The sequence below is a fragment of the Aotus nancymaae genome, unplaced genomic scaffold, assembly GCF_030222135.1.
Source record: "Aotus nancymaae isolate 86718 unplaced genomic scaffold, 86718_ANA_hifiasm-v0.15.2.pri h1tg000115l, whole genome shotgun sequence".
Classification (NCBI taxonomy): Eukaryota; Metazoa; Chordata; class Mammalia; order Primates; family Aotidae; genus Aotus; species Aotus nancymaae.
In genome coordinates, this window is record NW_026988530.1 from 391,207 (window position 1) to 463,295 (window position 72,089).

The following is a 72,089-nucleotide window of genomic DNA, read 5'->3' on the forward strand; positions in this document are numbered from 1 at the left end:
GTTGCTAAAAATTAAAACAATTGATCTCATGGCGATAGGGAGTAGAAGGATGATTACTTCACACTGGAAAAGATAGTGGGGACTGGGGGAAAGTCGGAGTAGTTAATGGGTTCAAAAACTAGTTAGGAAGAATAAATAAGATCTAGTATTTGATAGCAAAACAGTGTGACTACAGTCATAAATGATTTATTCGTACATTTAAAAATAACTAAAAGAGCATAATTGCATTGTTTGTAACACAAAAGGATAAATGCTTGAAGTGATGAATATCCCATTTACCTTGATGTGATTATTACACATTGCATGCCTATTTCAAATTATCTTACGTAACTCATAAATATATACATCTATCCGGTACCCACAAAAATTAAAAATTTTTTAAAAAGAGAAGAAAAACTTTAGTATTTTGTAGTTATTTTATGAATAACATTATTCTGTAATTTACTGGAAAAGTTTTCTTTCAAGGAATTAGAAATGAAATTACTATAACTGTAAAATAGTTATATATAATTTTCTAATAAATTATGTTTTATAGTTATATAGAGTATATAATTTTATTAGAAAATTATATATACATAACATTAAAATATATAATTACAATACCAGGTAAGCCATAACTCAAATTACAATAAAATCATCAGGTTTAAAGTGTGAATACATTCTATTGACTTAAAATTTTGTCATAGTTTTATTTTTAAAAATAAAATATACTTTATTAAGGAATTGCTCTTAAGGAACAGGTTGCAATGGCAATATTAAAATCATTTGGCATTTTGTTATGTCTTCCAGGTATATTATAAAGAGAAAATATGGATTTTGTGGATGAATCTGAGCTAAGCATAATCCTATTCAAACGATCCTTTAGTTCCCTCATGTATCATGGTCCATCTGCCTTCTCAAACTCAGTAGGAAGAATTACAGAATGCACTTAAATTAGCAATGAATACCAGGGAGGCTTCTTCCTTCTTGGAAAGGAAAGCACAGTTAGGTAAATCATAAATTCCATCAGTGCTTTATTACAGGTTGCAAAGTTTGAATCATTCAGATTTACCCAGCTTAGTCTCCTGGGTTATCCAGGATTCTTGAAAAAGCAATAGTGAACAGACTGAGTTGATTAAACTAGAGGTTTTCAAAACTCACTGAGATTTTGAGTAAGCCTGAAAATAATATGACATCCTCCTTTTAGATCAGTGCTACTCAGACTTTAATGTGCATTCAAATCTTTGGGGATCTTGTCAAAATGTAGATTCTGATATAGTAGATGTCGGATGGGATCGCAGGTGCTTCACTTCTAATAAGCTTCGAGGTGATGCTGATACTGATGCTGTGTGAGTCAGTAGACCACACTTGTGTAGAAGGGCTTTAATAAAAGCGAGACAGATACAAACATTGGCTGACATATAGAGCTCATTATATGGGTTTAGAGCTTATTTTAGTTTAAAATTTTGCTAAAATTTTAGTCCAGGCGCAATGGCTCATGCCTATAATCCCAGCACTTTGGGAGGCCGAGGTCAGTGGATCACCTGCAGTCAGGAGTTCAAGATCAGCTTGGCCAACATAGTAAAACCCCGTGTTGGTAAAAATACAGACCTTAGCCAGGCATGATGGCAGGTGCCTGTAATCCCAGCTATTCGAGAGACTGAGGCGGGAGAATTGCTGGAACGCGAGAGGAGCAGGTTGCTGGGAGCCGCGGTCAGGCCACTACACTCCAGCCTAGGGGATAGAGCAAGACTCCGTCTCAAAAAAAAAAAAAAAAATTATTTTTAGATAATTAATGACTTTTAATCTTGTTTTGAGATAATTATATACACAGTAGGCTGCCAAGGTACTACAGAGAGGACCCATATACCCTTCCAATGATTTAACATTAATAATTTTAGTAAAATGTCAAAACCAGGAACTTGACATTGGCACAATGTGTAAGTATAGGTATGTGTCATTTTATTACATGTTCAAATTTTTGTAATGACCACTGCAACCATGAGACAGAACTATTTTATTATCCCCAATATCTCCCTTCTGTTACCCATTTACACCCACTTTCCACCATCCCTAACTCCCAACAATCCTAATCTGTTATTCATCTCTATAATTTTGTCATTTAAAAATGTAATATAAATGAATTCCTTCACTATGTAACCTTTTGAAATTGGATTGTTTTTACTGAAAATACCTCACTGGAGATTCATGGCATGAATGTACTACAGGTTGCTTTGTTGTGCTTTGATTTAAGCCATTTATGTACTGAGGGGCATTTTTGGTTATTTTCAGCCCTGAGCAATTACAAATAAAGCTGCTATGAATAAATGTGTACAATTTTTGTTTAGACAGAAGTTTTCATTTCTTTGAGGCAAATGGCCAGAGGTGTATTTACAGGATTATATGGTTTATGTACATATTTTGTTTATTTTACAAACTTCTAAGCTATTTTCCAGAGTGACTGTATCATTTTATATTCTCCATCAGCAATGTTCAAGTGATCTATTTTCTTGGCATCCTTAAGAGTATTTCATGTCACAATTTTCTTAGTTGGCTTTTAGGTGTGTAGTGATATCTCATAGTAGTTTCAATTTGCATTTCCCTAATGCTGATGATGTTTAACATCTTTTCATGTGTTTATTTGCCATCTCTGTCTTTTTAGGTGAAATCCATCTTCATGTATTTTATTCATATTTTCACTGGCTGTTTTTTAAAATAGTTGAATGTTGAGAGTTCTTTACATATTCTACTTGCCAGTCCTTTATTAGATACAGAGTTTGTAAATATTTTCCCCAGTCTGAAGCTTGTCTTTGCATCACGTTAGGATATTTTACTAAGCCAGTATTTTAAAATTTGAATTTAGTCCTAATGCTGTGTTCTCATGCTGTGTTTTTCACCTCCATCAGGTCATTTATGCTCTTCACTAAACTGATTATTCTAGTTATCAGTTACTATAACCTTCTATCAAGGTTCTTAGCTTCCTTGAATTGGGTTAAAACATGCTACTTTAGCTCAGAGGTATTTGTTATTACCCACCTTCTGAAGTCTCCTCCTGTCAATTCGTCCAACTCATTCTCCGTCCAGTTTTGTTTCCTTGCTGGTGAGGAGTTGTGATCCTTTGGAAGAGAAGAGGCATTCTGATTTTTGGAATTTCAGCCCTTTTGCACTGGTTTTCCTCATCTTCATGGATTTATGTACCTTTGGTCTTCGATGTTGGTGAACTTCATATGGGGTTTTTACATGGTTGTCCTTTTGGTGATGTTGATGCTATTCCTTTCTGTTAGTTTTCCTTCTAACAGTCAGTCCCCTCTTCTGCAGGTCTGCTGGAGTTTGCTGGAGGTCCATTCCAGGTCCTATTTGCCTGGGTATCACCAGCAAAGGCTGCAGAACAGCAAACATTGCTGCCTCCTTCTTCCTCTGGAAGCTTCATCCTAGAGAGGCATCCCAGCCGAAGCTCTCTTTTATGAGATGTCTGGCAACTCCTGCTGGAAAATGTCTCCTTGTCAGGAGGCACAGGGGTCAGTGACCCAGTTAAGGAGGCAGTCTGTCCTTCAACAGAGCTTCAGTGCTGTGCTCGGAGATCTACTACTCTCTTCAGAGCTGGCAGGTAGGAACGTTTAAGTCTGCTGAAGCTGTGCCCACAGCTGCCCCATTCCCCAGGCGCTCTGTCCCAGGGAGATGGGAGTTTTATCTATAAGCCCCTGACTGAGACTGCTGCCTTTCTTTCAGAGATGTCCTGCACAAAGAGGAGGAATCTAGAGAGGCAGTGTGGCTACAACAGCTTTGCCATGCTATAGTGGGTTCTGCCAAGTTCAAACTTCCCAGCAGCTTTGTTTACACTGAGAGGGGAAAACTACATACTCAAGCCTCAGTAATGGCAGACTCTCCTCTCCCCACCAAGCTCAAGCTTCCCAGGTTGACCTCAGACTGCTGGGTTGGCAGTGAGAATTTCAAGGCAGTGGATCTTAACTTGCTGGGCTCCATGGGGGTGAGATATGCTAAGCAAGAGCACTCGGCTCCCTGGCTTCAGCCCCCCTTTCCAGAGGACTGAATGGTTCTGTCTCACTGGTGTTCCAGGCATCACTGAGATTAAAAAAAAAAAAATCCTGCAGGAATCTCAGTGTCTGCACAAATGGCTGCCTACTTTTGTGCTTAAAACCCAGGGCCCAGGTGGTGTAAGCACCCAATGGAATCTGCTGGTCTGTGGGTTGTGAAGACAGTGGGAAAAGCATAGTATCTGAGCCAGATTGCAACGTCCTTTATGGCATAGTCCCTTATGGCTTCCCTTGGCTAGGGTAAGGAGCTCCCTGACCCCTTACACTTCCCAGATGAGGTAACACCCCACCCTGCTTCTGCTCGCCCTCTGTAAGCTGCACCCACTGTATAACCAGACCCAATGAGATGAGCCAGGTGCTTCAGTTGGAAATGCAGAAATCACCCCCCTTCCACTTTTGTCTTACTGGGAGCTGCAGACTGGAGCAAGTTCCATCTTGGCTTTTCTCCCTCTTTTTTTTTTTTTTTTTTAATCTAGCCAAAAATTACTCAATTTTGTTTATCTTTGGTCATTTTGACTCCTTAGCTAAAATCAAAAAAGAAAAGAAATGTAAGTTACTTTCCTGCTTTTTCTGCTAGGAATGATTCATCAAATTACAGAGCTTGAGGGGCTAGTACATGAAAGTTGATGGAACTGGTACCACTTCTTGTGAGTTCTTATACTTCTAAGAAACAGATCTTTCTCCCTGTCACGTTCAGCTCTTCCATTCCTCTGAGATTCATTGGCAGATTTAACTTCAATTTTTTTATTTTTTCTTAAAACTTTTTACCCACTTTAACCCAATAGAAAATAAGTATTAGTAATTCATGCATTTATTCATTTTAAACGTGATGTTTTATGAAAATAATACACGTTCTTGACAATATGAATGTGTGGTTTCCACATGCTTTTACATTAAGAATGAAAAAGAAGATAGTGATTTGCACAATTGTAGAAACTTGACATGTCATGTTGATTTCAGTCAAAATAAAATACCCTGAAACAGTGCTTCTCAAACTTCAGTGCGAAGGTTAGTAAGCACTGATTCTGATTTATTAGGTTGTCATGGGGCCTGAGACTTTCCATTTTTGGTAAGCCAGTCAAAGTCACACAGTTTGAGTAACAAGGGCCTAGGTAATTTCAACTAAACAGATCAATTTTAGTCAATCTCTATTAATCATTTTTTTGTCACACAACCTAAGTAAAAATCTTTGAAAATAATATAAAACAAGTAAAACACAAGTTCAGACAAAATGCACACTGTGAAAAAAATAAATATTAATTTATATTTAATTGTATCACCATCATTTTTCCTTTTATTTTGCCTTTTAATTAGTTCCATTGAACTTGAATCAAGAATTCATAGTCATGCCTACTCCCATATGCCTGTTAGAAAATTATTAAAGTGTCACAGTTTGATTGCTTCAGTAGTAATCTTTTTCTTAAAGATTGGATCTTTAATAAGATATGTGTGTGATATTTTGTTTAACATTTAAAATACAAATATACATATGTTCTGATAGATCTTAAATGCTTGACATTCATTAAAAATGACTTTAGATCATTTTGTGTAAACAAATTGTTGAAATTCAGCTTTCTTTAGGCTACTTGAGCATTCATATTCTTAGTTGTCTGGTAACCTATTACTTTTTAGATCATGTATCATTATTTGAATCATTTCTATAATTTTCCCCATAGTATTTAATTGCAAAAGAATAACTCATAGTGTAAAGCTAAAAGAAAACAGCAAACTACAGGTTTTTTATGGCACTACAGCTTTAATTACACTTCAAAAGTGACTAGGTCACTTAAAAATGCTAATAAAACGTATTGTATATACTTTTGTGTCTATCTACCAAAAGGAGAAAATAGTTTGTTATATTAAATAACTGTGTATCTTGCTGAAAATGGAGACAGACAAATTTAAAATAAATATTTAGTTATTTTCAAGACTCCAATATTATGAGACTTTAACTTCTAAGAAGAAACTGAAAAATGTGGCACATATACACCATGGAATATTATGCAGCCATTAAAAACGAGGAGTTCACATCCTTCGTAGGGACATGGATGAACCTGGAAAACATCATTCTCAGCAAACTGACACAAGAACACAAAATCAAACATCGCATGTTCTCACTCATAGACGGGTGTTGAACAATGGGAACACATGGACACAGGGAGGGGAGCACTATACACTGGGGTCTGTTGGTGGGGAGTTGGGGGGACAGCGGGGGGTGGGGAGTTGGGGAAGGATAGCATGGGGAGAAATGCCAGATATAGGTGAAAGGGAGGGAGGCAGCAAATCATACTGCCACGTATGCACCTATGCAACAACCTTGCATGTTTTTCACATGTACCCCAAAACCTAAAATGCAATTAAAAAAAAAAAAAAAGAAGAAGAAACTGAAATTATCACCCCGCCCAATAATCGTGTATGGCATGTAAGGGTCAGGTGGCTTTTGAGCTTATGAAGTTTAATTCCCATTGCTGTTGTACTAGCTACATTCAATATCAACCAAGCAGCAAATGTTTACTAATATTTTACGTCTAGTAAGTCTACTCATATTATCCCTCCAAGGTGATAAATATATGAAATGTAGTTACACAGTAATAAATTTTTAAATACAGATGCTCAAAGAGTTCGCTTTGGAAAACTACCCATTAATTTTAGAAAGAGCTTTGTAATCTATTTTTTTTTTTAATTTTTATTTTCTTTGGTTTCCACAAAGGTCAGAAGTACGGTTTTAGTGCAAGTATAATTGCCTGAGTTCATTCACGTCTCCAAACATAGATATCTTCTTAAAAATTACTGAGATACTATAAATATTCAATTATAACCTCTTGCTTTTTCTAGCTTTTATTATATAATGTTATCTTCACAGGCTTTAGAACTTTGCTGCAGCTTCAAATAATAAAGAAACTAATAATTTCTTGTTAAAGAAATCTCATGTCTGGAATATTTCTGAAGCTTTTCTTTAAGACATAATTTCATGGTCATTGAGGAGTCATATAAAAAAGCCAGTCTCATTAATTTATAGTTTCAGCTCATTTCTGACCATACATATTTTCATTCAGCTTATTTATCACATTAACTTTCTTTCTTTAAAAGAAACTGTGAGTGCCCAGTTTCCTATACCCATGTACAGACATAAAGTTAAAGCACCAAGTGATGAGTACAAGTTAGGTGAGGTTTATAATTTAGAGGTACATCTCAAAAATTTTGGTAAGTCAGAATCTAGGAAGAATTTGAGTAAGATACAAACCATGAGAATTTTCCAATAAAGATTATAAAGATGACCAGAGTTTGAGGGGAAAAGAGTCAACACGCCTCTAATATATCCTATTCTTATTGTTATTCATGCTGTTTATATATTGTGAACTCTATACTTGAACTTCCTTTCATCTTTGATTGTACAAATGTGTCTTGTTCAAAGCTAGTTGAAGTGTCGGTACTTTCCCTAGGGAGGATGACAGATCCTCTCCAAAACACTCTTTTATTAAAAGTTACAATTAGCATGTCATCATATAAAAACTATTACCCAAACATATCATGTGTTACTTTTCTTTTCACAACTAGATTTTGAATAAACTCATTTTCAAAACCTTATCGCAGAGAGCTCAGAAGTAGGACATGGGAGATAAAATAATTAAAACTATAATATAATTGAGATAATGTCTAGGTCAGCAGTAGAAAGCAATTAGCATAGCCAAATTGCTTGGATTTGACTTGCAACTTCATCGTGTTTTGGGTGTTACGCCACTGCTCTGTGATTTAGTTCCCTTATCAGAAATAATGAGAGTAATGTTAACTTTTATGTTTGTTGTGATGATTAGCGAGATACAAGAACTTATGCCAATTCTGGAAAAAGGTAAATACTCAGTAAATGTTAACTATTATTATTTGATGGATAATATTTTCATGGTGTCAATGCTAAAAGTTTACTTCCTGTATGAAGAGAGTCAATTACTGGGTGACATCTTTAAGATTCTTAAATATTTATTGGAATTGTCTGAATAATATTTTGTTACAAATTCTAATTAATGAAATATGTAAATAATACCCTGACATTTTGGTTCATATTTGTTTCATTTCAAAGTAAACTATATGAATTTTCTCAAGTCCTCTTAATTTACATGATATTAATTTTATCTGGGTTCCATAAACTTCTGTCACTCACATGCAGTGGTTAGAATTAGCTTCTTGCCCTTCGGCATCAGTGGTCTGTTGCCAGATTGCCCTTCCACAGTACAAAATACAGCAAATGGTCATATTTAATGAGCCATGAATCAGCAGCACTCTTGGGGAGAAGGCAATTATGGACATACACTGTCATCATTCATGAGATAGTTAGATGCAAGTTGATTGTGGTCTCAGATATGAGTAACCAAAGTGCTCATATCTGACCTCACGCTTAGATAAACTCTTGTATCTTTGACTTTAGATTTGCATACCTTCCACAGAGCAACCAAGGCAAAGTATAAAAATAGATGTGGAAACACACAATCTCTTTGTGCCATATTAAATACATGAGCAGGATGGTCGTATTATAAGCCTAAAACCAAATAATTGGAAGGAAACCAAGCAGTTGATGGGATATTACACGCAAAATTTCAGTTATCACTGTATAGTCTAATCCAATGCATCTGATTTTTTTTGTTAGCTTGATTTTCAAATTAGAATTCCTTTAACTGAAGGAAGAATGGGCAATTTTTAACAAATGACTGACTATGAATCAGCTATATATAATCAGAAAAACACATAATGATGCAAAATTGGGAAGAGGTGCCAATCGATACATAAGGGATATACTATGCTGTAGGATTGCTTGAGCAACCCACATAATTAACATACATACACAACAAACTCTCTTGTATTTTCCTTCACAAAGTAGATTAAGCAGATGTCTTAACCAAAAAAGAGAACAGAGAGAGAAAGAAAGATTTGTAATTGGGGCAGTTCTCCCTAGTTATGTAGAAAATGTTGTATAATTTAACATAGTACATACTGGCTTCTGTCTAAATTTAGACTACACAGTGAGAGACTATTTTCATAAAATTGGAACGTGTAGCTATTACCTATTGTAAGGTAGCTATATTAGCCATTTGTGTTAAGACTTTTAAAGAACTCTAATATATTATATATATATGTATATAATATCAAGTAAATAAAAATATTTAAATTATGACACTAGGAAATATTGTGCTATATAAATTGTAAAATCTTTGCTTAAAGATGTACGTATAACTTTATATGTCTTAGTTTAATACTGTACATAGAAAGTATTAATGCAGATATCTGTTGATAATAAAAACTAGCTTAATGAAGGATTAACCAGGTTGAAGAAATGAATACATGTGGCTTTGTAAGGGAAATCAAAACAGGTTTTTAGTTCTGCAAACTGAGCTCAAATTCTACATTTTCATATTGGTTAACTAATTAAAATTTCACAAGCTATTTGTCTTCTCTAAACTAGAGGCATTTTAGTCATGTTAAGACGAACAATCTGAAATTTCCATTTTGTACATCCAAATGATCAAGCACCAACAACATCATTCATTTAAAACTTTAGCTTTCTAGAGCATCAGTCGTGCTTTCGAAGATTGATTTTATTCATTTCAGCATTATTATATTAGTGAAAAACTATCAACAACTCATATTCTATCAAAGGAAATTATTAAAGTAAATTATGATATCAAAACTATGCCTCAAAATAATACTTTTAATGAATCTAAAGTATTGTTTAATAAAATAGAAAATTAAGTGTATTTTTTACTGTGTAATGTTAGATTTTTATAATTTTGAAGCACTTGAATGCCTCCAGAAATTACAGATAAAAGACATAGATGTTTACTCTTTTTTCCCCATTAAGATCTTTTTTTTTTTACTCAGTCTTTTATTTCTAGTTGCATTAACAGTAATACCACTTTTTCTCATAAAACACTTTAGTACTTTATACTTTAATCTCAAAAGAGAAACATTATAAATTAATTCATTTTTCCTTTCACTTCCTGGTCTTCTTTCATTTTCTGTATCTTCTCTCATTTCCCATATTTGCCACATTTAATCTTTACACTCTTTCACAATGTCAAGGTAACTATTGCAAGATGTTAGTGGACAAGGTTATATGCTATACGTGTGTATCATTTTCTGCAAATGAATATGGCTGTTTATGTTAGAGGAATGTATAATTCCACTTAGGCAGTCACATTGGCTTAATGGTTGGAAATCCAAGGTGCTAAAGACAGAATACATCTCATCTTTAGATCAGAATCTCCTTCTGATTCTACAATAATCAATCAGCAGATAATTTAAACACTCTCATTTCAGTTTTTCAAAAAAAAATATTCATTAATCATTATTGTTAAGGTGATAAAAATATATTTGACATTCAACATGCAATGTTTTGAGAAAATACAAAATACTATTAATGGATTTAAGGAATCATAAGAATAAGATATTATCTCACAATTAGTGTTATATGTTTATGTACTGACAATTGGAAATAAATATTAACATACTGTTTCTGTATTTTCTGCTGTTTTGTTACAAGGAACGAAAATAAAGAAAAGTAATATAAATGTGGTATTATATGAATCTATGTGCTAGACCACTGAATTATGCCTTTTCATTTATTAAGATTTTTCCTGCCCTCTACAATTGAGTGTTCTCTTGTTAAAAATGTCTAGCTTAATACTTGATCATGGGATCAGTTAGTTTATAGTAATTATGTCTCCAGAATTCACAGACATCCTTGACTGATTCATACATCCCTGTTTTCTTACTGCTAACATAGATGCTTATTTTTCATATTTTTCTCTGATTGTCTAGAAAATTTCCAACTATTGTCAATGAAAGCTCACTGTTTGTTCCCTTCTATTTTCCACATAGCAATTTTTAATTATAAATGAACTAGGAAGTAAAAGATACATATAAAAATATTTTTGCATATATGTGTATATACAATGTTTTATTATCTGAATTACAATATAAGCATATGAAAGATTTACAAACAAATATTAAAACATTTTAAAGAATTTTTTGTTATGTATATTTTTCATGATAAAATAGTTTTTTACAGAGGCATTTGGGTTACAGAGTGCTAAAACACTAAATCTGTAATCATTTGCAAAATTAAACACACTTTTTAATTATTGAAGTTAAACTAATTATTAAAGCTTATAATTACTTGCTATTGCTATTTTATATGAAGTATGTGGACACTTACTCTAGTTTACCTTTCTTCATAATATTTTGATGAAAATATTTTCTAGATTTTTAGATAGGGCAAAAAGGCTAAATAACCATTATTAATTTTATATTTAATTGATATATATATATTTGCACATTAGCACATCAATGTATTATTACTGCTTTTTTCTTTCAGAGTTCAAAAACTGAATTTTGTACCAGAATCCACATAATTGTAAGTACAATCATTCAGTAATCAAAACCTTGCAATTCATAGTTACCATGTAATTAAAGAATGATTATTCATTTCCAAATTTTGTTAAACCTGTTAACTTTGAAATGTTATAAACATATCATGATATCTGTTTATCTCAAAGACTTGTCTGAAGCCAGTGTTAGTTTTAAGTTAATGTAATATATTATTTACTAGCCTAAAATTTTTAAGTCTCATATTGGATTCCTATCATAAACTGAAACAGGACTTACATTCTATTCGGTTAAGAAGCCTGATTTTAAATTCTGACTAAAAGGGGAATAAGTCTGAAAGCTAATAGAAAAATAAATAATTAAATTATTAGACTATCAATTCTGTTTAATTGTATGTGATGGGAATATAGTTTAAGTGCATATCAGACATGTAAGAAATTATAAACAAAAGCATTTCAGTAAAAGATTCTTGTAAAATTCAGATTTCCAGAGCTGTAGTGTACAGCAGAACTCATGGAAAATTCCACCAGTGCTTCCTCGAATTCCAATACACAACAAAAGAGGTAGTTGCCCAGTTTATTTGTAAAGTTGTATCCATTTAGATTCCTTTAAATTTCTGTGTTTTGATATCCTCCTCCTTGTACATCAATATCACACTTCACAAAAGAGAAATATCCATTGGGAGTGTCTCATCCATGTTTAATAAAGGGAGAAATATCATTTGGAGTTTTGTGTTCACATGAGAGGTCTCAAACCACACCAATATGTGTGGGTCTTCATTAATACCCAGCCTACACATTCTTGCTTTTGGCTCAGCCATTGATCCATAGAACAATACATTGTGGTCATGATGGTAGAGCCATGTGGCATCAGACTTGGCCAACATACACAGAAAACTTTATCTGTATTTTGCCAGAGTGGTACCCTGAACATAGCAAAGCCTTAGAGTTTCTGTAAATGTCAATTATTTACATAAACATCAAAGTCCATGGTGAACTACTTTACTGATGAGGAGATATTAAAGAATTTGAAGATCATAATGACATAATATGATTTACATTTTTCAAGTTGACCTTGGGTGCTACATGAAGACTATTATGGGGGAACAGGAGGGTGTGAAATTGAGAAGATCAGTGATCAAATGTTTCCCAAGACAGAAACAACAGGAGGACACTAGCCTAAATCCCGGGTTGTTTGCTAGCTGACTAGGTTTTTATTTGTTTTTAAAATTGACATTAAGAACATAGAAGTAGGAACAATTTTGATGGAGTTACTGAGAGAAATTTTGATGTTTCTATTGTTTTTAACCCTAGGACATCCAAATTGTATAATAATAATAATTTAGGACACTAAAGAGAAGACTCAAATGAATATATAAATTTAGATATTGCCATAAAGTTTATAAGTTCTCTTTTAAAAATATTCATTTAATTTAAAATGACTTAAAAACATTAATGTCTTTTATAATACCATTTTTTTTTTTTTTTGAGATGGAGTCTCACTGCAGCTTCTGCCTACTGGGTTCAAGCAATTCTCCTGCCTCAGCCTTCTAAGTAACTGGGACTACTGGCGCCCACCACCAGGTCCAGCTAATTTTTGTATTTTTAGAGATTGGATTTCACCATATTGGCGAGACAGGTCTTGAACTCCTGACCTCAGGTGGTCTGCCTGCCTCTGCCTCCCAAAGTGCTGGGATTACAGGTGTGAGCCAGCATGCCCGGCCCATAATACTATTTTTAAAACAAACCAAAGTCTTGTTTTCCTTTATTCCCCAATGTGAATCCAAATTCTGATCAGCTTGTGCTGCCACAATTGTGGGAGCATTCAAATGGCAGTATTGATGAATTGCTGAAGGTTGAATCTGAGCTAGTATGAGTGATGCACTCTTGGAGAACCCATTCCTTAAAGAGGAACACCCATTTGTTATCTGCATTACCTCAGGTGGCCCTACCAGATTTTCACAGTGAAGATTCAGGAAAGATCCCTTGTAGATTTTTCAAGAAAAAGGGAAAAACAATTATTGTGAAACACACCCGGAACTTTCTCCATAATAAGGGGGCTACTCTCCAGAGGAAAATTTTCCAAAGCCTTATTGGAGATAGAGGAAGGGGATTCTTATCACTCAATCTCTTGCTAGTCTTTTTGTCCTGAAGTGTTATAAAAACATTGTCAGTAGGGCTCAGAACCGCAAAGTTATAGGTTGGGAATGCTACAACCAAGAAAGACAGTAGTGGGCAGAAGTGATACCACTGAAGCAGAAGTTGTGACAAACAGAGCCAAGAGACAGAGCCTCATGAAAAGACTGAGATTTAATCATAACACTATACAAGGTTCCCTTCCCAATGCACCTTATTACCATCCCAACGGGAATCTAGTACATTAAAAATAAAGTATGTCTGAAGACCTGTGTGATACAGCCTTTATTTGAAGAGGTGATCTTAAGAAAGTTCAAAGACAACACAGAGGACCAAAAGGAAGACACTGGAAGCATCTAAAGTGTCTGGCACCCAGCAAACATTAAACACAGTCCAACTCCTATCCAGAGTAACATAAAATCTCACACTGAAGACCTACTTACTTTCGTTCGTTTTATCTAATACATATTGTATGGCTTCCAACAACAACAAAAGTACAAGCTATGCCAAGTGAAAAAAAAATGTAGTCTGAAGAGACAAAGTATGCATTAGAATCAGATTCAGATATGATGCAGACTTTGGAATTATCAGACAGGGATTTTAAATAACTATGATTAATATGTTAAGAGAGCTAATGAAAAAATTAGACAACATGCAAGAACTTATTAGTACTGCAAACAGAAAGATTGAAAGTAATAAAGAATTAATGGAAAGTTAGAAATAAAAAACACTAACAAAAAAGGAGAATGCCTATAATAATATCATCAGTAGACTGGACATAGCTGAGGAAAGAACTTGTGAACCAGAATCTAGGTCAACAGAAACATTCTAAGTTGCAATTCAAAGAGAACAAAAGAAGTGGAAAAAAAAAATAATAATAACCGAACATGCAAGAACTGTGGCCCAATTTCAAAATCAGTAAAATATGTATAATTTAGAGAAGAAGAAAAGGAGTATGGAACAGAAGAAATGTGTGAAGCAATAATAGCCAGGTCATTTTAAAATTAATGAGAGACAGTAAATCACAAATCCAGAAAATTCAGAAAACATTAATTAGGATAAATACAAAGGAAAATAGAAAAAGAAACAAAAATGAATTAAATAAACAAAAAAAGCACAAAGGTATATCATTCAAAATTCAAAAAACCAAATACCAAGGAAAAATTTTTTAAAGAAGTCAGAGAAAACCTGTAGTGGAACAGAATTAAGAATTATGGACAACTCATTAGAAACCATGCAAGCAAATGAGTAGAGTGGAATGTTTAAAAGACTAATAAAAGAAAATAACCCAACCTAGAATCATGTATCTAGCAAAATTATCTACCAACAATGAAAGAGAAATAAAGTCTTTCTCTGTTAAACAAAAACTGAGAAACTTCATTGAAAGCAAACCTTTCCTGAAAAAAATGTTAAAAGTTATTCAGGTATAAGAAAAAATGATATATATCTGAGACTTGTATCTATAAAAAAAAGAGAGAATTATCAGGGAAGAAAAAAATGAAGGTAAAATATAATCGTCTTATTCTTAATCATATTTATTCTAATAGATAACTGTTTAAAATATTAACAACATATGAGTAAATATAACATGTAGATAAGTAAAACAATAGCAGTAATTTCACAAAGAATGAGGAGAAGAATTGAAAATACTCATGTATGAAGTACCTATATATGAAATGTAATAATAGCATTTCAATGTTGGCTTAGGTTAGTTAAAATCACATATGTAAACATTGCATCAATATTAGAGTAAAAGCAGTTGACAAGATCCTTTCAAAATACTGAAAATTATAAATATAAGAAGCATTCTCAACTTAATAAAAGGCATCAACAAAAACACACAACAAACATTGTTCTTAATGTTGAAAGACTGAATGCTTCCCCTGAGTTCAAGAACAAGACAAAGATATCTGTTTGCACTACTTTGATTTAATGTTGAACTAGAAATTCTAGCCAGTGGAATTAGTTTAGAAAAAGTAATAAAAGGCAGAAATTGGAACTAAATTAAAAAAATATTTCCACTCATAAATGACATAATCTTTTATATAGAAAACCTTAAAGAATAATAAATAAATTCAGCAAATTAATGTGATATAAAATCAATAAATAATATAGTATTTCTATACACTAGCTATAAACATTTCCAAATGAAATTAAGTAAATAATTCCATTTATAATACAATCAAAAAGAATACAATAGTACAAATTTAACAAAAGAAGTGACTTGTACACTAAAAGTACAATGTATTATTTAAAATTGTTTTTAAATGTTTAAATAAATCCTATATTCATGAATAAGAAGATGATATAATTCAAGTAGCAATGTTCTTAATTTGGTCTATAAGTTAAATACAATACTTATCAAAATTTCAGCCATATTTCATTACAGACATCACTTATATGAAGATTCAAGAAACAGTAAAAAGCCAAAACAACTTTGAAAACAATGAACAATTTGCAGAGCTCACACCTTTTAAATACTACCAGATACAATACTCAAGACACAGTGGTACTGGCGTAAGGATAGAACTACAGATCAGTGAAATCATATTAATAATTTATGGTTCATTGATGTTCAAGAGTGACAAGACAATTCAATAAAGTAAAAGATGTCTTTACAATAAAATGTGCTGGGATAATAGGCTATCAACAAGTAAAAAGAATGAAGAAGTAAACTGACCTCTCATCACACTCAAAACTGACAAAATGGATCATAGACTCAATATGAGAGTGAAACCAACAAAACTTGTTGAAAAAAATGAGGAAGTAAATCTTTATTAACTTGAGTTAACTAATGTATTCTTAGATATAATATGAAAGCACAAGCAAAAGAGAAAATCATAAATAAATTGGGCTACTGAATTAATTGTGGGCAGCAAACAATGTCATCAAGAAAAGGAAATGTTTTTCCAATGATTCAAAATCAGATTTAAGAATGGTTTATTATAAATGAAAGAAAATTTTTTTAAAATTTGTAACTTCATTATACATAAAGAAAATTAACAAAACTTGGTAACTATTGAGCATACTGCTCATGTCTTAATATAATATTTTATTAGAAGTAATATTTTAAAATTAAAATAAATGTAAACATGAATAACCAGTATATCTCTGTTTTCATCCAATTAATTTTAAAAATCTGATTATTGAAATACTGTCTTTATAATGGTTATTAATAAAATAATTGGTATCTTTGGGAACATCCAAATAATTCTGATATTGTTAAGCAGGTCAAAAATCAGTAAAGTTGGATAAAGTTACAGATTATGAAAAAAATAGTTTAATAAAATTCACTGGGTAAAATAGTGAACACTGATATACTAAGTTCTATCTTATTAAATATATGCATATTAAGTAATCTCTGTTTGTGCATATAATTAAAGATTATTTTATTGGCAAATGACAGATGCCAAAGTCAAATAATCAGCAAAAAAAGATTTTTGTTATGGTTCACAAGATCAAAGAAATAGCTCAGATTTGAACTAGTGCTTTTATTTCTGTTTTTCATTTGTTTTTGTTTTGCATATCTCATTTTGACTTGTCCCTGCTTGACTTCATTCTGCCAAGTTCTTTCCCTATATGGTTCAAGGTAGAGTTTTCCATCAATGGGAAAAAAAATAATTCTGTCTCCCAATGCTTACATAGTAGTTATTAAAAAAAAACTGTGAATACTTTGTCATTTGTTTATCCCTTAGATCAGTTAATATTGCCAAGAAAGTATGTATGGGACATAGATAGACCTGGGACACATCTATCTCAGTTTGTTGTATCAGTTTTCTTTAACTGAAATAAAGAAGATGGGAAAATTTATGTGCAGAGCTAAAAATAAGCTACCATAGTTCACTCAACTACAATTGAGAAAATAATACACATATCAAGAGAACCATCTCTCAACTTTATCAAGAACTTATCTTGAAAATACAATGTCTATTTCTTCCTTTTCAAATTACATTACTGATATGGTTTGCCTGTGTCCCCACCCAAATCTTATGTTGAATTGTAGCTCCCCAAATTCCCACATATCACATACTATGGGAGGAACCTGGTGGGAGGTAATTGAATTATAGGGTGGGTCTTTCTTGTGCTGTTCTCATGATAGTGAATAAGTCTCATGATATCTGATTGTTTTATAAAGGAGAGTTTCCCTACACAAGTTCTCTTCTCTTGTCTGCCCCCATGTTAGAGGTGCCTTTCACCTTCTGCCATGATTATGAGACCTCCCCAGCCATGTGGAATTGTGAGTTCATTAAGCCTCTTTCTTTTGTAAATTGCCCAGTCTCAGGTATGCCTTTATCAGCAGTGCAAAAATGTAGAGTGGGGCACTGCTGAAAATACCAAAAACACATAGAAGTGACTGCAACTGGGTAAGAGGCAGAGGGTGAAACAGTTTGGAGAGCTCAGAAGAAGACAGGAAAATGTGGGAAAGTTTGGAACTCCTTAGAGATTTGTTAAATGGCTTGGACCAAAATGTTGATAATGATATGTACAATGAAATCCAGGCTGAGGTGGTCTCAGATGGAAATGAGAAACTTGTTGGAAACTGGAGTAAAGGGGATTCTTGTTATGTTTTAGCAAACAGAATGGCAGCACTTTGCTTCTGCCCTTGATATTTGTGAAACTTTGAACTTGAGAGGGATGATTTAGTGTATCTGGCAGAAGAAACATCTAAGCAGCAAAGCATTCAAGATGTGACTTGGGTGCTGTTAAGGGCATTCAGTTTTCAAAGGAAAACAGCATAAAAGTTCAAAAATTTTGCAGCCTGACAATGTGATATTAAAAAAAAGAAAACTTCATTTTCTGAGGAGAAATTCAAGCCAGCTGCAGAAATTTGCAGAAGTACAGAGGAGACAAATGTTAATCACCAAGACAATGGGGAAAATATCTCCAGTGCATGTTAGAGAACTTTGTAGCAGCCCCTCCCATCACAGGTCCAGAGGCCTAAGATGCAAAAATGGTTTCATGGTCTGGGCTCTAGGGTTCCTCTGCTGTGTGCAGTCTAGGAACTTGGCGCCCTGCATCCCAGCTGCTTCAGCCATGACTAAAAGGGACTAAGGCACAGCTCTGGCCATTGCGTCAGAGGTTGTAAGCCCAAAGCCTTGACAGTTTCCATAGGGTGTTGAGCCTGTGGGAGCTCAGAAGAATTGAGGTTTAGGAACCTCCCCCTAGATTTCAGAGGATGTAGGTAAACACCTAGATGTCCAGGCAGAAGAAACTTGCTGGGAACTGGAATAAAGGTGATTCTTGTTATGTTGCCAGTTCCCAACAAGTTTGCTGCAGGGGCAGAGCAGTCATAGAGAACTTCTGCTAAGGCAGTATAGAAGGAAAACGTGGAGTTAGCACCCTCACACAGAGTCCCCACTGGAGTACTGTCTAGTGGAACTGTGAGAAGGGGGCCACTGTTCTCCAGACTCTAGAATGGTAGATACACCAACAGCTTGCACCCTGAGTCTGGAAAAGCTGCGGACACTCAACGACAGCCTGTGAAAGCAGCCAGGAGAGAGGCTGTACTCTGCAAAGCCACAGTAGCAGAGCTGTTCAAAACCATGAGAAAGCACCTTTGCATGAGCTTTCCTCCTGAAAACTTGAGAGTTAGGACAAGATAAGTAATATCAAACCCAATTCAAACTAGCCTTGACAAAAACTGGTTTTATTAATTTAAATAATGAAAAGACCAAGGATAATTCTGGATTCAGTCAAGATTCAGTTGAATGACTCTAATCATGTCATCAAGATCATAGTCTTTCTTGTTTTACATTTTTGCTCTGCAGACACTATCCTTGGGTTATGATAAGTGCCTTTCCCATCTGCTCCAAAAGTGATACCTCCTGGTACTCCTGAAGTGGTCCAACAGAGCTGTGGAAGCCACAGTCCTTCATTCTTACACTGTAGCATAAAAGAAAACAGAACAGTTAATTTCCTTTTATACTGGCTATAACAATATCTGCTTATGCCTCATTGGCTCTGCTTGAGTAAGATGCCCAAGTTTATTACATTAACATGTCCAGTTTCTGAAAGAAGCATGACTAGTGTAACTAAATATTAAAGAGAAAAGATGTCTATGATGCTATTAGTAGTTACCCAACATCAGATATATAATCTTTATGATTAGATTTATGTAATCCTCTACATGAATGAATATATTCTAACATTGTTATACATGAAGAGAAAATAAAACGACTTATATGTTGGTAATTTCAATCTGCAAGTAGATTTTATTTTAACTAGTTATCATTAGATGGTGATTCTCAAATTTTAGTGAGTTTCATAAATCATTCTGGAATTTTATAAAAACACAGATTTTTAATTTCTACACCCAAAGATTCTTCTTCATCCAGTATAGAGTGGTGTTCATTTATTCATTTTTAATAGGCACCACAGTTCAGTCTTCCACTCAGTCAATCCCTTTAACATACCATGTTAGAGTGGTTTTTTGTTTGTTTGTTTGTTTGTTTGTTTTTGCTTAATTTTCATCTCCAAATTTAGAATTTCAAATGAAAAATTCAGGTAGAGTAACATATGGTATATACATTAGATTGTTTTCACTGCAAGAGAATGAAAAGAAATTCAAATTCATATAAACAACAACAACAAAAATAATGTGTAGGCTTGAGGGAAGAAGATGAAATAACCTCAGAATGATCTACATCTTCTCGAGGTGTTTGTGATTTCCACTGCTTCAGGCTCTTCATTCATGGCTACCAGATGACTACAGTCTCAGATGTTATAATACTACCCTACTGACATCTGTGAAAGGGCAAAACATGTAACATACAAGTAACTTCAACAAGTGTTTGGACACTTCGATGTTTCCTTGGTCCACATGAAGGAAAGTGCTTTTCCCTGAACTAAAAACATTTTCTAGAAGAAAAATATATACCTTGATTTGTTAATCAGGACTAAAAATGTTGTCAGTCTTCCCAAATCACACAGATGGAATGAGGGAGATGTGATTTCACAAATGAAATGAGAAGGCTGTCCTTGGAAAAACGGGGAGATGGATGTTGTGAACAAAGTCAACTTGTTGGAGTGTCAAAAATAAGCTTGGTGTACTTATTTTTGATTGATGCCATTAACAATGACCATGGCTTGGTGAAGTGGCTCACGACTGTAATCCCAGCACTTTGGGAGGCTGAGGTGGGTGGATCACGAGGTCAGGAGATCGAGACCATGCTAGCCAACATGATGAAACCCCATCTGTACTAAAAATACAAAAATTAGCTGGGCATGGTGGCATGTGCCTGTAACCCCATCTACTTGGAAGGCTGAGGCAGGAGAATCGCTTGAACCAGGGAGTCGGAGGTTGCAGTGAGCCCAGTTCACGCCACTGCACTCCAGCCTGGCCACAGAGCAAGACTCTCTCTCAGAGAAAAAAAAAATGACCCCAAGTTTATGACTTAAGATAATTCAGTTCATTATCTCGCAGTTGTATCTGTCAGAAGTCTGGCATGGCTCTCACCGATCTAAAATCAAGGAGTTGATAGAGCTGCATTCCTTTTTGAAGACCTTAGAAACATGGGACTCTGTTTCCTTGTTCATTCAGTTTTGGGCAGAATTAATTTCCTTGCTGCTGTGGGACAGAGGTCCCCATTTCCTAGCTGGCTTTTAGCTATGGGCAGTTCCCAACTTTTAGAGGCTTCCTTCATTCTTGACTCATGGACTCTTTTCTCCATCTTCAAAGCCAACAACAGAGAGTGAAGTCTGTCTCACAGTTTGGGTTTCTCCTGAATTTTCTTTTCTTTTCTGTCTCTCTACCTTTAGCCAGGAAAGATACTCTGCTTTTCAGAGCTCATGTGATAAACTAGGAAAGTATCCCCATCTCGTAACATCCACTTTAATCACATATTACAAACTCTTTTGCTATGCAATGTAACGTATTGATAAGTTTTTGAAATCAGAGTGTAGACATTTGGGAAGGAGGTCATTATGCAATGTACCATGCATTAAATGTTGTTATAAACTGAAAAATCTGTGCTTCTTTTATCAATATTGTTTTCATTAACTTTATAAAGTAAATGTAAGGCTTGCTGTTAAGTCAGAAAATGTGAAGATCTTATTCCACTTGCAAGCTAACACAGGTCCTCCAACATTACTTCATGTATGTGTTGTATGTGTGATACATGTGTGTGTACATATATACACACACATATATTCACCTATATATACATACACAAACATATATATTCCATAAACACATATAAATGATATACATATAGATATAGTATACTTATGTAATTGCAGAAGGTCAAAAAGTTGTTAGGACAATGAAATAGACCTTTTGTTTCTTACAGCACAAACTGCACCCTGAGCAGCACCTTGCTGTGATGATGGTCGGATGTCATCTGTACCTGCATTGGAGCATATCGCAGGAGCAGACCTCAAAATTAGGGGGTCTAATTTGAACTCCTTCTAGGAGAGGCTGGGCTTCATGGGGCTGCTGGCATATCTTTTCACCTGTCCCTTCAGAGAGGATGACTCAATACCCTTAAATATAGGTAAATGTCCTCTGGGGTAGAAGACATTGGTGACCTGGGTTTATTACTACGCTATGAAGGCAGGTGTCTCAGGAGAGTGGAAAGACAGGACTCTATCTTAAGCACCATAACACCTCTGGGAAGTCAGTTTCTAAATTCCTCCAAAAGGATACACCAGTTCTAGCTTCAAGCATATCTTGTGTTTAATCGTGCTCTTTGCTCAGAAGGCCCAGATCCTACAAGAACACCAGAACTCTGTGGAGGATTTAGCTCCCAACATTGATGTGCTCATTTTAGTAATTCTCCATGTGAGTCAAAGTCAAATTATTAAGTTCTTCAAATATGAGCAAAACATTAAGTGGAGAAAGTGCTTTATCTCTAATGAATGTATATGTTTAAAGATAAACAGCTGTTTGTCTCTTCTTTGATCATCATAATTAGTAATTGAATATGTATATTAAACAGTATATATCAGATTTTCTCTAGCTACATTCTGTGTAATAAAATTAAGAATGAATCACATATTGCTGTTTTCACTATGTGGCAGTGAAAAGAAAGAAGAGTGATGTAAGTTAATAATGACTTCAATTAAAAGTCAGAATATTTGAATTTTCTAGGAACTTTTTTTACCTGGATAATTATTAAATTTTCTAATCTTTAGTTAATTCTTCTGGAAAATTACTTAATAATATATAAGGGGACTTCCATTTTGGTGATTCAGTTTTGAAGCATCAAGTAGAAAATATTTACTTTAAAAAGTATATTTTCAAATATATGTATGCCACAAATAATTTTTAAAATTCTTAAAAATATCCATGCCTGGCCAGGTGCGGTGGCTCAAGCCTCTAATCCCAGCACTTTGGGAGGCTGAGGTGGGCGGATCATGAGGTCAAAAGATCAAGACCATCCTAGCCAACATGGTGAACCCTGTCTCTACTAAAAATACAAAAATTAGCGGGCGTGGTGGCATGCACCTGTAGTTTCAGATATTCAGGAGGCTGAGGCAGGAGAATTGCTTGAACTCGAGAGGTGGAGGTTACAGTGAGCCGAGATTGTGCCACTGCACTCCAGCCTGGTGCCTGGCGACAGAGTGAGACTCTGTCTCAAAAAAAAAAAAAAATCCGGCCGGGCGCGGTGGCTCACGCCTGTAATCCCAGCACTTTGGGAGGCCGAGGCGGGTGGATCACGAGGTCAAGAGATCGAGACCATCCTGGTCAACATGGTGAAACCCCGCCTCTACTAAAAATACAAAAAAAAAAAAAAATTAGCTGGGCACGGTGGTGCGTGCCTGTAATCCCAGCTACTCGGGAGGCTGAGGCAGGAGAATTGCCTGAACTCAGGAGGCGGAGGTTGCGGTGAGCCGAGATTGCGCCATTGCACTCCAGCCTGGGTAACAAGAGCGAAACTCCGTCTCAAAAAAAAAAAAAAAAAAAAAAATCCATGCCTATTTATAGATAATGCCTCGTCTTTCCTAAGACGTGAAATCAGAACTCAGTAATTTCTAATATTTGCAACCCAGACTGAAAATCTTTTCAATCCATTGTAAAGTGGTGTCTTATGTCTACTTTTATATTGTCAAAACTGAAGTACAAATATTGTCATGTTGGATTTACTCTCAATAATATCTCAGTTATCTTGTCTCTGTGATAACTAAGGTGTTGCTTTGTCTCAGAATTTTATCATTCCCTATAAAAGAATTCCTATGTTTTTGTGAAGCCAGGAAATATTTTTTCTTTCATTTTAATTTAGCAGATTCAAATTTTTATTATTTTAGATGCATGTTTTGTATTCCCTTTAAAAGCCAGATATAGTGGTTGCCACTGCAAAACTTTGACCAAATGAACAAAAGCGCCAGTGAATCCAGTGACTTTTCACATTTAAATATACTCTTTATTCCGCACATTGAAATGGCATCTCATTTTTCAGCGAGTCCCAGAAGAGGCATATACAACTCCATTAAAGCACATGAATCAATAGACTAAACAAGTTACACTGTAGCAGTTTATACATCAAAAGCACTTGTCTATTTCTGTGAGCAATATCATCAAAATCAATATATCCCCCAATCAGCAGCTATTCCCCAAACCGCTCTTTCATATTACATATTCAAACAGCTGTAAACAAATTAATAAATTGCTCTGGACTTTTGTTTTCTCTCCTCCTGAATTTTAATTGATTCGTATCACTGGAAAATGTATGCAGGCTTGTTATCTTGTTTTTGTTTTTTTTTTTTTTTCCTTTTCTTGGCATGAAGATGGATACAGAGAATAAGAGCTTCAACCTCACACTGCACCAACCACTTGTAGTTTTGATGTTGAACTCAAAGAGAGTTCTTCTGTTCAACATTTAGTATGTAATTTTCGTCTATCACTGAAACACAAATGAAAGAGTTTTCATATCCAGACCATAGTGATGAGTCTTATAACACCAGTGAAGCACAAAATGTACAGATGCCCTAAAAGACATCTAATCTATGCAAGCTAATAAAGTAGTGATTCTATAACTTACATCTGTGTGAGCTAGAATCTACAAGAACAGTTAATTACTAAATCACTTACCTGCGTGCAGTATTCAGAAAAATACCCTACTGAATTCTTTCTTCTTTTGCATTTTACAAATTTTTGGTGATATTTTGTGTTCTTAAATTGAAATGACATTATTTAAGTTTACAATATTATACCTAGAGAATAAACTTCAACCCAACAGTTTAACTCTTAATCTCTTATTGTTGTTAAAAATAATTAACAACAGATGAGGCTTGCATTTGGAGCAATCCTAGGTATGAGATTATAGATATTGTGTGATGGCATACAAAAGAACATGAAGAAAGGAGGCTTTGCCAGCTAGATGCAACAGAGATATTAACCTGGGCATGCTATGTGACTGATCCTAGCCACAGGTAATTGAATTGTTAAGTGTTGATAATGATGCACACCTCTTATGGTTATTTTCAAGGTTAAAGATGAAACATTTTAAAGTATTTAGCACAGTATTCAATGAAGCACTTTTCTGTATACCTTCACTCCACACATTCATTTGCTCATGTAACTGAAGGAATCGTAGCTCTTTTGTGATAACTATAGAGTGCACAGTAATCCCAGGAAATTTTTCAGACAAGGTCACACAATGTCCTACCAAAACAACGTTAGTAATATCTCTATTATTAGATAGGTCAGAAATATAATACAGATACTATGTCTCACGAAAAGAGTGCAAATGAAAATACTGGTTTGCTTATGACTTCAATAATTCTCTTTTTTGGTTTTACGTTTGGAAGGGAATTTCAGGATCATAAACAGGTGACCTAGATACCCAAAGAAAATATAAATAATTACACTTCCATTGTTTAAATCACTAATATGATTTAAAGGCAGCTCCCACGGGCTACAAGCATTCACTCTCATGCATTCTATTAGCTTCAGTCTTTGCCTGTGGGCTTGAAACCAATAAGGCAGGAGTGGTGTGAAGTTTCTCTCAAGACTGGAGTTTCTATGACTTCTGCTTCAGGTCTCTTCTGTCTTCTATCTCCTCTAGCAGAGACAGTTTGTGTTTTTAAGGGCTCAAGAGAGTACATTGGATTTATACACTTAAACTAGGAAAAGCGCCTCATTTTAAGGTTGGTCTTCATAATCACATCTTCAATGTCCCTTTTGCTGTATAACATATTCACAGGTTCTGGGGATCAGGGTGTGAATGTCTCTGTGTCTTTGGTGGATTTATTCAGCCTATCATAGTAACCATGTTTCAGAGAGGCAGGCTTTAAATCCTCCACAGTATCAAAACAGTAACACTTTTCTCTTATATCAATATATAAGGCATGGTTCAACTCTAACCTTGCCATTTGTCAGTTGGGTAAATAAGGAGGCACTGGCTTGTCTCTGAACCTCGAATGCAACATTCTGATATAACAAGCAACGGAACAGAATAGCCTGGACTTTATTCTCGTCTCTCCAGAAACAGGATGTGCTACCAGTGACTTGCGTCTCTCCAGAGTATAAAACTCAGGAAGGACTGTTTTTTGAGGCCCCTCAGTGCAGTGCAAGTGGGTGGTGCAGTGCAAGACTGCAGGTACCCTGGGCAGCTTTCCTGAGCCGTGGGGGACTGGCTTGCCCATGAATCCGAGTCTTCTATTGTCCCTTGTTACTATCTGTGAGTAATAAACCTGCTTCATGGAAGCAGTGTTGTGTGTTGTGTGTCAGTGTTCTGCCCCACCGGACTCCTGCAAGTGATAGAAATTGGCACAGCTCAAGATGCAGAAGGCAAAATTGTCCAGAGATCTTTACTGGGACTGATAACTGGTGCGGTGAACCCACTTTGCACCTTCTCTCCACCTTTTTCATTTAGAAGTGATATTAAATTCACAAATTTGCAAAGTAAATAGTACCTCTGCTCTGTCCATTTTTGACGGTCATCCTACTAATGAAGAGTAGAGCAAAGGTTACTGACTGCAAAATCTGTGCTTCTAAACCTTGAAGTATTACACTGCCTTGAATGGAGAGCAGCTAAGTGACTTGAGTGATAATACTTTTCTGAATTTTGCAAATGGATCTCACATGATTCTCAGACATAGGGAAAAATGTAATATTTCTCAGCCTCACACTGTCTCGAAATTGACCAATAACTTTGTCTGTGACCATTGTCTTCCCCTGTCTTCTGGGACACCACACATTCATATACATCAATGATTCTATAATAAGTACCTCATTCCTCTTCCTTGCTCCTGAGTTTTACAACCACATGGCTAATTTTATATTATATATTGGTCCATTTATTTATTCATGCGACACATATTCTTCAGTGTCTACTGTGTGCCATAGCTTGTCTAAATACTGGTGCCCTCTTCATTCATTCTGTGCACCCATCTGCCCTTTTTTGTGCTCAAGGTGGCTGCCCAAAGTGTACTAAATGTCCCACATCCCCATTCAGCTGACTTTCTACCGGGATTTAGTTAAGGGCAGTCGCCAGGAAGACACTGGAGGATGTGGAAAGCAAACTTATGGTATTTCTTTCCTGCATCTTCCCAGTTTGGTATCATTTTTAGCCCCATTGGTCTATACCTACAGCTCCAATGAACAGCCCTGTTGCCCTCCTGCAGCTCTTATGATTCTACGGCTATGAATCAGGAAGTATGCCTGCTTCTTGTCATGGGAGGAGATCATTTTCTCATTCCCTAGCACTGCTCGCTTTAAACACGAGTCTGAAGAATGGACTTTGTGAAAAGTAGTTGGGGCCTTGAGTGCCTGCCATATCTACCAAGACATGAAGGATCATGAAAGACCAGATGTAGGGATGAATGTGGCTCACAACAGTGATTCCAGGACATTCCTCTCCATTCTCTATTTTTCTTCCCTTTCTATGATAACATTGGTGCAGGTTAGCAAACCCTTACTTTGATTCAGTGGCATTCTAGGTGAAAAAGGAGATGTCAATTTCCTCTTATAAAAGATAACACAGATTTATAAGCAGTTTTACTTATGGGCAGAAGAACTAATTGAAATTTCCTCTCTATCCTTTCCTATGAGGGGTTAAAGTGGGAGGATCATTTCTCCTCAAATTTCACTCCCTATAGGGCAAGCCCTCAATCCTTATCTTATAGTTTTCTCTGCAGTGTAGGAGGGTGTATTAGTCCTTTTTCACACTGCTATTGAGAGATACCTGAAACTAGGTGACTTACAAAGAAAAGAGGTTTGATTGGCTCACACTTCCACAGGCTATACAGAAAGTATGACTGGGAGGCCTCAGGAAACTTTGAATCATAGTGGAAAGTAAAGGGGAAGCAAGCATGTTTTATGTGTCTGCAGCAGGAGGCAGAGAGAGGAGGGGGAGGTACTGGGTACTACACACTTTCAAACAACCAAATCTTGTGAGAACTCACTTGGTATCAGGAAAACAGCAAGGGGGAAATCTGCCTCCATGAGCCAATCACTTCCCACCAGGTCCCTCCTTCAACACTGGGGATTATAATTTGATATCAAACTTTGATGGGGACACAAATCTAAATCATATCAGAAGGGGAAAATGTGTAAGACCTGTTTTTTAATGCTAAGAGTCTTCCTCTCAACATGTCCTGCATCTAGTACTTTGGTGGTTTAGTTAATTCAGTGTATAAGCTATTTAATTACAGACATATGCCTCATAATGACATTTCATTGGATGACGAGCCACACATATGATGGTGGTTTCAAAAGATTATAACACTATATTTTTACTGTACCTTTTCTATGTGTGGATACATACATAGTTATTATTGCATTCCAATTGCCTACAATATTTAATACAGTAACCTTCCATACAGGTCTGTAGCCTAGAAGCAATAGGTTATGCCATATAACCTAGGTGTATAGTAGTAAGCTGTACCATCTAGTTTACTGATTTTCACACAGTGAGGAAATGACCTAAATATGCATTTCTCAAAACCTATCTTCATCCTTAAACAATATGTGACTATGCTTTGTTCTCTCCTCGGGATATATTTATCAATTTGGAAAAATAGTGGAGCTAACACTGAAAAACTTACTTAAAATTTTCGCAAGCTACTTGTTCATGGACGTCCCATAACTGCTTAGGATACCTATTCTGGTACCTTGTCTTTTGGTAAATTCCTGTAGCATTAAGTTCTTCTATATTATTTCCAAAATCCATGTGGACCAGAACCTTGAGCATCTAGCATACTAGTTGCCACACAGTAAATACTCATATCTATTGTCTATCATATGTTTGTTAAATATTAAAGACATTGTATTAGTCCATTCTCATGCTGCTAATAAAGACATACCTGAAACTGGGTAATTTATAAAAGAAAGACGTTTAGTGGACTCAGTTCAGCAGAGGTGGGAGGCCTTAGGAAGCTTACAGTCATGGTGGAAGGGAAAGCAAACACATTCTTCTTCACATGGCAGCAGCAAGGAGAAGTGTGGAGCAAAAAAAGGAAAAGTCCTTATAAAACCATCAGATCTTATGAGAACTCACTTGCTATAACAAGAACAGCATAAGGGTAACAGCCACCACAATTCAATTATCTTCCACTGGGTCCCTTCCATGACATGTGGGGATTATGGGGACTACAACTGAAGATGAGATTTGGGCAGGGATACAACCAAACCATATCAAACATAAATTTGGTTGTTTTATTTGAAAAATGTCTCTCCCAACACCATTTATTAAATGATGTTGGAAAAACTGTCTAGCCATGTGCAGAAAGCAGAAACTAGACCCCTTCCTGACACCTTACACTAAAATTAACTCCAGATGGATTAAAGACTTAAACATAAGACCTAACACCATAACAACCCCAGAAGAAAACCTAGGCAAAACCGTTCAGGACATAGGCATAGGCAAGGACTTCATGACTAAAACACCAAAAGCATTGGCAACAAAAGCCAAAATAGACAAATGGGATCTAATTAAACTCCAAAACTTCTGCACAGTGAAAGAAACAATCATTAGAGTGAACCGGCAACCAACAGAATGGGAAAAATTTTTGCAACCTACCCATCTGACAAAGGACTTATATCCAAAATCTACGAAGAACTAAAACAGATTTACAAGAAAAAAACACACAAACCCATTCAAAAGTGGGCAAAGGATATGAGCAGACACTTTTCAAAAGAAGACATATATGAGGCTGACAAACGTATGAAAAAATGCTCATCATCACTGGTCGTTGGGAAAATGCAAATCAAAACTACACTGAGATACCATCGCACGCCAGTTAGAATGGCGATCATTAAAAAATCTGGAGACAACAGATGCTGGAGAGGATGTGGAGAAATAGGAACACTTTTACACTGTTGGTGGGAGTGTAAATTAGTTCAACCATTGTGGAAGACAGTGTGGCGATTCCTAAAGGACCTAGAAATAGAAATTCCATTTGACCCAGCAATCCCATTACTGGGTATATATCCAAAGGATTATAAATCATTCTATTATAAGGACACATGCACACATATGTTCATTGCAGCACAGTTTACAATAGCAAAGACTTGGAACCAACCCAAATACCCATCAATGATAGACTGGACAGGGAAAATGTGGCACAAATACACCATGGAATACTATGCAGCCATAAAAAACAATGATTCATGTCCTTCGTAGGAACATGGATGAACCTGGAAACCATCATTTTCAGCAAACTAACACAAGAACAGAAAATCAAACACCACATGTTCTCACTCATAGGCGGGTGTTGAACAATGAGAACACATGGACACAAGGAGGGGAACATCACACACTGAGGTCTGGCGGGGGGACTAGGGGAGGTACAGTGGAGGGAGGGAGTTAGGGAGGGATAACATGGGGAGAAATGCCAGATATAGGTGATGCGGATGGAGGCAGCACACCACATTGCCATGTATGTACCTATGCAAAAATCCTGCATGTTCTTCACATGTATCCCAGAATCTAAAATGCAATAAAATATATATATATATACATATAAACTATCCAAAAAAAGAAAAATGTCTCTCCCAGACGATCCCTGCGGACTAGCTTATATCATATAAAAATATTCTGAGTCCAATAAGATGTATCAGTTAAGTTGTCATGGCAGATATTTAAACACAGAAGAAGTGGAATTTCATTTATTTTAAGTTGATCAGATAAGTCAATGGCATCAATGATCTATACCTATTTCACCTTCACTCATTATTTTATAAAAATAGATTTTACAGACTAGCCATCTATCCTTTCCTTTAAGATGGATTTGACTTCTGTGGATGCTATAATAATTATGCTTTATTTTATCATAGACATAAATTTGTTTTTATTTTCCCCCCAAGAAGATCCAAAGTAATAGGGCGTGATCTCAATTTAAATAAACAGATTTGTTGTTCAATATAGTCTGTTGCAAGAGTTAAGACCTTTTACAGAACTTGCCCTTGCCCCACTTCTGTAAATTCTCCAGACTCCTCCAGCAGAATATGAAGAGTTCTGTTAAAAGATCCTTTTCCCCACAGCTCTTTGCATCACAAGAGGCTTATCTCTAACTGGCTGTTTCCCCTAAACCCAGTTCCAGGGTTGAAGATGAAAGTTACTTTTTGTTCGAACATTTTATCTTACTTAGGGAGACAGGTATAATAAATCAAACGTTCTTCTCACTAAGTTATGATAATCAGTGTAAAATTACCTAGGCTACATAAAGTGCTTTATGCTCAAACTCACTCTCTATCTAAACTATAAATGTGACAAATATTTTCTGTTTTGTTTTCACATGAAATAACTTAAAATATTGTATGTATAACATTTTTACATAGGACACTGACATTTTCTTTAATTATTCCAGTTTGCCTGTTGAATTCATCACAACAAAAACCTCTTCAAAATATCAAAACAAATTAGAATTGAGAAATTCAGTCTGGACACCAGATAAAGGTAAAAGAATATTTATTTAATCAATACTTTATTTGATCATATACTTTCTCATATAAATCTTAAAAAAATGTTCATGAGGAAAGTGCAGTTATTATCAGTAGTAGTATTAACAGTAAATGAAATAGTAAAATTGAATAACAGAGTGATTAAGCCACTCATTTAAGATTATACAGTAATGGGACCAAAATTCCATAATTCTGTTACACTCCAAAGCCCATGCTTCCTACTTACAAAAACCTGAGATCTTAGAATGCCATTTGCTACTGCTTTTTATAACCTTTTAAATTCACCTATAATTACTTAATTAATTTTTATCATTTTTATCTTCATTATGCTGGAAAAACTCCCATTTCATTTTATTAGTTTGTTTCTTTTTAATAAGCTCATTCTTAATTGATCATGGTGTACTTATTTAAAGGAAGAAAATGGGCTTCCTCACAGGTGGATGTTTTAAAATGAATATAATAAAGGTATCTTATGCCAATATTATCAGAGAATTTTGACAACCTTTGATTGAAACTGGCAATTTAGATTACAGATCACCTTTTTAAAAATATTAAAGACAATATATTTAGAGTCAAAATTAAATATAAACAGTAGCCCTCTTCTCAATCAGAATCCTACATATCTTAAACAATTGAAGACATTTAATTCTCACTAATTATGCTAGAATCCGTGTTCCACAATATTAGTATTTTGAATAAAAGAAAACATTTCGGAAAAGGTCTCCTAAAATATTTTGCCTGTCTTTCTAAAATTGTGTAAGTTCTTTTTTCTGTGACTCCAGAGACTTTTCAAAATAAATTCATCCACTTTCAGGTATGCTTTCATGCCTGTAGTATCTTTCACTTTATACTACATTACCACCTAATCTGACCACCATTCAGTTTTCACTTAAACACTTTGTTCCTGCCTTCTAACTCTATTACATGTACCCTGCAAATGCTTAGTCTGAGAGTACTTTCATTGACATGTTTTCCCTCAAAGTATTTTTTTCTCAGGAATTCTTTTTGTTAAAGTCTCGATATTACATATTAACCTTCTGCTTCTTCAGCCTGTTTCTGCATCTGGCTTATTCATTACTGAGCCCTTTATCTTCACACAATTGTGCTCCTTTCCACAAATCATTGCATTCATGAGAAGCTCTGTACCACAGTCAAGATGAGTTAGACCTAGAGAAACTGGACAGAATACATAGAACAATGTTGTAGCCAGAAACTATGAAATGACACATGAGACAATACAACACAGTGAGAAAAAATTTTAGTTCTGGGCTCAGACTACTTGAATTTATTCTCTGGCACCATTATATAGTTAAAACCCTCTTGGGAAAGTTACTTAATGTTCTTGTGAGTCAGTTTCTAGAAAATATGAATAATAATGATGCACATCTCAAACATTGTGAAGACTAAATAAGATAATATATGCAGAGTGCTTAGCTCATGGCCAGCTATCATTTTATGTTCCATACATGTTAAAATTTTAAATCTGATTCATTGAAACCATGAAGATTCAATATGTGTTACTTTCAACCACTAAAATTCCTTTTCTAGAGAAAGGCAGGTAGAAGGGGAAAAAAAGTCATTGTGTTCATAGTCAACTTTTTTAGAAGGTGGACAATATACCTTCATATTAGAAATCAGATTTGAAGTTACGGCTATTTCAAGTCAATCATATTTTATGGAAAAAATAAGAAAAAAAGTAAATTTGGAAAAGTTATACTAAGAATCTCTATGCAAATCCCACTCCACTCCCAAATCTTTCCTGTTCTAGATTAGGCTTCACTTCATCAAGATTAACTAGTTTCGTGCCAGAAACCTGAGAACCCATATTGATTTTTCTTCATCTTGCATTTTTTCACATTCAATCCGACAGTGTATAGCACTAATTCAGCCTTTAAAGTACTTCTTAGAACTATCCACCTTTTCTGACCCCCACTGCCAATGGATTACTCTCAGCAATTATTAGTGTTCAATTTGACAATTTTAAAGCTTTTAACCATTCTTCTTACTAGATGCTTCTCTGCTTTTCTACATCCCCCGACAGCATCCAGAGTATCATTTAGAAATGTAAATCTGATCACATAACATTTTTTAGTGTTATTTAATATATTCCCATATAATAATTCCTAATTTTTCATTATAGGATACTAGGTACAAACCTGTGTGCCACTTCAGAGTCCTTCAGTTGCATCTCCCTTTCTCTCTTTTTGCTATTATTCATTTTTCTACCATTTTATGATTATCCCTTCGCTTCTGAACTTAGACGAAACAGTAAACCATGAGAATTTCAGAGCACATCGACACAACCTGAAAGTAGAGGGATGTCCTTTCCTCACGGTGATAACTTTGACTAATGAAAAACAGAAAATGGAAAGGATTCGTACAGATCATCTCTTCCGCCCCACTTTTTTCTTTCCCCAAAACTATGCCATGTTTTGTTTCTTTCTTAAAACCCTCCTGAAAGAGTTACCATTCTGAGAAAAACACACTGAGACTACAGTTGGGCTCCTCTCAGTTATCTGAGAAAGAGGGCCCAACACTGTAAATGGTTGCATTTAATTTCTTTGCATTTTTCCCTTTTGCTCACTTCCATTTGTTCTTCAGCCTCACAACGCAAAGGACTTGGAACCCACAAGTAAAATGTCAGCATTTTGATCCATATGTCAGACTCTACCATTTGTGTACATGGCTCATTTATGCGTTCTACAACATGCCTGAAAACTGTGTTTCCTGGAAAGCTCTGCCACATTGTCTTCAGACTTTCTGCACCTCGAACACTGGGCTGCAGACATTCTGTTGATCTGTTTTGTACGTGACTACACTAAGTTCTTCCTTGCCCCAGTCCCAAAGCAAAGGTTACCCGTTTTGCTCAAGTGCCCTTCCTTTTCTCTTTTCCTTTTTTTTCTTTTTTTGAAACGGAGTCTCTCACTCTGTTGCCGAGGCTGGAGTGCAGTGGTGCGATCTGCCTCACTGCAACCTCTGCCTCCCGAGTTCAAGCTATTCTCCTGCCTCAGCCTCCCAGGAAGCTGGGATTACAGGCACCCACCATCATGCCCGGCCAATTTTTGTGTTTTTAGTAGAGATGGGTTTTCACCATGTCGGCCAAGCTGGTCTTGAACTCCTGACCTCAGGTGATCCACCCACTTCGGCCTCCCAAAGTGCTGGGATTATACAGGCATAAGCCACCGCGCCTGGCCCAGGTTCCCTTTCTTCACATGACTTGCTCCTTATCTTCCTGTGGGCTTAAATGTCACTTTTTCAAAGAACCTTTGATTCAGTATGTAATTAGATTTTTCACTCTATTATTGTTTTCTACAGCATCCTGTATATTTCTTTAATTAGATTTTTGACTCTGTAGAGCAAAGCTACAGCATCCTGTATATTTCTTTACGCATCTTTTCACACTTTCAATTATAAATTTATTTCCTATTAAAGCACGTTTAATGTTTACCAAATTGTAAGATCTATGAGAGCAGAAACTCTGTTTTCTATACAGAGAGCCTGGCCCAGACTATGGAATTCACTAAGCATAACTATTTTTTTTTTTTTAATTAAGTAGGCTCTGATTTACTGTGTACACAGAGAAGAAGTATATTATTCCATGTTCCTAGGCAAATCACAAATAATACTGACCAGAAATTTTAACAATCCACCAGCTTCATAGTATTTTTTTTTTTTTAAAATAAACATTTAACAACAGAGAAGTGTGTTCAAGTGTTCTTTATTATAACAAAGCTTATGTCATTTTATGGATACTCACAACTGGACTTGCACTTACATCCAATCAACATTTAATATTATTGACTAATTACAATTATCAAACTTTTAAATAAATATTTAAGCAAGATTTAATTTGATCCTTCCTCCTTTAAATCCCATCTACTCAATAATATTTTTCCTGTGTCATCATTTGCATAACTGAAAAGTTAAATGTGGTGAATAATGAGATAAGGTAATGTATCTAGCAATTTATCTACAAGGCAATAAGTAAACTTGATAAATTTTAAATTGAAAGACAAAGAAATACTTCTAAAGGATTATTAATAAAAAAATTACTTACAAGATAAATGAAACCATCTAACCTCAGATTTAACTGTGATATGAAATTTGAGCCGATAATGAAGTAGTCTCTGTTGAATACAGAAGAGAAAATATTGTAATTCAAAAAAAGAAAAACAAAAACAAAGACAATCAATTGTCATTCAATTATAATATTGCAATAACTGAGTCCTAAAAACATACCACCAAGACAATCTTCCAAGGCAGCATATATACACACACACACACACACACACACACACACACACAAAATATATACTTATATATATACATAGAAAATATATATATACACATACATACATATTTTGTGTGTGTGTATATAAATATTCAAATATGTTTATGTTTGTGTACCTGTACATAAATATTCAAAGATGTTCTCAAAAATAAAAATTTTTGAGTAATGGGAAGTCATGGAATTTAAAATATAGATTACTTAATAACATTTCTCTGTTGCATTTTTCAAAGTTATTTTGATTACCTAGGTAACAAAACCTCAACTCAAGCTAACTAAAGTGAAAAACAAAGACAAAAACCAGCAGAGGGGGTTGACAGATTTAACAGTGATATTTAGAAAAGTCTAGGTAAGACCTAACTTCAGGTATACGTGAAATTCAGGCATCTTGAATTTCAAATAGGTTTCAGCGATATTCCTTTCTGACTCCCAGCATTTTGCCTTTATATGTCGATTACTTTCACTCACACTCTCTCCTTATAGTGGCAAAACATTTTCCAGAAAACCTATGCTTAAAACTTGCCATTGCCAGTGAAGGCATCAAAATGGGCTATCGACATCATTAACGATTAATTAATTAATTAGCTAATTATCTAAATAATAAATAGATACTCAACCCAGTAATTTGCTCATGCAGACATTAAAGGCACTGTGCCTAAGTATTTAATGATACAGTGAATTTTCTATGTTTCTAAGCAGCCCAATCTGTTTATCTAGTCAGTAGCTATTTATCTATAAAAGTCTTATTAAGACGTCAAGAAATATATTCAAGAAAATATTACCTCTTGGATAAAATAGAGATGATATATGTAGTACAATAAAGCAAGAGGTCTTGCTAATCAAGTTTGGGTTGTGAAAATTAAATAAACTTTAAACAATTTTTCTCAATCAAGATTTCTCAGAACATTTTCTAGGCAAATATGAATTGTGAATTTCCAAGAAAGAGTAATATGCAAAATTACTCAAATATTTGACCCCAGGGCTCACTTATCCTGAAATATCTATTAGTATCACCTGTACACTAGTGTCCCATGGAATACAGCCTGGGCTGTTTTGCTCTGGAACCATTATTCCCAAACACTTTTTTCTTGTATGTTTGCACCCTTATTATAGGATCTGAACAGGGTTGGGAGAGAGAAAAATAGGAAAGGTGCTTCTTAGGTGTCCCCAAATCTGTGGTTCTCTAGTGTTTAGGATAGAAGGTATAGAAATATATTTTGTAAAAGTCTCACAATGAAATGATTGATAATACTTAATTTGTTGTGAAACTCAAAGCTACAAGGTAATGTAATTTTAGACACAATTTTATCTATGCAAAGTAGACAGACTGACTTTATCCAAAACCAGTTAAAAATATTTCTGCAACTCAGTACATTGACATGTATCAAAATATACAATATTGATCTTTATAATATATCTGAGACACAAACAAATGAAACATAAATATGTAATAAATGGTTTCAAAACTTACATTTTATCAATGTAAATGAAAAGTGTAATAGGAATAAATGATGTGAGTTAAATACAACTGTGAACTCCTTACCTATCTCCATCTTCACAATAAAATAACACTGTGATCTCATTTTGAGAGTAACCATATGGAACTGACAAATAAGCTGACTCTTAACATATTTTGAAATTTCCAGGAAGCTTAATCAGTGGCATGATTTTCAAATTGCTCTTTTAAGCTGGCTGGTCAAACCCCAGGAGGTTAGAAAGACATTTTGGCAACAGTGTACTTTTAGGTAAATGAAATTGTTATATTACTTAAATATCTGAACAGAATATGAAATGTTAAAATGAATTAAATATTGCCACATCACTCAAATGTCCTAATTATTTAAACTAAATTATTGGTTTGGTTTCTCTTAACACCAGTATCTCTAGAAGTATGTTGAAATTTTCTTTCTATTCAGGAAGAATTTGTCTTAAAGTGTTGCTCCTCAATGTTCCATTGAAATCTCTCTTCTTTTATTATCCTGGTCCTGTAGGCATAGACATTTGGTTCTTCTGTTGCCCATAGAACCTGCCTTTATGTCAAACTGCTGCCTAGCATTTTACATGTCTATGCGTTGATCAATTAGGTTAATATTTAAAGGTATTATGTAATGCATATATTAGAGTACTTTTGAATATATCCTGCCAATTGATTAACACCAACATTTACCTTCATAGCTAATGAGCTTGCCTGAGCTCACCATATAACACTATGGAATCTTTTTTTTTTTTTTTCTTTTTTGAGACAGAGTCTCACTCTGTCGCCAGGCACCAGGCTGTACAGTGGCGCAATCTCAGCTCACTGCAATCTCCGCCTTCTGGGTTCAAGCAATTCTTCTGCCTCAGCCTTTCAAGTAGCTGGGTCTACAGGCGCACGCCACCACGCCCAGCTAATTTTTGTATTTTTTGGTAGAGACGGGGTTCCCCCATGTTGGCCAGGATGGTCTCGATCTCTTAACCTCGTAATTCACCCACCTCGGCCTCCCAAAGTACTGGGATTCCAGGCGTGAGCCACCGCGTTCGGCCCACTATGGAATCTTTTAAACTTAGCTTTAGTATAGTAGGTCAAAGACTGAGGAAGAGGACTTCAATGCTACCAATTTTACCTCTGCTTGCCATATGATCAGGCTTTCCAAATAAAACGAAATAAATGTATACCTTGAAAATGCAGCTAATTAGCTGATCAGGTATATTTTGACTGAAATGTTGACAACAAATACATATGTATGTGATGTAAATGCTTAGCTGTGTAAATACTTAGCATTGGAAGGGGGTAGAGTTTGGAGTCAAATTGTCTTTTTTGGAACTGTTCCATGCCTCAGTTTCCTCATCTGGAAAATGGAAGTTATCAGTTTTTTATTCATAGGACTGTTACACTTAATGAATATTATTTTAGATACTCAGAAAAATTTCTTCTAAAGTTTCTTCTGCCTTATATAGAAGATATTAACAGCTTCAATTCCTAGATTCAAAAAGCACTCTCAAAATTGGAAGGTAGGAAAGCAGTCATGACTATCATTATTCAGATATATTTGCAGGATGATGGTTGGATGTGAGGTATTTTCCAAGGGAACATTTGAGAACCATCCATGTTTTCCTACAAACTGAGGTAGTTGGAGGAAGATGCCTTCCCTGAGGATCAGTGCCTTTGGTGTGAGATGGTGAGGACTGCTTGCACTAGAGATCCCTGTAGACAGCCCCTTGAACTTCACAGCTCTGGACTTGCAATGGTGGTGTGAGTTTCTCTATATTAAATGTGTGATATTGGGAATACATGACTGATGCCCCATATTAGGTTAGCAATTTATAAAAAATTTTTCCATTGCTTCAGTCTAGTGATGCAATGTTTCCTGTATGTAATTTAATATTCATTCTTTCATTCAATTTTAATTTCTTGCTATAATACCTGAGATTGTGTAACCAAGTAACTTAGCTTCAGATGCTTTAAAATGCTTCAAAGTTCACTTTAAAACTTCTTTTGTTCTGTCTAGTCTTTGTCTTGAAATACACTTTGAGTCTTCTTGTTTCCTTCCTTTCCCACCAGGCACATTCCTTGACCTGTGCTAGTTTATCTAATTATGTTCTTGCTTAGAAACTTCAGGTGCTAATCTTAAAATGACTTAGTACAGAGACCCAACTGTGGAATTCTCCCCATCGAGAGATTACCCCAAGGTAGTTAAACTACAATCTGGCCATTGTTGAGATAGCTCTGGCCCACACTCGAGGTAGACAAAAACTCAAGATAGCCATAGGAGCAAGACACACAGGCCTTATACCCTGCCTTACTCCCACATGTTTCTCATACCAAGTTTTCCGTCTTAAAACCCTTACCCAGCCTCAAATAAGAAATTAGAGGCATGAGTCTTTGGAGGCATGAGCGGGACCATTTCCCAGGTGCTGGAATTTGATTAATAAAACCGCTTTCCTTTCACCTCATTGCACTTCTTGTGTTTGGCTTCTATGTGACAAGCAGTTGGACTTGAGTTTGGTTACAATTATAAATATGCATTGTGTCAAGAAAAGATCTAAGTTAGAAGGAATCAGAATAAAGATGACATCAGTATTTCACTCATAATTCCTATCTCTAAGAGAACAGAGTAGTTTTTTGCCTGAAATATAAAAGATATTCTGCAAACTCAATTGTTTTTGTTGTTATTGTTGTCATTTTGAGACAGAGTCTTGCTCTGCTGCCCAGGCTGAAGTGCAATGGCATAAAGACAGCTCACTGCAGCTGCAACTTCCTGGACTCAAGGTATCCTCCTGCATCAGCTTCCTGCATAGCTGGGAGTACAGGCATGCACCACTATGCCCAGTTAATTTTTTTTTTCTTTTGGTAGAAACAGATTCTCACTATGTTGCCCAGGCTGATCTTGAACTCCTGGGCTCAAGCAATTCTCCTGCTTAGGTCTCTCAAAGTGCTAGGATCACAGGTATGAGCCACCACAGTCAGCCTAGCTGTGTTATTTTTATCAGAGGCAGTATCTTGATCAAGTTGTTTCTTTGCAGGATATAATTTCCAAGCTTTCTTTCATTCAAGTCTGCTTTCCAATGCTAGCATTTCAAGTTCATAGTTAATCTTTGGGCTACAAAATATCTTTCTGAAAAATTCCCTTTTTAATTATGTTAGAGTTGGTTTCAATTGAACATAGGTAAGGGTCCTGGCTGACAACCAACAGAAATACATACTATAGGTAAATGTGTGTGTGTGTGTGTGTGTGTGTGTGTGTGTGTGTGGTGTGGTATGTCTATTCCAAATAAAGATGCATCCATCACTTTTCATTCTACAGCATTTGCTTTAACCAGAATATGTGTGCTTATCAAATATATCTTCTTGAGGTAGTTGGCAGCATAATGGCAGCCTAAAGGCAAGCTGGCTTCTCTCCTCTCTCCCTCCGAAACACAGAAAAATCAGAAAGAAATATACAGCACAGAGATCTTCACCAGTAGCAATCCAGAGCTCAAGTATGAAGATGAAACGATTCCTGAGGCCACAAAGAAGTGGAAGCAGATGGTAGGAGAACCAGACTTCCACATCTATAATGACCCCCTCCTACCTTCTGCCCAAGCACCAACCACGTTCTTCTCCACCTTCTTGGGTTCCCTGTCAGAAGACCTGTCCTCTCTCAACTCATAGGTAGAATCAAGACTGCCTGAAGGGAGAAATATTCCTGAGGACAGGAAGAGGCACATGGAGGAAGCAGAACTACCATACATCAGAGTGGCAGCCAGAGGTACGTTCACCATTTTCCTGGGCACAAACTCTTAGCCAGCCTTCCTACACTGGGAGATGATCTTTTTGGGACTGAAACTGTCTTTGCAAAAATTATAAAAGTGAGAGAATTATGACAGTAAAAGAGACATGATTTAACTAGTCCCCATATTGCCTTTAATTTCCAAACTGCCCTTGGTCATTCCTGGGCATGGGTCAAGCTGACTTTGGGAGAAATTAAGTAAATAGTTGAAAATGGTTATCTATATAAAAGTATAATGATAAACTATCTGCCCATCCTAAAAACTAACCTGCCTTTGCAAAACTAATGAAAGGCCACCAGGTTAGGAAGATGAAAGTGGCGTGAATTCTGCTAAGATGTAGGTATGATTAAATAATTGCCAGTCATTATTTCAGAGGTCAGAAGATTTGCAACTACCTAACAATTGTAGAAACTATGATTGATCTTTTGAAATGCCCTTTCAGGTATTTGCATTTTGAATGACCTGACAACTGGGTGGCTTCACCCAGACCCATGACTCTTAGCTCAATTGGTCTAGTGGACCCTACCAGGAAGCAGCAAAAGTAGGACCATTTATCAAACACCTATGATTGCATTCCTTACCAAGCAGCAGCACCTGTTCTCCTAGCTCCTACTACCCCAAACTATCCTTGAAAAAGCCTACCCTCTGAATATTTGGGGAGACTTATTTGAGTAATAATAAAACTCCAGACTCCTGTTTAGTCATCTCTATGCATATTAAACTCTTTCTCTATTGCAATACCTCTGTCATGATAAATTATCATTACCTGGCCAGCAGGCAAAATGAAACAATTGGGTGGTTACAGGGCCACTCCCATTTGGAACAGGAGCACTCTGACCATTTACTAGAGCTGAAGTAAACCTGTTACAGTAGGTACCTAGTCACGGAAGAGCAGTGCAAGGGAGGGCTCCTGCCTTTCACCAGGAATGTCAGGCAATCATCAGGTGATGGTCAGGTAGTCGTTAACTACTTCTCTAAAATCGTAAGTGGTCGTGGTCAGCACCAGGTAAAGGTAGTCTCCCAATAGGTAGAAAAAACATGAAACTGGTAATGCACAGCTTCTCAATAATATCTTAATAGTTGGACAAGTGGTCTCAAGCATGTGCATTAAGAGGCAAAGTGGTGGAGTTTAACTGGTATGTGGCCTTCCAGGAACGTTTAACTGGTAAGGGAAGAATATCTCAAGTGAGCATGTGTACGACTCCAGTATACACACTGTGCATGCTCCCCTCCCAAGTGTTAGCAAGCCACTGCACATGTGGACAGCCCGCCCCAAAGAAGGAATCAGGAAGAAGGGACACAAGACCCTGGAAGCATGCCAACATATAAAATCCCTAGTTCAGGGTCAAACAGTGTACTCGATCTTGCAAGTCGCCAGCTTGACCCTCTTCCAACTGTACTTTGCTTTATTTTATTCCTGTTCTAAAACTTGCCTTAGTCTCTTCTTCTGCCTTATGCATCTCAGTTGAATTACTTCTTCTGAAGAGGCAAGAATTGAGGTTGCTGCAGACCCAAATGAATTTGTTGCCAGTAATAAACCTAGGCTTAAGGTGCCACCTAGAGCAAAAAAACAGGCAGTGACCTAGCACTGAAAATTCCCTAAGCAAATATATTCAACGGTGACCAAAAGAAGCTGGACAGAGAAAACCAATAACTAATTTTTCAATGCAAACATATAGACATATGCCCACAATAAACAACAGAAAAAAGGGAACTATAACTTCTCCAAAAGAACAAAGCAAAAATTCAGTGACTGACTCTAATGAGATGGTGATTTGTGAGCTCTCTCGCCAGCAATGCAAAAGAGCAGTTTTAAGGAAACTCGGTTACCTCTAAGATAATACAGAAAAGCAATTCAGAAATATATCAAAGAAATTCAACAAAAATATTGAAATAAAAATAATTAAACAGAAATCATGGAACTGAGAAAAATATTTGCTGAACTAAAAAACTCTTTAGATTCTCTTAAGAACAGAATGACTCAAGCAGAGGAAAGAATCAGTGAGCCTGAAGACCAGATGCTTGAAAATACAGTCAGATGAGAAAAAAAAAAAAAAAAAAAAGAACAAAAAAGAGTGAAGACCACACATGGGATATAGAAAATTATTTCGAAAGACCAAATCTAAGAATTATTGGTGTTCAAGAGGGAGTTGAGCAAGAACAAAGGGTAGAAAGCCCATTTAAGGAAATCATAACAGAAGACTTTCTGAAACTTGAGAAAGACATAAATATTCAGATACTGGAAGGTCTCAGAATACCAAACAGATTCAAGCCAAATATGACTACCCATGGCATTTAATTATCAGACTTGCAAAGGACCAAGACAAAGAGAAAATTAAAAGTAACAAAGCAATGAAAGATAGGAAAAAAATAACATAAACAAACTCTTATTCATTGGGCAACAGACTTCACAACGGACACTATACATATCAGGAGGATGAAATAAAATTTTCAAAGTGCTCAAAGAAAAATACTGCAACCCAGGAATATTGTATCTAACAAAATTGTCATTCAAATTTGGAGGAAAAATAAAATCTTTCCCAAACAAATTAAAGCATGAAGAACTCCCCACAACTAGACCCACCTTTCAAGAAATGCTAAAGAAAGTTGTGCAATCTGAAGGAAAAAAAAGACTAATGTGCAAAAGAAAAGTTTTTGAGGTTTAAAACCCATTGGCAAAATTAAGTACATGGAAAAACTCAGAATACTCTATTAGTGTATTTGTGGTACGTAAATCCACCCATAATTCTAGTATGAGGCCCAAAAGACAAATTATAAAATACATCTTCTTTGTCTTCCTTCTTTCTCTTGATGAATTATGTTTTAATATACTGCTATATTATTTTCTAATTATTATTTTTGCATTATTTTATGACTAATATTTGACTAGTGGTTAATGAAGTTATTTTTAAAAACAAAAGAAGTGACAATATTTTTGTAATGTACAAAGCATATTTTATAATTCTTTGACATTCACACAATATTTGAATTATGACTACTTAGTCCATCATTATGTAAAAAGAACATGAAGTTTACTCAAATCTTGAAAAACATTCAAGATATATATTTTTTAAACTGATATTTTACTAATTTTGAATTATGTAGTTCTTATACTTTATATATTTTTTACAAGTTTTATGTAGTTCTGTTTTATATAGTTCTCATACACATTTTTTAAGATTCAAGGCAATTTTCCAGGAGTATCCAATTAAATGAAAAAAGCAAATTGCAGAAATAATATAGAACATAATCACTTTTCTTCTTATTACAATAACACACACATACACATTTGGAGAAACATCTTAAAAAATAAATTCAAACATTTAGCATTATTTTTGAATAGTAAGTTTCTTTCTTTTATAAAATTACTGGTATAGTGTTGAGATATGAAAATAAGTTTTGCATGAAAAGATGGCAGTACTATTGTGTGTGTTTATTATGACTGCAATCCTAAAAACATTCAGGTTTAAAGGTTGGAAGGTACTAAATCAGAATTGAAATAGGTACTATATCAGATAGAGGGATTATGAAACTTATTCCCTGCCAGAGAATTTTAATTAGTTTTTATATTTGTCATGTAAATGTATTATTAAAATACTTCCTGTCATGTGTTCAGTCAATTTTGGAATAAAATATTTTTATATAAAATAATTTTTACATGATCAGTACGTCATTGATGTTTTTTGAGGAGCCATTTTCTTCCTTCAAGCAAGCACAGTATTTCTTGAGAAGCATTTACTTTAAAATGTATGTTTGGGTTAACATAAAACATGCTCATACAAACATATTGAACAGCAATTAATTCAAAACTTAGTAGCATTATAATTTGTAGAATTACATCTAGTGACATAACTCAACTGTTTATGCAAGCATGGATGGCAAAATTCCATGTTACTTGTTCTAGTTCCTGAATTGATTATTTCAGACTCTGTTTTGAAATTGTTAACATAATGACTTCCAAACACATAGCTTAGCTGTAATTCATTTAAGCATCTATAAAATAAGGACCTGTAACAATGGGCTTTAAAAGTAATGTTGAACATTCATGCAAAATGTAACTTGTGTTACCTCGTCCAAATTTAAGTGACATAACTTAAATCTTTAGACATAACTTTAGATATAACTCTGAAAAAATTATGTCTTGTCAAAATTTTAAAATAAATTGGCATTCGCTTAATATTTTGTGTATGCAGTTTGTATTCCACCAAGGAACCCTTAGCTAATGATTACATTATAAAATCTTACATGATATTCTGTACTATAAAGAGTTTTGAAATTGTTTTTGCCTTTCTTCATTTTCCCTAATTGGTTTTAATATTTATGTCATCAATACATGGAAAAGAAGATGAATAGTAATGATTTTTTTTTGCTACAATACTAATGGTTTAAAATTCTGTCATTCTTTTTAGAGACAGGATCTTGCTCTGTCACCCAGGCTGGAGTGCAGTGGTATAATCAAGATTCACTGCAGCCTCAACCTCTGGAGCTCAAGGGATCCTTCTGCCTCAGTCTCTTGAGGCATGCACCACCATGTCTAGCTAATTTTTTATTTTTTGTAGAGATTGGGAGGGAGGTCTCACTTTGTTGTCCAGGCTGATCTTGACCTCCTGGTCTCAAGAAAATCTGCTGCCTTGTCCTTCCAAATTTCTGGGATTACAAGGGTCAGCCATTGTGCCAGGCCTACAATCATAATTTTACTTAAAATATACTTGAATAGTCTGACAATCATAATTTGGTGTTCAGTTTGCTCAGCATACTGGAAGTGCTATATGGAATGTGTAAATACAGTATTCTTTTTCTATTTGATGTAAAAACTACAAAATGTATCTCTTCTTTTATAAACATTCTAAACTCTTTGAAGACAGGAATATTTATTTTGATTTAACTAATTTACAGTGAAAGAATTTCCCTAATGAATCTTAGAAAAATCATGGCAATAACGAAGAAACTACACATTTTCAAATTCCACATGTCTAAGTTATCATATTGTATGTTTTTTTCTTCTTGTATTGATTTAAATTATCTCCACTATATGCCCTGGTAACCAACACTCTGTTTTTTGTTTTGTTTTGTTTTGAAGACATTTTATGAAGGAATATTTTAAATACAGTCTCTACGTGATATTTCTTATAGTCTCTATGTGATATTTCTTGGAAAGGCAGTGTCAACTAATGCTGCCATATTGAGCTGGCGAAGAAACAAACTCCATTCAAATGCAGATAACTTATTACTTACATAGACAGTGAAAGCAAGAATAGCAAAGATGTCATCTCCCGATGTCCCTTGTCCTACACAATGACACTAGAACCAAAAGTTTCATATGATAGAGACAATAGTGGCCAGGCTATTGCTGAGGAGCTGATTTCACACTGCAACTATGCAGTTTGAAAGTCTACATATGTACCTTAAGAGGAAAAAGCACAAAGCCTCAGACCTCATCAGAAGCAGGAAACTGATGAGAAACTTGATGACGGCCTCCATAACAAATATGGAAGTAAATGAGAAATTGACCCACTAACATAAGTCTTTCATGCTGTCTCACTCCAGGCTGATCACATGAGGCCTATATGGATACTTGTGAGGCATCGGGGGCCACAGCAGGGCTCTTGCTCTAAGAGAAGGCTAATGTTAATGGTTTGGGACATGCTATAACGTTTTCTCTGAACTAGTTAAACATGTATACACACATACACACACTCATTACCAAGAACAATGTGCCCAACATCATATGCTGAGGTAAACGTTGAAAGTAAACATTGATTAGGTTGCTTCATAAACTCATTTCTTTCTGAACAATGAAAGATAATAAACCATTTAAATGCCCCTTTAATATTAGAAAGAGATATTAATTTAAAATAGCTATTCAGATTCTTGCTGGCTCTGATGATGTCTGTTGTAATTCTTGCTTATGCTTTTTTTCAATATAGTGAACAAATAGCTTGGGATTTCTTATAAAGAAATGAAATTGAAAACTTGATTCCCATTGTTTCAAGTTATTGGTAAACTTACATCATTAGTTTTGCTGTATGTTGAAATTGAACCTTCAGTAAAAACTTAGAGCAGTTTTCAAAATAAACAGAACAATTTTCCATTCAACAATATAAGCTGTAACAGTAGGGGGTGTTGTTGAAATTGAAAGTGTTTAATGGTTGGTTGAGATAAGATTGGACACTAATAGAAAATTCTTACCTGGGTAAGGCATTTGATTAGAGTGTCAACATTTTTCTTTCACATCTGTGTTTCTCCTAATGAAGGCAGTGAATTCCAATGGAAAGCTCTTTAGACAAAAAATAGAGCGTATCGTATTCTGTATCAGTTCTACAACTGACTGGGTGTGTTTAAAGGTGCTGACTATTTTGGCAATTTAAATTGTAGTATCAAATAGAATATATTGTAAGATAAAATACTAAAATGCATATAGCGTATTGAGAGGTTTGAGAGGAAGAAAGAAAAACAATTTTTTTTGTCTTAGAATCCAGTAGCTTGTGTGAAAGAATGCTCATCACCTTGATATTAAATTACTTTATAGATAATTATTTTATCATAAAATTGTTCTGAATATCATTAAAGTGTCTTAAATAATTTACTTTAAAAATATATTTTCTTTATTATTCTATTATAATAACATCATATAAACATGTTCTATCTTTAAAGTATTAACCAATTAATGAAATATTAGCTGCAAGTTTAGGATGGAAAACACCACAGTTAAGTTCACTTTTCTTTAATTATGTTTGCTTTTACCTGTCTTTTTAAAGCGTATGGATAAAATAAAAACATTATAATTATTTAAGGAGGTGATTATCCATTTTTTATTATGACAAAATTTTAGAAAGATGATCAGTGATGATAATGGTGAATTCATTTTCATAAACAGTTACATTTTTGTGATTGCTAGAAATATATAACTAAAGGTCAGTTCACATATTTTCATTAACATGTTTTTTAATGAAGAAGAGATGAGGGATTTTTTGTTTCTTATTTTTTATTAGAGTAAAATATTTTTTCCCTCACATTATAATGAGCTATGCAATATTATTATACCTTGAATTATGTAACTGTTTTATTATTAATCACATCTTCTTATGATCAGAGAAATATATCTAAAATGAGTATACTGACTACACTTCAATATAGAAAAATTTACACTGTCCGTGTTGAAAAGCAACAGGTATAATTTTCAGGTGACAATACTCCTGGGTGTTTGAAAGCACGTGACTCTTATCTGGCAGATAGTTTCTCTTCAAGGGTGACATTATGTCATGGTAATTACCATGTTCTAATGGCCTGTCACTTAAGCTTACTCATATTCCATAAAATCTGCTACTGCAAAGTCCATGTTATCACAAGCTGTAATATCACTGTCTTAATGACATACATTTTTTTCTTATTTAAGTATATCCAAAGAAATACCCAAAAGAAATGAAAGCATATCTTAATCCAAAACATGTATGAGGATATTCACACCAGCATTGTGTGTAAGAGCTGAAATCTTCTCAATACACAATGAATACGAACCCTGTAGTATATCCACACGGGGTGATCATGGGCAACAGGGAGTATGAGGAGCCTAAAAGCACATTTGATAAACAGGATAAACTTCATAAATGATTTTCAGCAAAAGAGGCTTTTGTTGTGTGAACATTTATTGTTTTTTTCTTATGATTCATGCATTTATCTGCATCTATAATGTATAAAACACTGATCTTTTTTAAAGGATAACATTGATCAGTGAGGTTGGTGGTAACCCCTCCAAAATCATAGAGGTCTGTACTCAGATTTTCCTATTAGGAGTTCCCAGATTTGGCTGGGTGCAGTGGCTGACGCCTATAATCCCAACACTTTGGGAGGCTGAGGCAGGCGAATCACCAGGTCAGGAAATCGAGGCTGTCCTGGCCAACACGGTGAAATCCCTTTTCTATTAAAGGTACAAAAAATTAGCCAGGCATGGTGGCCCACATCTGTAGTCCCAGCTACTCCGTAGGCTGAGGCAGGAGAATCACTTGAACTCAGGAGGCGGAGGTTGGCAGTGAGCTGAGATTGCACCACTGCACTCCAACCTGGGCAGCAGAGCGACACCCTGTCTCAAAAAAAAAATGTTCCCAGGTTTGCCATACTTAATATCCATAGATATTTCAAGCAAAATTGTTTTTGTTGCATCATCAATACAAATTGATGAAATGACTTCAGCCACAGTTTAAACTCCTGCAGTTTTTTTCCCCGAAGTCTCTCAAAAAACAAGAAGCCTCATGTATTCCAATGTATATGCAGTAGTGTAACATACAAAGTTTGACCTAAGAAACCCCAGAGAACTTCATGCCTTCTCTTGCTGCGGTGTTCAAGGCAAGGTGGAATAACCTATTTTTAATATTGCATTGGACTTCTTGACATACCAAAAGCCAAAACTTAGAAATATTAGTATGTCAGTTTCTTAAAATTTTGTTTTTTTATTTTTATTCTTATTTTTATTTGAGACAGAGTATTGTTCTGTAGCCTAGGCAAGAGTGCAATGATGCGATCTAGGCTCACTACAACCTCTGCCTCCCAGGCTCAAGTGATTCTCCTGCCTCAGCCTCCCGAGTAGCTGGGATTACAGGCATGCACCACCATGCCCAGCTAATTTTTGTATTTTTAGTAGAGACGAGGTTTCATCATGTTGATCAGGCTGGTCTTGAACTCCTTACCTCAGGTGATTCATCTGCCTCGGCCTCCCATAGTGCTAGGATTACAGGCATGTCACCGGGCCAGGCCAAATTTTTTTTTTTTAATGTAATCTAGTAAGTAAATGCCTAAGATATCTTGGGTTCTCTATGCTGTATGATCCATAGGTCCAAACAGAATCATATGTTATATTATATTATGACTAAGAACAGGATAATTTACTTAGATGTGAAGTAATGGATAAGGTATACTGCTGTTACTGTCAGGTAAATGAATATATATTTTTTAGATTTTCTTTAGTAATTTGTATGATTTTTTAAGAAGGTATATGAAAGATCAATGTCAGGTGCTGAGCTGTGCTGATCTTATCCAGCAAGGATGTCACATCTGGAACAGCTTCAACCTGAATCCTACATGATTTAGTTATAGTAAACCTCAGTCAGTATTCTCAGTTTATTTGGCTTTTGTATAGACCAGACAGGAGAGTTAATTATGATGTGGCAGAAACCACCTGCTATACATATATAAGCATTTGGTGACTTCACAGTTCTAGAACTCCCTCATAAAATCAGTGTTGCATTTTGTTTAATATTTTGGTTTGTAGATGAAGTTATCAAGGATACTATTTAGCTTTTTCTATAATAATAGCCATAGTCCATAGGTTACTGAGCCAATATGGAGAATCTAGGATAGCGGTCTATTCTTAAAATGCATTTAGAAACTGAAGAAATACCAGCCTCTTGGGATAAGACACGTTGAAAAATTGTGAGACTTATTTGAGGCAGAATTCCATTTGTCACCTGAACTGTACAATCCTTTTGCATGTCTGGTTGACAATGGATCGGAACTAAGGTCATGTCTCATAATTGTTAAAGTGTTTGCAAATTTTCCTATTCCTATGCACTTGCATCTTGGTAAATCTGTGCAGAGCACATTGGCTGTTTGCAGAGGAGGATTTACAGACATATATGTGGCAGTGTTTCATTTCCTTTTTAAGGAGATCCAATATTCTTTCAGTCAAAAATTTTCTAGCATGTAAATTAGATTAGTCCTGGAAACAAGATGAAAAACTGATTTTCAGTTATGAAAATGTTAGTCAAGATTTTGGATTATGGATCTATAATTTTTTAATTGTGGTGATTAAGAAATATCTTTAGTTGTCATCTATTTCATTCATAGGAATACTGGGAAGAAATGCCCATTGCAATAGATTTCTTATGACCTTTACTTTTAACACAGTTAGCACACTTTTACTTTCACATATTTTTAATCTTATGTTTCTGGAAGTTGGAGTTTGTAAATACCATATGCAAGCGTATGTTCATTGCTGCACTATTCACAATAGCAAAGACATCGAATCAACATAGATAGGATAGATCTATGTGATATCATCACATAGATCCATCAGTGGTAGATAAGATAAAGAAAGTGTGGTACATATACACCATGGAATACTATGAAGTCATAAAAAAAAGAATGAAATCATGTCTTTTCCAGAGACATGGATGGAGCTGGAGGCCATTATCTTTAGCAAACTAACACAGGAACAGAAAACCAAATACCACCTGTTCTCACTTGTAAGTGGAAACTAAATGGTGAGAACATGCAAACACACAAATGGGAATGAAATACTCTGGGCCTTTCAGAGGGTGGAGGCTGGGAGGAGGAAGAGGATAACATAAAACAACTAATGGGCACTAGGCTTAATACCTGGGTAATGAAATAATCTGTACAACGAACCCCCATGACACAAATTTACTATGTAATAAACCTGCACTTGTACCCTGAACTTAAAATAAAACTTGAAATCAATTCTAGACACATACTTTTTTTTTTTTTTTGGTAACTGGATATGTAAGTCCATTTATATTGATTTTAATGACTAATATGTTTCAATAACTTTTACTATCTTAATAATTTACATTAGTCATATTGATTATTTTCTTTTTTTATCCTTAATTATTGTATTCATTGATCTATTTAAACAGTTTCCCCTTCTCCTAGCTTGAGGTTATAATTTCTATTAATAGTCTTTTGAAGTTAACCTAGGCAATTTAAGTTTACGTATACTTTAACAATATCAAAATAAGACCAATACAGTCTTTTACATAAAAACTAAAATTAAGAAAAATTAAGTAAATGTAGTTTAGAAAACAGCTTCTTCGAACCAAATACCATTGATGGATATAGATGCAGATTCATATTGACTTTATCCTTCATTCTATATCATCAACATTTGTTTAGATTTGCTGTTAAATTTTACCATTCCTTTGGGAATCATTTATTTTTGCATCTCAAAGCTTCCTGTGATACTTTTTCTTCCTCTTCAATTCTCTGTTTAATCTGAAAATGTATTTATTTTGTCCTAATTCTTGGAAGATATTTTAGACTACAGAATTTTATATTTGGAGTTATTTTATTTTCTATGATACCATTCCATTTTTCAGTCATACTTTGGATAATACACTATCTTCAGCTTCTGGCATTGCTATTGAGAATATACCTTTCAATTTAATTGTCATTTCTTTTTTTATATATTCACTGGTTGCTTTAATATATTTTCTTTTACAGTGGCATTCTGAATTTTTACTACAACAAATCTATTTTTACCTAGTATCAACTTATTTATCTTTATTTATTTGTATCTATTTACAGATTGTTTTATTCTTACATCTGATGTTTCATGTTTTTTACAAAATGTGAACATTTTTCTGGCATTATATTCTTGAATATTATCTATCCAGATTCTCAGTATTCTGGCAATATGAATAGATATATGATGACATATCTTCTCATTCTATTCTTATATTTCTTTGTCTCCTCCCCCGCCACCCCCCCCCCCAGCACCCCACCCAGCTATACATCTTCTCATATATGTCTCTGGCATTTGTGGTACTTTTTTTCAGAACTATCTTAAAGGCAACTAACTTTCTCTTCTGATTATCTTTCTTTTTGCTCTGTGACCCCTCCATTACTCTTTTATAAAACAATTTTCTTAATATTTTTTATTAAAGTGAACATTTTTGGTAGTAGAAGAACTTTAAAAGGAAAGGTGGTAGACTATTACTGGCATATAAAACAAGATGACTAAACTATGTAGATTCTGTTCCTCTGCTACTTGGATCTGTTTATAGGGAGTCCGCAAATATGTATCACTAACATGCTCTTGTATAACTTACTGAGTAACAGTTGTTCTTATCTATCCAAACATTAGCATTTTTTTTTTTTTGGTGGATATACCTATGCCCTATTCGGTTATTCAAATCATTACATACGTGCTGAACTGTCTGAAAAACAACTTTTCAGAAGGTAGATTCTGATGAATACTAGCTCCTTCTGATATCAATTGTTTTGGGCCAGTTTTTTGTTTTGTTTGAGAGCAAGATAATATTGTGGCTGTGATGCAGTATTTTCCAAACTTCTTATTCAATGAATTTTTTTTTTTGCTTCATACGAAATCTTGTAGGGCTAAGACTCCATGTTATACACTTTGGGAAATCTGATTTTAAGGAATTTACTGATGAAACTAGACAGATAAGAAACAAAAAATATATATAATATCAAGTGTTTTAGAGTCATGCAGAAAATACAGCATAAGGGATACAGAATGACTATACTTGAAAAATAATACTTGTGATATTTATATTACAACTATATTATATCTACAATTATATAATTACATACTGTTATGTTATAAATTTTGCTCACCTTACAATTTCTAAATTGGCAAGTCTTATATTCCTAAATATAACTGTTTTCCTAAAGTGTTCATCTCTTTCTGTTGTTTCCTATGTCAAAAAGTTAAAATTTCGTACTTTATAACATCCACTTATTTCTTCATTTGTATTATCTTTTGCCAAACAGTAAAGTAAAATTATTAAATAAAGTGCAAACTCAGGAGTCACAATTCATTTGTTCAAATCAAGGCTTATTAGCTATATGTTTATAGAAAAGTTAGTTCACTTCATCCCCCTTTTTGCCTCTCAGTTTCCTTATCTGTGAAATGGGGATAATAATAGTACAAACCTCATAGAGTTATTTCAAAATAGGAAATGAAAAAATGCACATAACACTCCTAGCATAATATATGGCATAAATTGATTTCAACTGTTAATATGATTGATAGGTACCAACGCAATGTAACAGCTCTCCATTGAATTTTTAATTTTAATTATCTTTATTTCAATTTGGTAAATATTTGACTCATCTTTGTTCATCATACGTTTCATCTACCTTAATTTTTTGAAACTAATATTATATTTCCTTTTCTTGATAAGTTCAATATCTTTATTTTCTACAGGTTTTATTCTACAGTTTTTGTTTTTCTTTTTTTCTTTCCACTGACTTTTCTTCTTCTTCTCCTTCTTTATTTTTTTTTTGTGAAGGAGGTCTCACTATGTTGCCCAGGTTGAAGGGCCATGGCAGGATCATGGTGCCCACTGCCACCTTGATCTTTGTGCTAAAGTGATTCTCCCGCTTCAGCCTCCTGAGTAGCTGGGACTACAGGTGTAAGCAACTACACCTAGCTAATTTTTTTTTTTTTTTTTTTGAGGCTGGAGTGCAGTGGTTCAATCTTGGCTCACTGCAACCTCTGCCTCTCAGGTTCAAGTGATTCTCCTGCCTCAGCCTCCCAAGAAGTTGGAGTTACAGGTGTACACACGATGCCTGGCTAATTTTTTTGTTTGCATTTTTAGTAGAGACGGGTTTCACTATGTTGGCCATACTGGTTTCAAACTCCTGACCTCAAGTGATTTGCCTACCTTGGATTCCCAAAGTGCTAGGATTACAGGAGTGAGCCACTGCATCTGGCAACCAGATAATTTTTAAATTTTCTGTAGAGGCAGGGTCTCACCATCTTGCCCAGGCTGGTCTCAAACTCGTAGCTTAAGCAATCCTCCCACCTCCAGCCTCCCAAAGTGCTGGGATTACAGGCATGAGACACCGTGCCCAGTCACTCTTCCTAACTGAGCTCTGTTTTTGCCACATTTTAGCAATTTTACTAAGTCCTGTTTGTATTGTTATTCTATTTGTGGTATTATCTTAAGTCTGTTCTTTCATAAATAATTTACATTATGATAGTTGCACAAGGGACAGGAACAAAGGGCAAAATTTTAAACACATTTTTAAACATTAGTTTTAAAAACATATTACTATGATTGTTTTCCAGGCATAGGAGGGGAGAATGTGAAGAGTATGGGAAAAGGTATTTAAGAAAAAAGAATTTGAACTCCAGGTCAACATGAGTTCAAATTTATGCTTAGTTACTTACAGGGAAGACTTTATTCCAGCCCTATTCACAACTACAGCAGGAAGAAGGAGCTAGGCCACCATTTCCTAAAGTGAGTCACTCTCTCCACTCTGCCTCGATCTGCAGAAACTGTTGTCTTCTAGATGCCTCCGTTTCATAGGAAGACCTCCCATCTAACCTAGACTCTGCAACAACACGCCATATGCTCCTGCCTTGCCACTCAGCGCTCCAAATTGTGGGGCCCCACCCAAAAGAAACGCAAAGCTCCGTTCTTGACGCACCACCTTGATTCTGCTTTGCACCTTTCAACTATCTATCGAGAACACTGTATTTCTCTTTATTTCGAACCATTTTGTCTAACTTTTCTTTCATCCAGATTTTACAGCCCTGTTTTTCTATACCTTTTCAAAAACAGCTTTATTGAAAATCACATACCACAAAATTCACCAAATTAATGTGAACAATTCAACAGTATTAGGATATTCATGCTTGGTGTAATCATCATCACAATCTAATTTTAGAACATCATCCCACCCAAAAGAAACCCTTAAATCCATTAGCAGACACTCCCCATTCTTTCTCAACCAATGCAGTAAGCCAGTAATCTACTTTCTTTATCTAGAGATTTGCCATCCTGGACGTTTCAATTAAACCGAATAATACAATCTATGGTATTTTGTGATTGTCTTCTTTCACTTAGCATACTGTTTTTTTGAGATTCATCTTTGTATGAGTACTTCATCATTTTTACCGCTAAATAATATTCCATTGTATAGTTATATCACAACTGATTGACATTTATGTTGTTTCCACTTTTTGACTATGATAAATAATGCTATTATTAACATTTCATTTAATAGCTAAGAAATCATTGCCTAAGCCCAAAATCATAAGGAAATATCATTACTTAATTAGAAGTCACAAAGACTTACTTCTAAATTTGCTTCTAAGAGTTACCATCCTTTTTTATTTCATACTAATTAAGAAATAACTAATCTGAGCAATCGTGAATACCTTTCTTTTATAAAATTTTTGTCTATTTGCTAAGAAAAAATCTAGGGTCTAATCAATTAACATAAGCAAAAATATCACAAAATCACTCTTTCTAGAAAGAGAATTTTGCATACTACTTCAAAATAGATATCTAATATAATTAGAGTAACCAGTTTTGAACATAAAAACAAAATCAATACTATTAAACACATAGACTTTCAACAGGATTATTAGTATTCATAGGTTCTATCCTGCAAATGTTATTAGAATTCAGAAAATTTAAATAATTCTGAAAGTTTAATTAAAACAATGCTTCATCTGATTTGTATGGTTTGTTACACATATGGATGGTGAGATTAAATTTCAATTTACTCTTTTTAAGTAAAGCAAGTCTATTTTCTCATGAAACATGATACAAACATAAGTTTCTATGTTCAAAGTTTGAATAAAAATGATGATTACACTTGCGTAATGTTGCTTTACCTTTATTACTACCAAACCATTCATATACTATTCAAATAAAATGCAGTCAGAGATTTTACCTTAAATGAGGACAGAATTGAACCCATCTTCTTTTTCTTAATTTTAGACTGGGGAAAAATCAATTCAAACTTTAACTGTCTAATTTATTACATTGCATTTACTCAGTATATAATTTAGCTATATCCTGGATTATTTCTCTCTTAATTGTCAGGTCTACTTAAGGTTTCAATGAAACAAGTCTGAGCCCCACACTCCCTGCTGCTGCATGTGGTGGACATAAAAAAATAAAGTGTGTTCTCATCTCTTGGTAAAGATATATTGCGAAAATTCACAGTAGTAGTAACAGAAAATTAGAATACTATCAAATGCAATTTACTACAAGGAATTTTTCCAAAGTTAACATAATGTATAAATTTTACAATCAGTGATGGATAATAAGAATATATATTTTGTTAAAGAATTATAGTGGAACATACATGGTGGAATTGTGAGGATGAAATGACTGTGATGTCTATGTTCACCCTTACAGCATCCAGCATTGCTCTTCTTTTTTAGTTGTCTCAGACTAACATGGTAGATGTACAATTTTCTTTAAAAGATTGGCAAGAATAAGAAAGTAAATAAATACATAACATAGATTTTTGAAAACTCAGGCTTCTACAATACATCTGCTTCACTGTGAGACATTCCTAATGAATAATAATTGTTCTGACTTCAGTTTGTGTGCTGTTATCCTGAACTACATACTACTTAATATTCTGCTAGTCGATTTTGCAAATATAAACTGTTATTAATTTTGGAGAGAAATCGACATATGTTTCTCAAATACAATTTTCTTACCCATATACCACTTTTCAAAATAATCCTGGCAAGGAAAAATTTTGACAGCTCTAAGGAGCTGCTTCTCTTTTGTGTAACAAACAAAACAAAAACTAAACCAACCAAAAATCACTTATAGTTTATAAAAATAAATAGGAAAGGAAAAAGTTAGTATAGAAAATATTTTTAGCAGGGCAGAAGGCACGTGTGTGCTTAATTCTTGCGAGAATGCTATCGAGCCAATGCACATAAATTTTGCATTTCTTATAGTCCAGTGGAAAATTCCTCTGTGCTCCATATGATAAGATGACAAGAAAATGTCCTATTAAATGCCCTGTTCTACTAAATTTCATAACGTCTCTCACTGCATGTAAATCAGCTGAGTCATAGAAGGTGTCTATTATGACCATTATTAACTTCCAAACTGGATGTTTCATTGGAACTACTTCTGGAAAATTTAAACTACATTACTGTCAGTATTAATTTTGAATTTATAAAACCTTTTCAAAGTTATATAGGGAAATAATTTTTATCTCTAGAGAACAAAACCAATTGAATATTGTAAGATTTCTTCAATGAAAATGTGAATGTCTATCAGTGACTGTATCATCAAGATATTTCAAAATGTGTATGATAGTATGTAAATTGACATGGAAACAAATATCCTTAAATTTCTAAATATGAATTTAGTAGCAAATAAGGGGGAAAAAGAGAATTAGAACAGATTCTATAAAAATTGTAATACTTTATAAATTTTTACAAAAAATGCTGGAAATTATAAAAAGATGTCTAGGAAAATATATGCTTTTCACTTTGAGAGGATCTAGGGTCAGAAATATGAGGATCTTAATTTTATTGTAAGAGAAGAGTGCAGCCTAGTTCTGCAGCATATAATTAGATTTTCATATTTGAATAACTTTTTTAAATTTCAAAATTTTTTAAAAACATTTTTAAAAGACATTTGTAACTAGTGGACAGTGTTCCAATGTTTTTTCTACATTATACATAAATGTATATTAGATTCCTTTATACTTTTTGCTATTGCACATTTTAAATTTTAAAAACATGCAAACTATTTTAAAAATATAAAATGGATAAAAATAAGTACCATTATTATAAGTGACATTGTTTAGTTTTTTGAAAAACATTACCTATGTTGTGTTTAATGCTAAAATTATATATGTTTTCTATGTTTTGTTTCACTTGTCAAATCAAACTTTTGCTTTTGAGCATAAAGATTCATCAGTTTATTATTTATAATTACCATTATAAACACTTTTTCTTTTATACTAGAAATTTATTTTTAAGCACTAGGCTATTAATTGATGAAACAATTAACTTAGTGGATTGTCTCCAAATGTGAAATTAAAGACAAAATACTGCTTATTTAAAATCTCTTCTCTAAATTAATAAAGCATTGCTAACGACAGTGAGAAATTAAGATCTGCTCAAGAAATAACTATAATACTGAAAATGATTTCTACAATGGTAAGACTATTGCAAAGCCTTCCTTATTCAATGTTTGATGACATTACATCACCATATGAAATTACAAAAGTATTTACATATATGAGCCTACTCTATCTTCCTATAAACCCATTCAAACTAAAATCATAAATTACCAGATTATGTTATTTTCCTAATATCAAATACAAATGTTAGTGTATTAAATTCCTTAAGTAATTACAGTCTGAAGCTACAGAAACCTTTTTCAACTACAATTACTACTAGAAAAAAGAAACATCAATTTAAAGAATAGAATTTTAGGGAATATAGTAATAGATGAAGTATAGGCTCTGAAGTCATGTAGCAATACACCGTTTTAATGTAGTCACCTAGATTATTTCAGATGTGATTATTATTTTAGAATAGCAAGATTGAAATAAAAACAAATATTCTCAAACATACTTAACGAATAGCAAAAATATATCCATGAACTTTTATTTGAGAAGCATAAGGTGTGATGCATGTTTCCATGCTAACCAAATATTTGTCTAAAATTGTTAAGATATTAATCATCATTCTGGTTGAAAATTTTGGGAATGGTAAATGACACTGATAAGAGAAAAATTTCTAGATACACAGACTGCTTAGAAACTATAAACTAGGGAAATTCTCAAATATTTCAAGGTTGATTGTAAAAAGCGGCTATGCAACAAAATGAGGCCTATAAAAAATAGCAGTGAAGAAGAAAATAATTGTTTTAAACATGCTATGGATAAAAGGCCACTGATGACAAATATTTTCAATAGGGAATATTAAAAAAGTTTGTTAATTGAAAGCAAAATCTTCATATATTATTTGAAAGAGTTTATTTAGTTTCTTCAATTTCCTAGGTCATCTGAAGTTAATTGTAGTATATGATGGGCAAGTTAGTAAGTCATGATTATTATTATAGATGCTTAATACTTTAAAATAATCCATCACTTTCTAGTTGATCTTCCTTGTCTAATTTATTAGACATATCATGTACACTTTACTCAACATTTAAAATAAATTTCTTCTATTTACCCATGTCAACTATGCCTCTTTACAAGGCTGCTATAGAAGATTTACAATATTAGTGAATAAAGAAATTTTAAAAGCAATTTGTAGTAGAAACATGTTTTTTTGAAAAATATTATAAGTTTCAAATTTAATTACTTAAAATTAGATTCTAGTTTAAACTAAAAAAAACTATTCTTAAGCAAAATAAAACTACAATATTCAGCGAGACTTTGATAGGATAAATCCAGGAATTATAATATTTGTAACACTGATAGTCATATTTTATGTTTGACAAATTATGATCTTTTCAAAATTATTATGATTTCCTAATTTTGACACTCTTGTTTTATTGTAAGAAATGATTCATATAGACGTTATCATTGCTGTGACATCATTGTTGATAAAAACAAAAGATTTATTTTTCTGGAGACAAAAAGTTTATCAGTTTTATCAGCGCACAAGACCCAAGCCATCCAGCATCAGGGCTTTATTATGAGGATTTGCTCTTGCAACATGCTGGAACTGGTAAACACACCATGCCTGGCTGTTGTCTCTGCATCCGATGGTGTTTCTAGAATACTATGTGTCATCAGGATCTGCAGTTAAGAAGAAAAACTGGATATGAAGTGATGGGCAGCTCAGTACATACTGGAACCCATAAAGATAACTGGAACCCTGAGGACAACCTTGGCAGTGATATCATCCCATCCAACTCGCATCTATAGTCACCTGCTTGACCATTTCACCATGGAGCAATATGTATACCTGGTTCAAGATGTGGAGAGGTTCCAGGAGAACATTTAGTGAGAGAAGAAGTAGCTGAGGGCCTGGAGGACCCACTCCCCATCCTGACTCATACCTTAAGAAGGAAAAGGATAATATTATTGAATATATGTGCAAACTGCAGCAGCACTTGACCCCTTCTCCAGCCTTCAGAACTTAACTTCTGTTGAATAATCTCACATGCATTTTTCTTGTGGCTAATCCAACCCCAGAACCCTGCAGGAAAAAGAATTGTGGGAAATGTAATAAGAAGTTACTTGGGGTAACACAGATCAAAACCAACATGGAAAAAGTAATCACTTTTATAATAAATAAACCATTAAGTATATTATGCCTTAAACATACTATAAAGTAATATACAACTGTTTAAATGGTTTTCAAAGGTTATTTTTAATAATAGGAAAATTTTGCCATACATTCACCAGTGGAAAAAAGATTATGTAATTAAAAAAGTAATGTAATGAAGAGAATTTAATTGAGTAGAAGAAGAAAATACTCTCATAGTAGAAGCATTTATTAAGATATGATAGAACATGGCAGGTCACAATGGTTCTCACTTGTAATCCCAGCACTCTTGGAGGCCAAGGCAGGAGGATCATCTGAGTTCAGGAGTTCACGATTAGCCTGGCCAACATGGTGAAACCCCGTCTCTACTGAAAATACAAAAATTAGCCAGTCGTGGTGGCAGATGCCTGTAATCCCAGATATTTGGGAGGCCGAGGCAGCAGAATCACTGAAACCCGGGAAGTGGAGGTTGCAGTGAGCCAAGATGGTGCCACTGTGCTCCTGCCTGGGTGACAAGAGCAAAACTCTGTCAAAAAAAATAATAATAATATATATATATGTATATATATACACGATAGAATTGGAAATGATTTTTTAAATTTTCTTCTTATTTTATACTTGCAAATAAACATATTGAAAATGTATTAGGTAGAAAGAGTAAAAAGTAAATCAATAATATTTTATACTTTATTTAAAAAGTTACTTCAAATATCCATTTTATAGATGGGGACCATTTTGGTATGAGGATGACCAATTTGATACAAGGATATTTCCTTCCTAGTATAAATGTCTTATGTACAATATGGTCATTATTTCTAAATTGTTTAACTTTTACTTTGGCTACTTTTATGTCTTTCATTTATTATCAGTTTCTACATTTTTCCAAACATCTATTTCTAGGAAATGTTTCTGAGGCTGAAAAAAGAGACTCACTCTCAACTTCGAAGTTTTTTTGCACTGAAACTCTTACAACTGTGGCAGCATTCATCAATGCAAGGATTCCATTCAAACGTTCAGTTTGAATTCTCTATTTCCACTGTAGAGTTACTGTTTTTTTATTCTAAAAAAGGATAATCTATTTCTGCTTCTCTTTTATGCATCCTTTTAGTATATTTGCTAATTTCAAAATGTAACTATACCTTATAATATTTACTATTATGACTAACATATACAGTTTAGAATACTTTTTTAATCACCTAAATAATATTTATTAGGAATTTTTGGGCCAACATTATTACAATAAACACAAATTGAGCCAAAACTTTACCTTCCATATAGTCTAGGATTTCTTTAGAAATGTGGTATATTTCATACTGTACATTTAAGGCTTATTGTTAATTTTTATATGCTTACTATTTTTGTAAATACATTAATTAATTAATGCCAAAAGAAAGAATGAGTGTTATATTCTCTCTGAAGATCAGTTTTTATCTTACCTTTCATTGTTTTGTGGGTATTGTAATCTATACACTAGAATATACATACATATAGAGAGAGAGAATTTTAAATAATATGTAAATGCACTTTATTATGCATTTATTACCTAAAAATTTATCATTTTTATATTTAATAAAATAACTTGAAATTTGTTAGATGCTGATTAAGCTCATTTTTTATCTCTTCATTGTGGCTGCCTGCATATTATTTATATGGACTGGGTATTGCTCTTAAAGATTTGCAATTTGTGTATAACCTAGGACCACAGTCTTGTGCTTTACACAAGGAATCAAAGCAATTTGCTTGGTCATATATAATTTTTCCAGAGGATAGCCATGAAACTAGTTTGGCTCAGAGCAGTCTGTTGAGGGAAAATTAGCTAAGGCATTAATCAGTCAGCTCCTTTCTCACTAGTGTCTGCCATTGGTTAAAGTTCAATCGAAATCTGTTACCTCCCTGCGATTCCTGATTGTGCAACTCACCCCTCCAGATGTGTGCTGTGGGACACATTTCTCTATGACTTCAGTGTGATTGGTCCTGGGCACTGGAGCTGCTGCACATTCCATTGTAGAGGATGCAATAGAGCCACGTTAACCTCAACAACTGCCCTTGGAGTTATGGTGTTAAGAGACGAGGCTTCATCTCCGGTGTTCAAGGCTCTCCAAGAAGCATGTGGCACAACTCCACAGGTAGCCAAGATCAAGCATTTGGGTAAGGGAAGTATAAAAACTGTGAGTTACACCCTTGTGACTTTTGCCTCTCTGATGCACTTCTATCCTCTGATAATATCCAGATGGTCTCACTTATTTCCAGTGGGGGAAAGATCCATTGTAACCTTTCAAAAATAGCCATTTGCAGTTCCCCAGAAAGATTGTCTAACCAAGGTATGGCCTCTGTTTCTGTACTCAGTGAAAGAGTAATTAATATGGATCATCTCCCACCATCACCACCCTCTATAAATTTCCCTCACCTGGACCCGCATTTTCCTTTGTCTTGCCTTGGAAATTTCCAGAAATCCTGGTAATGTCAGAGTGCTTATTTGCTGGGCCATGGTTACTTCAACTTCACATTCGTCCTAGAATCCTCTAAGGTCTTAGATGGTTTTTCTACCCTTCCTCCATTGTGCAGTATCAACCCTAACTCCTTAGTGTACGTGAGGTCAATTAACCTAACAATACAGGGAAACCCAGTTCACAACTGTGTCCTAGATTCCTGGCATCATTAGCAAGTGTCAGCCCTGTATTTAATATTGCTCAAAACGATCTGGTTACTCCTCTTTCTCGATAGAACTGTTAACCTGGCATACGGACCCAGGTCTTTGGGATAAGGAATGGCACAATATTAACCATATATATTGAGATGACATTTTATGACCCTTTCATAATAATTTCAGTCTCCTTTCAATCAGTGAGCTTTGTGTCTATGATTGTCCTAGGTGTGGAAAACTGTATGAGGAACTGTGACCACCCAGAGTGGAGACTGAGCTCAATCTTCTTTGTGAAGCAATCATTTTTTTTTTCATTAGGCAAATAGAGCAAAACTCTAGTCAGTTATCTTTCTTGTCCTTGAGAACACTACACTCAAGATCTATTTATTAGCCATTGCCATATATTTCTATAGACTAATGAACTCTGAGTACACTTTGACTTCGCTTCCCATTAAGATAATTACATCCACTATGTCATTGCCAATCAAGTGCTGCCACCTGGCTTCTGTCACTGTATAAGCAATATTAAGGAGCCCAATCCTATATAGCATCACCAACTTCAAGTTTAACCTGCAGAGAGAAGGCACCAAAACGCTCTTTGCAGACAATAGCATCTTTGCTTCATAGTGCTTTAGTGAAGAGACTGCTCATTGTATTCTCCTAGAGAATGTATTAAAGTACTGAATACTCACCATTCGATTCTGGGGTTGCCATTTCTCCGAGTGTTAGAATCCCTCCTCTCAACCTGATGTATTGTTGCTCATAAAAGTTTTAGAATCTCTACAACATTTAATGAAGGTTAATTCTTTGTCTCTGGTCTCAAAAACAGTAAAATATGACCAGCTGCTCAATTCCAGAGTTTCCTTCCAGAACGTTGATACCATGTCCTAAGATAATGCCTACTTATCTAGGAATTCTCCCCTATCTGCCTTATTTTCTGTCCCGATCATCTAACACTCTCAAGATATACTCTGTAAAATGTTTTCTTACTTCCTTCAATTATTTTGTCCTTAAGCCATTTCTTTCCAAAGCAGAGTTTGTACTGGCAAGTTCTAACTATGCAGAGAATTGAATCTGTCATTTTCCTGAAGACAAAAAAGGGTAGTAAGTATGGATATTGAGGTGAATTGCCCTGTGAAGTAAATGCTCTGGTTGTGATGATCACAGAATCTTTAGACAAGGAAAGCTGTTGTCTTTTTAACAGGAGGAATGGGATGCTTCCATAAGCCAGGAAATTTCAGAGCATTTGGAAGTTAAATATTTGCAAACTCATCTTCTCAAATCTCAGTTTACAGGCTCCCACTTTTTGTACTACAATCTTAAATATTGCAGAAAACATTACACTTTACCCATGTTGTTCTGCTACATCCCAGGCTTGATTTGCCTGTAGTTTGGGGACACAATAATCTCCTTTGAAGCTCCTTTAAAAGTCTCTGACTTTTAGGACATGTCTTAAATTGAAGATTAAGTTCCATGGCATATTATTTTCTGTTTTTGCATGATCTATAATGTCATAAAACACAATCACCCACACCAAAATCCTTCCAAGTTTCATAACCTGTAAATCCACAAATGCAACATCCACTTGACTGTCTAATAACTTGCCTTTTACCTGCACCTCGTAACAAGTCAAAAAGTCAGCAGCTTTAATAATGGGTTATGTTATAGCATGCCATAACTTTATGCCTCATTTATAAAAAGCAAAGGGATTCTTGTTACATCCAGATAGGTAAATTATCCAATCCTAAGCCCATTATGAGTGCTTTGCTTTCTGGGCCATTCATGGTACTGTTTTACTCTGGGTTCCCTAAAAGAAGAGAGAAAGAGAAAAATCTACACTTTATGTCTTTGAATACAACCCCAGGTCAACCAAGGAGGGAAAAAAGAGAGTGTGCCAAGGAAGAAAAAAAAAAAGCAAATTCAAATTAGTGCCTTACAAAAGCACCCAGCCTCTTAAAATATGGCTAGTTATATGAACATATGCAGAGGACTTAGGGAAAGGAAATAGGGCATCTCATCATTAGCTATCAGGGAGAAGAAATGTATAAACGGCACTCTGGATTCTCCCTGTTCCCTTTTGTTTAACTGACAAAGTTCATTCCATCATTCATCAACTTGCCCTCTCATCTGTATTGAGGAATAAGGCTGCTCTGGGCAGTAGTGGTTGAAACAAGCGGCTCTATGTTTTGATAATGTTGGACCTGTTGTACCTGAGGGTTAGAACTGCCAGGGCCCCTGCCAATGTGGGTACAAAAGAAGTTGTGCCAAAGCCCAGCCCTTACTCCATGGGGGAAGCGAATACAGCCAGCAGAGCTAAATAGAACAGTGTGTAATCAACATTTCAAATGTGAGCACTTCTGAGATTTAAAAGAGTTACTGTGGGTGATAATAAGGATAACAATTATACTAAGGATGCAGGAATAACCTGTGACTGTCGTGGTTAAATTGATTATCCTTAGAAAATGATCATCCTCAGAAAATGAGGCAACTGCCCGTATAGCTAGGTCTTTTATTAATGACATGGCTAGAGTCCAGAGGCAAATGCAGTTGAACCAAATCTCTTACGTGTATAAATGGGTTCAGCACACAATGTGAAGTACGTACTATTAATATCACTTTTGTAAATAAGAAAATTAATCCCAGTGTTGTATTATAGATTATGGAATTTGTTGGAAGTACCATAAATATTACCCTTCTTCTTATCCTATTTCAAAATCAATTGGCTGATAAGAATAAGAGATGAAGAATAAGATATAATATGAATGGAAGGTGATACTTGAGAATTTGGCTTAAGTATAGAATGCTCTTGTATTTTAAGTACTTTGTATCAGAATTAGATTTCACTAAGTACAAGTCCCATAGATGCAGAGCCCTCATCACTAACATGATAGCATGCTTGAGAGTAGTTGAAAGTGTTTCGCTTTTCTTAGAGATGATCCCAAAGGAGAATGGTTGATCAATAAGACTGATAAATCATGCCAGCTTCTTCATCCCAAAGCCACCAATCAGATAAATCACTCAGTGGTGCCCAGGGAGAAGTATGTGAGCAGACTGATAGTATCCAAGACTGTATTCCAAGGAAGCTCCCTATACACGGAAGATAACATCGGGAATGAGATCCTCCAGAAATAGGTGTTGACACTTGTTTAATAAAATTTCCTTGTTACAAAAATTTCTATGAGTTTCAATATATAAATAATTCCTACATATTAAAGAAACAGTAAGGTTTTTATCAGCAGAATTGTTTGACAGAAATGCATGCATGTTTTTAATGAGGATACATAATGCTAAGTGTATTATAAAAAGGTTGCGTCAATTTATACTCTGTTCACACAAGGGAGACACTTAAAATATTTTACAATTACTATGACATAGACACTGCCCAATCAGAACAGATGCTGTTACCAACTGGAAAATATGGCCAAACTGGTACATTCTATCCAAATATCAGCCTTTCACAAACAGCACATGAAAACGACAATTTCCTCCACTCAACTGTTAATATGGGATATTATCTAGCATTTTGATTTGTTGCCAATACAACAGAGAGAAAATATTATCATTGTTGTTTGCTTTGCATGTCTTCAATTGGGAATAAGTGGGCATATTTTAAAATTTCACTTGGTACTTACTTTTAATTCTCCAACATGTGCCTCATGTGTTCATATTTTCTTTTGTATATATTTGTATTTTAAAAATTAATTTATCAACTCCTGGGAAATTAAAGAAGCAGACTAATGTCCCTCATACATGTTAATATGTTCTTTATATAAATATTTACTTTTAAATTTTTTATAATGTTGCCAAAGAAGATTTTCAAACTTCTTTTTATTTTACTTAGACACATTTTAAATATCTTTATTATTGCTTCTTGGCTTTCTGTAGAGGTTTTCTCAGTTCAATGATTAAAAATAACAAATATTTTACTGCATATATATACATGCATATACACATTTATTAGCTTATATATGTATATATGTATGTGTATAAGCTGATCCATATGAAATTCATTCTGTTGTAGAGACTGAATTTGTGATCCAATACTTTATTCAAAGAACTTGTGACATGTCACATAACCATTAATTGAATAATTCGTCTATTTATCACTAATTAGAAGCACTGACTGTCTTTATTATTCACAAAATATTCATAAATAACTTTGTTTATGGACTCATATTTTATTTCTGCTCTATTTGCCAAATTCCTACAGCGATAATTATAGTTCCCAGAAATGTTAAAGTATTTACTCTTGGATCTATCCCACAACAAATACGAGCATTGTTAAATCGCTACACCCACATCATCATTCACAACAAGTATACTAAACATATTTTAAGATTTTTTTGGCAATTACTTTTACATATCTCACTACGAGTAAATAATTTTAGTTGTGTTTTTAAGTTACCTACATTAATTCCTTGTATGTGTAGTTAGGTTGTCAATTTGACACAGAATTATGAGTTTTTCTGTTTTTAAAGTATTTAATTTCATTTTAACTTTAGTTTACATTTTAAAGAATTAATTTTTGACCATGGGCATTATTAGCATATGTTAACTTAGAACTACCTTCTGCTCAATTTTCACCTACATTCTTAATAAGAGTTTTTGTTGGTTTCACATTTAGGTTTTCTCTGTCTCTGCTATTTTTATCTCTTTTTTTTGCAAAAGAAAATGAATATATTTAACTATATTTAATTGCTTTGTAGTATTCTGCACCTTGCTGCTTTTGAGTCCACATTAGCTGATTATACTGATTAGATCTTTCTGAATCTTTTTTACTGCTTCACGGTACTCCGCTGTGTGCATCTGAACCTAGGGTTGTCTCTGCATGGGTGTCCAGGTGTTTTCCAATATATTGACATGACAAATTCTGCAACAATATGTAGGTACTTCTGGGTGTTTTTCCTCAATGTTACAAAATAGATGATTGGAATTTCACCTAAACATGAAATATCTACGTCAAAAATCAAATGCATGTATCTCTGTGCTGGATGGGGCCACATTTTCTTCGTGAAAGTATTCCATCTAGCATTCCTATAAGCCTTGCATAAGAGAACTTCATTTCTCTAGCCATCTCTGCAAGTTCTCAATTTCTTATGAAGCTGCAAACATTTTTGCAATCTACTAGGTAAAAATGTTTTTTTTTATTTTTCACTTTTCTTATTATATGTGAAATTATGCTACAGGCTATTTGTATGAAATTTCTGTTCATGTTCTTTACTCATTTGCTACATTTTTTTAATTCCGAAAAAAAATCATATTTATGTTAGGAAGTTTTCTTTTGTTATTATCTGACTTCTTATATCCAGTGTTGCTATTGAGTAGTCTGATACTTGTTTGAATCATGTCATTTTTTGGGTGGTTTGTTCTTTTTCTCTGAAAGCTTTACAAATGTGTTAATATTCTTAAGTTTAATAAAATTTGTTTGTTTGTGTGATTTTCCTTCTCTTCTGTCTGGCATTCTATATTTTAAATGAAAATTTAATCTTTCTTAAATTATGAATTTATTTAATTTCTTAAATATTACCATATTTCTTCAAGTACCTCCTTATCTACATTTGTCATATTTTCCTTCAAAATTCTTATTTTCTGGTTGCATTTATTTAAACTATATTAATATTCTTTATTCTCTCTTGCTGCCTTCAAAAGTATGCCTCTTTTCACTTTAATGACTAATTTTGCAGCAAAATCTATTCCACACTTTTCTCATCTATTTTGTCCTTCACTTCAACAAATAAATTTCCTTTGTAATATTTCCATAAGCCTCCTTGCTCTTGATTTTACTGCTAACATCCTCCTTTATTTTCCTAGGTATATTTATTCTGCTTATTTTAAATTATTTGTGCATATGTTTCAGTAATTTTGTCTCAGACGGTACCAATTGTTTTAGTTTGTGTTCTATTTTTTGAGGAGTTTTACTTCCAGGCAGGGATCTCTTTACAGCCCATGAGTTCCTACTCTCCTAGACATGGCAGCTCTGGTTTCTAAGACGGTATCATATTTTGGAAAATGTGAAGCTAGAGCTACCATTTATGTTGAGTTTAAAAAATAGGGCCAGGCACTGTGGCTCATGCCTGTAATCCCAGCACTTTGGGAGGCCAAGGTGGGTGATCACGAGGTTACGAGATTGAGATCCTCCTGGCCAACATGGTGAAACCCCATCTCTACTAAAAAATACAAAAGTTAGCTGATCATGGTGGTGCACACCTGTAGTCCCAGCTACTCAGGAGGTTGAGGCAGGAGAATTGCTTGAACCCAGGAGGCAGAGGTTGCAGTGAGCTGAGATCGCACCATTGCACTCCAGCCTGGGAAACAGAATGAGGCACTATCTAAAAAAAAAAAAAAAAAAAAAAAAGAGGGTATGTTTAAATAGAAAGGTAGGAAGGAGTCCCACTGAAAAGTTTCCCAGACACTAGAGACTTCCAGCCCTACCCACTAATCCTCTTAAGAGGGTAGAGGAGCTGAAGGTAAGTTGATGAACAATGGCCAAAAGTTAAATCATTCATGCTACGTAATGAGGCCTCCATAAAAACACCGGTGGCCTGGGTTTGGAGACTTTCTGGGGAGCTGCACTTGTCAATTCCTTGGCATCATCTCTTACCATAAAATCATATGATATCATTGAAACATCTTCACATTTTGATTCAAATAAAGTTGGCATACTGGTAAGTCATTTTCTACTCATTAGAAATTGTTATACATAAATTTTCCATGCCACAAAAGAAGTAGCACTCAAATATAAATTTTCTCTCAGCAAGGCAACTTTACTTTCTCAGAAAGCGTACACTCACCTGCAGTTTGCCTCGCGAGTACAAAAAACAGAGGAAAGGCAGACATATTATCCTGTATGGACTGGCCCCTACTGCTGTGCCCTGCCTCCACTTCTGGAGTTGAGCCTCACAATCTAACCAATTGACTAATAACTCAAAACTTTTCCTAAAAAGGTAAAGGAAAGAGAGAACAAAGGAAAAGAGGAAGTACTTAAAGAAGCAATAACGTTTCCAAATAAGGAGGGGGAAGTAACTATGGCTTGAGGTCTGCCTGAGCTTGTCCAGACTCAGGGCAGATATCTGGGTTACAGTATAAGAACTAGGCACGCAGTATACACCTATTTCTTTATTATAACTAACAGCTACTTAGGGTTATTAACAAAAGGCTTTAGAGTAAATCAACATTTGAAAAAGCTATTATTCATCCTTAATAAGCTAAGAAGAAAGCTTTGAAGAGGAACTTCTATTTACTTTTATTTTCTACAGAAATAAAATGTCTAATTTTCTAACTGAGAAATGGGATAAACTAAGAATGGGATATCAGAAGAGAACATTGCATAAATCTGTTACATAAAATCTAACACACCAAATTAAGAGCATATGTGATGCCAAGTTTAATAAATAAATTGTCCGTCTCCAAGCAGGTTGTATTTGAGTACCAAAGTATCAGTCATTGTCTCCATGAGAATAAACACAAAACAATGGAAATTTTAAAACTTCGGTGGAAATATGACATTTTTGACATTTATAGTTTATTTTCACAGAGTTTATTTCAAATCCTCATTTGCTTTAAACAAATTTATGAAAGATGGGAAAGTTTCTCTGAAATAATGATTTCATAAATTTTTTCTGTTAATACAGAAGTCTAATAATTTAAGTTTTCCGAAGGTTCTAAATTTCAACACATATATATTAGCTTAAATGGAAATGTGAACGTAAACACTTATAATTAGCTAACTGCACTTATTTTGTAAGAAACATTAGGGAAATATATTTTGTGTTATTTTAGTTGCTTAGTAGCAGCATGAGGTCAGTGCACTCACAGTTGGCAATTAGATACAAGGTTCAAAACCATATTACCTGAATATCACGTTTTCCATTTTTAATTAAATTATACTTGCAGACACGGCAGGTATAGCTACTCGAATTAAGTTAAATTGTTCTCTATATGCAAATTTTTATTATCTTGGCTATAATCCTTCATAATAAAAAATATGTTGGTCAGCAACAGTATGATTTTTATGTATCTGAATCTTTAGCTGTGGGTATGGATCTCAAGCATATTTTTGGCAAAATCCGGTAAAACTCAAGAGCCATTGCTATCACATATCAATTTACTATCAATTGATATATTCCAATACTTTCTATCTTAGAGAAAGAACACTAGCTATTTCAGCTCCGTAAATTGGTATACATTAGTATGTTTTTACTTAGCAGAGCAAGAAACAGAAGCTTAAACATTTCTATTGTTTATACAACACTCAAGTTGAAATTACAAACAATAATTAATACTTAATGGAAAATTATATTGTTAGGAAAACCCAGATCACTAGAAAGCGTTGGTTTAGTTTAATGAACTTAAAACTTTAATGAAATGGTTAACTTAACTGTTCTTATTAGCCTGTTTCCTCATCATTGAAATAAGGATAAGAGTGTCTATTGACTTCCTGGAGCTGCTGAGAAGTGAAATCATGTGACTGGGATTGCCTTATTGCCATGCACCGTTTTCTTTTCCCCCTTCTCCCTCTCTCCCTCACTCTTTTCTTTTCTTCCCTACCCCCACTCTCCTGTCTCTCTGTGTATGGTCTCTGATATGTGTGTATGTGTATACATGAATAATAACATTATGTAAATTAATTGCAGGAGTAAAACCGTAGTGATATGGTTAGGCTTTGTGTCCCCACTCAAATCTCATTGTGAATTGTAAATTCCATAATCCCCACATGTCAAGTGAGAGACCAGGTAGAGATAATTGAATCATGGGGGT